This window comes from Xenopus laevis, chromosome 4S (genome assembly GCF_017654675.1).
Source record: "Xenopus laevis strain J_2021 chromosome 4S, Xenopus_laevis_v10.1, whole genome shotgun sequence".
In the NCBI taxonomy this organism is placed as follows: Eukaryota; Metazoa; Chordata; class Amphibia; order Anura; family Pipidae; genus Xenopus; species Xenopus laevis.
The window spans coordinates 115876255-115948343 of NC_054378.1; the positions used below are offsets into that span (position 1 = coordinate 115876255).

The following is a 72089-nucleotide window of genomic DNA, read 5'->3' on the forward strand; positions in this document are numbered from 1 at the left end:
TACAGGCAGTATTTAGTAGGATTGTTCTTAAATTGAATTTGTATGTAAGTTGAAACATATAAATTTCCTTATTAAATGCAACAAGACAGATGTTTGTCTTAACATAGTATATATTTTTACCATTCATTGCATATGTATTTTGCTGCAGTAGGCAACCCCTGCCAGATGGGGATTGGGGCAGGGGTTTTATTACAGCTAAATGCTAATAAAGGCCAAGCAAACCACAGTAAATTACTGTAATAGCCTCTCTTTGTATGTAAGTCGGGTGTATGTAACTCGAGGACTCCCTATATTAATATACTGTATATACATATATCTATATAATGGGACCAGTACCCCGTGTTAGGATTAGACAGCATGGAACATAAAACAGATAATGGAAAGTGCAGAGAGACATCACGCACACGAGGGCTAAAAATATCCCCAATCTCCCAATTTATCAAACCAAAGTACACCACTCAGAGCCAGGATAGGGCTGGAGCAATGCTAACGGGATTTCGATTTCCTATACCCAAGGTTTAACCCATTAACTCCCAGCAACCAAAAATAATTAGTTGCCATTATATTCAAAGGAGTAGACTTAACTGAATCATACCCATCAAAATGAATTACACTCTAGTGCGGTGAGAGCAACCAATGCATGAAAATACCTCTTTATTACAGGTATGGGACCTGTTATCCATAATGCTCAGGACCTGGGGTTTTTCGGATAATGGATCATTCTGTAATTTGGATCTTTTAGAAAATCTACTAGAAAATCACGTAAACATTACAGTAAATAAACCCAATAACCCGGTTTTGCTTCCAACAAGGATCAATAACATCTTAGTTTAGACCAAGTACAAGGTACTGATTTATTATTACAGAGAAAAAGGAAATCATTTAAAAAAAAAATTGGATTATTTGATTATAATGGAGTTTATGGGAGACATCCTTCCCGTAATTCGGAGCTTTCTGGATAATGGGTTTCTGGAAAACGGATCCAAAACCTGTATATGCAGACAATGTAGTAAATAAGTGGGCAAACATTAAGCACACTAGCACCAACTCTGGGGATTTTTCTTCCTTTCCCATGAAGATAAGGATTTAAACCCCAGCACTGGAGGGATTATTATTATTGATTTTCTTGGTTGGGAAAAAAATATCATCAATAATTTCTGTTTCCTGTGGGTGTCGGCAAATGCTAATTAGGGAGTTACCTTCCCCAAGGCTTTTGGACTATGCCAACCAGACTGATTCCTAACATGAACTGATAAACAGAAAGAAAACATACAAGAAGTGACAAAGTATTGCTGTAAATGTGGCCCTAAAAGAGCTAGCACCAGTGCATAGGAGTTACAGAGAGGATGCAATAGGTGCCTATGGAGCAGCCAATCAGTGACAGCACACTGGGAAATTACAGGACTCCCCCTGTGACCCACCAACCACAGTTAAAACTAACCTAAACTGAAGGGGAAACTGTAAATCAAGGATAGGCATTGTGCAGCCCCTGCGAATTAAGAAAGAACTGCAGCATGGCTACCCTAAACATTGTGTAAATCAAATTATTTGCAGAGTAAATCATTTTTTACATATATTATTATTATGGACCGTAAGGTACAGCAATGTTTAGCACTGGAAGGCCAGGGGCCTAGGTTTGATTTCTGACTTGGTACTAGTGATGTGCGGGTCAACATTGTGCTTTGGCCCAAACCCTCCACCCGTGGCCCCCATGGGCTTTGAGCTGGCCTGCACATGTTTTACGTTGAGTAACGCAAATTCTTTGCACTAGCAATGTGACGCAAACATTGTGTGGAAGTCAGCTTCAACCTAATTCCACCTCACCCAACACCATTAGTTGATGACAGAAGGGTGATGGTTACAGACTATCACACTATTCTACCAATGATGAGGCAGCCCATTTTTGCACAGAATATCAATAATTCACAGTATCTGTGGGGGTTTTCTCTTTGTAGTGCAGATTAGGGATGGGCGAATTTGACCCATTTCGTTTTGCCAAAAATTTGCAGCCGGCGAAATGACGCAGACACCCATTCCCACACTCCCGAGAACATAAAGACTGGTTAAGTGGCACCTGATCAAACTGTTTGTGTTTGTAAATGGTATGGGGGACCTTAGATTGTCTGCTCCACAGGGGTAGAGACTGATGTATATCTATAAAATACTGCAGAATGTGTTGGTACTATTTCAGACATAGGAGTACCCTTGCTTAAAGGACAATTCAACCCTTAACTAAAGAAAACCCTACATAGACCCCCTCCCTCCTAGCCTAGCTGCCCCCTGGTGAAATGCCCCTAATTTTTTACTTACCCCTTGGTGCAGATTCAGGGATCACAGTTCACAGCAGCCATCTTCCGGGTCTTCATGTCTTCTTCTGGTGCTTTGGCAATTTCCGTCTATTTCGGCACATGTCTCAGATTACCGAAGACCCGGAAGATGGCTGCCGTGAACTGTGATCCCTGAATCTGCACTGAGGGGTAAGTAAAAAATTAGGGGCATTTCCCCCGGGGACAGCTAGGCTGGGGGGGGGGTGTGTGTGTGTGTTTTTTTTAGTTAAGGGTTGAATTCTCCTTTAAAGGAAAACTATACCCCCAAAATGAATTCTTAAGCAACATACATCATATAACAAAGAATCTTACCAAACTGGAATATATAGTTAGGTAAATATTGCCCTTTTATATCTTTTTCAAATGAGCCCCCATTTTATGATATTCTCTGTGCTGCCTCAGAGATCTCCTGACCAGAAATTCTGCAGCACTAACTGTAACAGTAAAGAAGTGTGGAAGCAAACACAGAACTCTGTCTATTAATTGGCCCATGTGACCCAACATGTATGGTTTGTTTGTGTGCACTGTGAATCCTAGGATCCCTTATTGCACACACTACTAAAAAGGTAAATTATTATGAAAATAGTTTTTTTACATGAAGCAGGGATCTACTTATGAGCCGTTTTAAGCAATATATTTTTAGAGACCTATTTTGTTGGGGGGATATAATTTTCCTTTAACATACTGTAGGTGGAGCAATCCATTAGTATTAAAGGGTACAGCAAGCAATAAAAGTCGCTGGATGTCTCAGTCCCACCATGCACATATTTGTACATGAGGAATCTTGGGTTTATCTTTGTGCTACTACTCGCACGTCAGTGAGCTGTGACGAAAAACACAGACATATGCTGTCGCCGTGAATTTCTTGGCATCTATATTTATCATTCCTGCTTGATAAATGCAGCCAGCATGAATTTGCCTTTTGGAAAGTGCTGCTCAGAGCATTACACACACACAACGTGAACTAAGATTGATAAGCTCACTCAGCAGAGGGTTCTCAGTGTCAGCTGTTCTGTTGTTGCTAAAGGGATTCCCTCAGGTTGACTTCAGAAGCTGAACTTTATGATTTTGAGAAAGCTGGGAAGGTGCCAGATGCAGCACAGTGCAGGAGCAGCGACATATTAACATAATATACATCAGCAGGATAATCAGGTTTCGTCTTCTGCAGTTTTCATTGATGGCAGTGGCACTGATGCTGGTTTCCATAGGTGCCCAGTGTTGCACCGACCTACAAGAGGATAATGAAGTGGTAGCCCCAACCTAAAAGAATTTTCATAAGCCATTAGTGTTAACTAGTATTTTATATTAAACCATATAAAATACCAATTAACACAAATTGCTGTGAGAGTGGGGCCAGGATGTCTTGGTCTCTGCTGGGTCCTACAAAACTAGGGATGCACTTAATCCAGGATTCGGCCAAATCCTTCTGCCCAGCCGAGGGAAATCGTGTAACTTTTTGTCACTAAACAAGGAAGTAAAAAACGCTTTCCCCTTCTCACCACTAATTTGCATATGCAAATTAGGATTCGGTTCGGTATTCGGATGAATATTTAGTGAAGTATTTGTGGATTCGGCCAAATCCGGTGCATCCCTATACAAAACCCACGGCAACATACGAGGTGCCTTCCATAATACCCCAATTCCGACCTTCCATAGGCAACATAATAAGGTCTCCTTAGTTCACGATCATTAGAAGCTTTAGCCTGTACTAAATTTAAAGGACAAGGAAACCTTTTAACAAGCAGGTTGAATAGGAATGTGTAGCTAAAGTAATCAGAATGAAGTTACTCAAGTAGTAGCTCAGCGTTCAAGTTCACCATGAGGGCTGTGATTTTTGATAATAATGCACATTAAAAGAAAACTATACTCCCAAAATGAATACTTAAGCAACAAATATTTTATATCAAATCAAGAGTTAAATTAATATATATTTCAGTTTTGGTAAGATTCTTTAAAGTAAATATTGCCCTTTTACATCTCTTGCCTTGAACCCCCATTTTGTGATGGTCTGTGTGCTGCCTCAGAGATCACCTGACCAGAAATACTGCAGCTCTAACTAACAGGAAGAAGTGTGGAAGCAAAAGACAGAACTCTGTCTGTTAATTGGCTCATGTGACCTAACAAGTATAGTTTGTTTGGGTGCAGCGTGAATCCGACGATCCCAGGGGGCTGCCCTTATTTTTTAAAATGGCAATTTTCTATTTATGATTACCCAATGGCACATACTACTAAAAAGTATATTATGAAAATGGTTTATTTACATGAAGCAGGGTTTTAAATATGAGCTGTTTTATTAAATTTATCTTTATAGAGCCTACATTGTTTGGTTTGGTGTAAGCTTTAGTTCTCCTTTAATACATGGAAACTATACTTTAGTTGGGGAACACGAAGATGATGTAGACAAGGCCATATGAAGACAAGTACAATTTTGTTTGAAATTGAAACCATAGGCGACTGATATATCTCAATGGAAGCAAACCTTAAGACAGTGATCCCCAACAAGTGGCTCACAAGCAACATGTTGCTCCCCAACCCCTTGGATGTTGCTCCCGGTGGCCTCAAAGCAGGTGCTTATTTTTCAATTCCAGACTTGGAGGCAAGTTTTTATTGCATAACCACTAGATGTACTGCCAGTCCACATTGGGGCTACCAAATAGCCAATCACAGCCTTTATTCTGCTCCCCACAAACTTTTTTCATGCTTGTGTAGCTTCCCAACTCTTTTAAATCTGAAAGTGGCTCACGGGTATAAAAGGTAGGGGACCCCTGCCTTAAAGGAGAACTAAACCCTAAAAATGAATATGGCTAAAAATGCCATATTTTATAGACTGAACTTATTGCACCAGCCTAGTTTCAGCTTGTCAATAGCAGCAATGATCCAGGACTTCAAACTTGTCACAGGGGGTCACCATCTTGGAAAGTGTCTGACACTCACATGGGGCTCTGAGCAGCTGTTGAGAAGCTAAGCTTAGGGGTCGTCACTAATTATCCAGCAGAAAATGAGGTTGGTCTGTAATATAAGCTGATGCTACAGGTTTGCTGATTATTAAATTCTGATGCTAATTGCACTGGTTTCTGTGCTGCCATGTAGTTATCTGTATTACTTACTAATCAGCTTTATATTGTGACATTTCTATTCTATGTGTACTGTATAATGTGAGTGGGTCCCTAAGCTCAGTAAGTGACAGCAGCACAGAGCATGTGCAGTGAATCAGCAGAAAAGAAGATGGGGAGCTACTGGGGCATCTTTGCAGACACAGATCTTTACTGCTAAATGGCTGAGGTTGCCTTGGGCTGGTACAGAAGCTCAAAACATAACGTTTAACATTTCTAGCTACTTCTATGGTTAAGCTTTAGTTCTCCTTTAAAGCTACATCATACAATGCCATTCTTAATTATGTGCATCCAACATGGTGGAACAGTTTGGAGAAGGCTCTTTCTTGTTTCTTTTTGTGCCCCCATGCGCAATGCCAGGTCCATACAGAATGGTTTTGCCGACATGAAGGAACTTGACAACCTGACCTTAATCCAACGGAACACTTGTATTCAGTGTTCTCTTATGTATTATTCTCATCAAAAATGGGAAATGATACACAGTTGTCACAACAAATATCAGTGAAGTGATCCTGTTGGCTGCTGCCCTTAGGGAAGTACTGCAGGGCCTCCTACCTACAAGAGACAGCACAAAGCCATTAAATAACACCATTTATACTTCAGCCATCACCGATTATCAAAAAACTTCTCAAAAATAACAAGAACGGAGGGATGTTTTAAAAAGTGAATTTTTTTCTTTTTTTTGTAATTCTATTTTTTTTTCTGTATAATTGTACAACAGTTCAAAATGACAGTTTGCATAATCATCTAAGTCTATTAACAGCCATTCAAAAAATTGAACTACTTCTCCAAAAATTGCCTTCTGGAACAAAAAAAACAAAACAAAAGGGGAGAGGGTAGACCAAAACAAAACAAGAAGTATTAACCCTTCCTCTGCTAAAGGAGCAAAAACAAAAGCATGAGTTACAGGCTCCCGCCAGCAGCAGAGAGGGATACGGATGCTAAACAGAAGAAGGGATAAAAGAGGCGTACACCTGAAATAGGATTCTGTCTTATGGCAGTTAATGTGGCAGAGTGTTAGTGCAAGAACGTGAAATGCTTGGCCTTCCAGGTGATGCAAACAGGAGTCTGCATGGCTGAATGGCTGCTAATTTGATATCCCTGGGTTAGTGGCTGCGAAGGGAGGGGCAGGGGAAAAAGGAAAAGTAAAGGGGGCAGAAACAAAGGGACCACGTTTCGTACGAGCGAGCAGGGTGGTAAGAAAGGTGGATTCTCTTCACATTCCTCTGAGCGTCTGTATCTTGCAGCATTAGTCCTCCTTCACCATCAACATGCTCACGTTACCAAAGGGATGAGGGGAGAAAAAAAAAAAAAAAGAACCTTCCTTTTAGGTGTCGTGGAAATCTTTTAGCAGTGTTCTCCGACGTTGCTCGGCTATATGCATCTGATTCTCCAGGTCCTGAGAAAAAGAGAATTAAAAATGTTGGCTGTTGTCCAGCAGTAAAGGGAAACTAGGCCCAGTTCATTATTGCTCTTTCAGTTTATATTCCTTTAATTAAAAAAGCAAAGGATTAGGGTATAGTTTAATATTTATCCGCTTAACCCTTCAATCTCATAATCCCTGGAGCTCCTGACTGATCAAGGGCCATGGCAGACCAAGAGATTTATTGCTTACAATAACTCAGTGAATGTCCTGGAAACACTTTCCCCTTGACTAACATTCACTCACTTTAATGTATCCTGCTATTACGAATTTGAAAATATATGTTTTTTTTAGGGATACACCAAATACAGGATTCGGTTCGGGATTCCGCAGGATTCAGCCGAAGTCTTCAGCCCGACCGAACCAAACCCAAATTAGGGGCGGAACGGAAATCACATGACTGTCACAAAACAAGTAAAAAATGTTTTCCCCTTCCCACCCTAATTTGCATATGCAAATTAGGATTCGGCTCAGTATTCAGCCGAATCTTTCACAAAGGATTCGGGGGTTCGGCCGAATCCAAAATAGTGGATACGGTGCATCTAGTTTTTTTGGAATTACATGTTTGATGTATTCTGCCACTATGAATGACTAAATTACGAGTACATGCTTTTTATTATATATTAACCATGAATAAACTGTTATGTAGCCATGGGGGCAGCCATTTATAGCTGGGAAAGGAGAAAAGGCACAGGACGCACAGCAGATAACAGATAAGCTCTGTAGCATGCAATGGGATTCTTCAGAATTTATCTGTTATCTACTGTGTATCCTGTGCTTGAATGGCTGCCCCCATGGCTACACAGCAACTTGTTTATATAAACTATAGTAGTACTTATCTGTTATCTACTGTGTATCCTGTTTGCATGGCTGCCCCCATGGCTACACAGCAGCTTGTTTATATAAACTATAGTAGTACTTATATGTTATCTACTGTGTAGCCTGTGCTTGAATGGCTGCCCCCATGGCTACACAACAGCTTGTTTATATAAACTATAGTAGTACTTATATGTTATCTACTGTGTAGCCTGTGCTTGAATGGCTGCCCCCATGGCTACACAACAGCTTGTTTATATAAACTATAGTAGTACTTATCAGTTATCTACTGTGTAGCCTGTGCTTGAATGGCTGCCCCAATGGCTACTCAGCAGATTTTCCAAAGTACGGTTAGTTTAGAAACTAAAGCTCAGCGATTCTGAACACAATATTAAATAGTGAAGTTACCCAGGGTATCCATTATCACTTACCCCTCTATCATAGCTATCAGCTCGTTCCACCTTCCAAGAGAGGTTCTCTATTTCTGCCTCCAGCTGCGCCTGCTGATACTCAAACTGTAAGAGAGACCACACTGCTGAGCAAACAGGGAACTGGGGGAAATAGTTCCAAAAGAACTGAACAATAAAATATCAGACATTTATGAGCCAAGCAAGGTTCCAAATTCTCCGATCACACTGCATTCGCTTAATCTCTAAGCGTCAGCCCATCTGGCCAGGATTAAAGGTATGGTGAAATCACACACAATTCCATTCGTTTATAATCCTGTGTTGTTAATTCCCATTTAATCAACAGTAAACGCAACCACAAGATAAACATTCCTCAGGGTTAGCACATAAAAACAAAGCTAAATCCTTTTGGTTTTAACACTATATGTTATATTCCTGGCATTTATTTATTCTTTGGTCCTAAGAAACCCAAAATTAATTTTACTTTTGTTTACATTTATTATGTTCTGCAACTGTACCTATATAAACCACCCTATTTTTCAGCACAGCTTAATTTTTACACTATTGTTCTCTACATAAGTTATAGTTCATGTAAAACAGCTATTGTATGTATAGAACATAACTGCTCTGCATATAATCCCCAATTGAAAGGAATTGTTCAGTGTAAAAATAAAATCTGGGTAAATAGAGAGGCTGTGCTAAATAAATAATGTTTCTAATATAGTTAGCCAAAAATCTAATGTATAAAGGCTGGAGTGACTGGATGTGTAACATAATAGCCAGAACACTACTTCCTGCTTTGCAGCTCTCTTGATTTCCACGGATTGGTGACAGGAAGTAACCAATCAGAGACTTATGGGGGGGGGGCACATGGGTCATAACTGTTACTTTTGAATCTGAGCTGAATGCTGAGGATCAATTGCAAACTCACCGAACAGTTATGTCCCATGTGGTCACTGACTAACTCAGAGTTAGAGAGCTGAAAAGCAGGAAGTAGTGTTCTGGCTATTATGTTAGACATCCAGTCACTCCAGCCTTTATACATTACATTTTTGGCTAACTAACTATATTAGAATCATTTTTTATTTTGCACAGTGTATCTATTTATCCAGTTTTTATTGAACTGTTCCTTTAAAGTCGTATCCCTAGTGGCTTTATACTCAGTGCACTATCATAGCTATCTATAGAGAATGCCTTGGAGGAGAAAAGAAATTTTGTATAAAAATAAATATTAATACTGTTGCTATATATGGAATATTTTCACATCATCGGGATTGCTCGACATGTCTTGACATGAAGGAGAGAGAGGATATGTACTCACTAGCTTCTTCCGTGGGCCGGATTCCATGTAGTAAGCATAGGGATATGTGTATTGCAGAGTGTACCGACACTGGTTTCACATGAGAGAAAGAAACATACAAAGGATCAGCAGTGCCCTAAGGACTTTTAGCACAATTTTTTTTACCCAGTCTGACCAAGCGGAGGTTTTATATTTGCACAGGTGCATAGACTGCTGAAGGTCTAGAAACCCATAGTAACCAATCGGATGTCTGCTTTCAGCAGATCACATGGGTTACAAGAGTTTTGCACTTGTTGGTACATTGCACTTGATTTGAGGAATAATTCTACATGGAAGGATGGAGGGTTAACCCCCGGACATCATGTCTCTCTACATGCAGGATTTCTGCAAAAGGCAGTTATTTAGTTAGATTTTGTTTGTACTGGAATCAGTTATGAGTGAGCTCTAATACATCTGATAGGAAAGGGAAAGGGTCAGTGAATATATGACAACCAACTGCTGCATGAAGACAGAATGAAGAGAAACAGATGCTGAGAGAGGAATAGTGAACATAAACTTGATTATTTCAGAAATGATGCAAAATATATAACTGATTGTATTTACAAAGTTTCTTATTTCAGTATGATGAAACATAAAATTAAAATTTTTCGATAGTTCCCCTTTAAATTACCTCAGCCTAAGTGCATCAGGTCATGGCTAGGGTAATTTCCTCATCTGCGTTTGCAAAGGACACTTTCCTTTGTCAGTTGTAGCTTAAAGGGGGTGCCACCAAAAAAATCCAAAATATTATTTTTGCACTGCATAATGAAAGAATAAGCAGGAGTGATTGCAAGCACACAGAACCTGCGTTGTGGCCAAAGTCCAAATCCTGTTCTCCCCTACAGTTACTGGAGACCTCTTTTCTAAATGCATTTATTAGGAAAACGATTACAAAACAAAAGTGGCCACATGACAGACCAACAAATAAATAGGTTAGAGTTGAATTACTTGCTGACAAATCCTGGTGTTACGGGTTGTATACATTCAATGTACATGTAGGAACAGTAACCCCAAAAAGTGAAAGTGTATTAACGTAATGAAAATATAATGCAGTGTTGCCCTGCACTGGTAAAACTGATGTGTTTGCTTCAGAAACTCTACTATAGTTCATATAAACAAGCTGCTGTTTAGCAATGGCGGAAATTGAAAAAAAAGACTATATGGCACAGGTTAAATAGTGGATAACAGATAACACCATTATGTTCTACAGAGCTTATCTGCTGTGTAACCTGAGCCTTTTCTACTTTGAATGGCTGCCCCCATTGCTACACAGCAGCTTATTTATATAAACTATAGTAGAGTTTCTGAAGCAAACACAGCAGTTTTACCAGTGCAGGGCAACACTGCATTATATTTTTATTACTTTAAAACACTTTAAATTTTTGATGTTATTGTTCCTTAAAGCCAATGGCGAGAAGATGGACGTACTGACCTTTGCTAGCAGCTTCGCAGCATTCTGGAGATACTGCCAGTCAATCCAGGTACCAAGATTGTTCATGACTCTCTCCTGAATTTTCTCTTGGATCTGCTGGTAAGTCTGTGCCTCTAGCTGCAGGCTTTTATTGTGATTCTCCCACTGGCCAAAGGACAAAGCACAGAACAGAGGTAAAAAGAGAAGACAGCACATACCCAGTACCATAACATGGGAAAAATCTGTGTCCATTGTTCAGAGTAAATGACTGTGCCAGTGCTCCAGGGGTGATAAACTCCTGGCAATTGGATTATGTTATAGAAAAGCATTCAGAACAGTCAGAGTCACAGGTCCTCAGAGCGTGTGTGTGTGTGTGCGTGTATATATCTATATATATATCTATATCTATGTATCTCTATGTATCTCTCTATCTATCTCTCTCTCTATCTATCTATCTCTCTATCTCTCTATCTATCTGCATCTTAGAATGAAAAATTGTATTCTAAGGGTCCACTCACCCTTTCAAAGTAGAACAAGTATTTCTTCAGGGCCTCCCTGGCCTGTGCCTGCTGGCTCTGATTGACAATATCTGGGTTCTCTTTGTACCGACTGCATTCATAATACTCGCTGCCATGGGTTTTCCAGTCCCCCAAACACATCCAGCAGAAGTCTGTGTGGACAAACAAATACAGCTGTGAGAGAAGATCACCGGGGCTGCATGGCTAGCTTTTCTTTCTAATACAAATACAGGTATGGGATCCGTTATCTGGAAACCCATTATCCAGAAAGCGCTGAATTACAGAAAGGCTGTCCCCCATAGACATTTATTCAAATAATCCAAATTTTTTAAAAATAATTGCCTTTTTCTCTGTAATAATAAAACAGTAGCTTGAACTTGATCCCAAATAAGATATAATTAATCCTTATTGGAAGCAAAACCAGCCTATAGGGTTTATTTCATATTTACATTATTTTATAGTGAAATTAAAGGAGAAGGAAAGGATAAAACTAAGTTAGCTTTATCAGAAAGGTCTAAATACATACACCAGTAAACCCTCAAAGTAATGCTGCTCTGAGTCCTCTGTCAAAAGAAACACAGCATTTCTTTCCATCTATTGTGTACTCATGGACTTCTGTATCAGACTTCCTGTTTTTAGCTTAAACCTCCAGGGCTAGGGCTTGAGCATGCTCAGTTTGCTCCTCTCACCCTCCCTCCTGTAATCTGAGCTCAGAGCTGTAAGTAAGCACGGAGAGACTCAGGCAGGAAGTGATGTCACATGAAGTTTATATGGCAGCTTCCTAAACAAACAGACAGTTTCTACAGCTGTTTACTCAGGTATGGTAAAGCGTTCTGCAGAATAAATATAGCAGTCTAGCTTGCACTATTGTGGCTAATCTGTTGCCAATAAACTGTCTTGGAGCTTTCCTTCTCCTTTAAAGGGGACCTGTCACCCTAAGAAACAATTCCAAATTCTTTTCTATCATGTAAGTTGAGCAAAATAAACTTTACTTACACTAACTATATTTATTATTTAAATTTTGTTTGCTTCACTCTTGGAATTACACTATCACACCAAGCAGCCATTTTGTGTACACTTATTTTGATTAATTGTGTGTCACCCCAAAATCTTGTGTAAGTACGAGAATGGGGAACCTAATGCCCAGACACAGTGGCTTACATAATTATAGGGCCTGGGGAGGGAAGGGGCAATGTAAGAAATGCAGTGACATGTAGGAAATGCTGAATGGAAAGTGAAAGTAATTGACTGCCCCGACTCTATGCCTCAGGCATAGAGGCGGGGCAGATAATATTTGATTGACAGCTCAAGATATTTAAACACCTTTATAACAGGAATGGATGTTTTAATGAAAAAAATAATTTGTGTTTCCTGTTTATTTTGTAAAGGACTTTCATTGTGCAGCTTTTTATGTGTAGGTGATAGGTCCACTTTAAGTTGTGAAGATTCAAAGTACGAAAATATCGGTTATCTGGGGATTATTCATTTTAAATCGCTTTAATACACAATGGATTATATATATTAAGTGATCTTACCGTGCTTGCATTTTGAACATTGCTGTAAGAGACAAAAGACTGAATTATTGCTCACAAGTTATTTAGATTTATAAAAGCCGCAAAACACAAATTATTATTGCTCAAGCGAAAATTTCCACTGGGGCTACTAGAATGTATTATAGCTGAACATCTCAGTATGGCGAGTTTATCAGGGAAAAAGGTTCAGGCTAATAAAGTTTCTATAAGTCTGTGTTCAGTATTTCCAGTACTTGGTCCTGGGCACCATCTGTACAGTACTGTACTGACAGCTCACCATAGGGCCAGAATAGAAGACATTTCAAAGGAGAACAAAAGCTTAATAAATAATTAGGCTGCAAATGCTATACTGTATGTTTTGGGGGTCTGTATCAGCCCATGGACACCGTAGACCATTAATAGCTGAGCCTCTAAAGATGTCCCCATCTTCTTTTCTGCTGATTTACAGAACATGCTCAATATATACAGCATATCTGTAATATTAAATTTACAATATAAGCAATTTAGAGTAGGGATGCACCGAATACAGTATTTTGGATCCGGACGAACCCCTGAATCCTTTGCGAAAGATTCGGCTGAATACTGAACCGAATCCTAATTTGCATATGCAAATTAGAGGTGGGAAGGGGAAACATTTTTTTACTTCCTTGTTTTGTGACAAAAAGTTATGCAATTTGCCTCCCCGCCCCTAATTTGCATATGCAAATTAGGATTCAGATTCAGTTCGGCCAGGCAGAGGGATTCGGCCGAATCCTGCTGAACAAGGCCAAATCCCGAACCGAATCCTGGATTTGGTGCATCCCTAATTTAGAGTCACATTAGATGGCAACAGCTCAGCACACACTAAGCGTGTGCAGTGCCAGTGACGCTCAAAATAACACAGAAGTGTATTAGTTTGTCATACCAAATAAATCAATATCAAAAAGCTGGGTGCTCACTGCCTGGGGGCTGCCTGACAGCATATAAGTCAAAAACCAAAAGTGTGAACAGGGCACACCAGTCAAAAGTTAGATAACTTATTACATAATGCTGCAATAAAAGTGAAAAACCCAATGCGTTTCAACCCCACAAAAGGGGTCTTCGTCAGGGGAACATACAAAAAATATAAATGCCACCGAAAAATAAAGCACAAGTTCAGAAGACGGGGAGCTCCGGTGGACAGATTTGATGGCCTGGATTATTACTGTTAAAGGGCTGCTGAATCTCTGGGCTGGTACAGTAAGTTCAATTTATAAAATACCGGATTTAATTTCAAGCAAGATTTTTGCTTTTAATTTAAGTCTCCTTTAAACGTGGAACTTCAACTTTTCTTTGTTTTGTTAACATATCATTTTGCTTGCCTCACGGAAAGTGGAAAACTTTTACTGCAGACCCCCTCCATTTCACAAATTTCTATTTGGGAAATAAATATGATTAAAAGGAGACATTTGGTCTTATGAATGCAGATACTCACCATGTGATTGCATCCTCCGTTCTTTTCAATACAAATATTGCACTTGGGACACTAGGAAGAGTAGAAGAGTTACATTCATTCTGGACACTATATTTTATATATTATCCAGACTATTCACCTGTGCAAGGTGAATTGATTTGAATCAGCTGTTGACATCTTTAGCTGATACCATTTGAACTTCATGGAAAGACGCTACTGGTGGGGGCAAGTCATTCTGATCTTCCACAATTCTCACTGGCGAAACGGGTTACATTGTGGGGTTTACAGTATTAATTTAAAATGTTAGAAAGTTTTATGGCTTGTTTGTCCTTTCTCTAACCGAGCCCTTGTCTCTAGAACAGAGGTCCCCAACGTTTTTTACCCGTGAGCCACATTCAAATGTAAAAGCAGTTGGGGAGCAACACAAGCATTAAAAGGTCCCTTGCGGTGCCAAATAAGTGCTGTGATTGGCTATTTGGTAGCCCCTATGTGGACTGGCAGACTACAGGAGACTCAACTTGGCACTATACTTTGTTTTTATGCAATTAAAACTTGCTTCCAAGCCTGGAATTCAAAATAAGCACCTGCTTTGAGGACACTGAGAGCAACATGTTGCTCACGAGCTACTGGTTGGGGATCACTGCTCTAGACTATCATAGCTAAGTTATAAAAAGATCATTCCAAGTAACAAATGTACTACAGCTATGGCGAGAGCATTGTCACATGCATTCCAGGGGTGGCAAATAGCCCAAATACTGCATTACATTAACTCTTACACTATTTCAGGTGTGCATAAACACTTTTTGACCACTGTATCCCTTTATTAACGCTAAAACTGCTGACTCTTCACTTTGTTATTTCAAACACCTGCCAAATATTTTAGACCTCTTATCTGCCCTTATAATGCACTTTGGAAGGTCCTTACATCTTTAGTGTGAGCACTGATGTAGTTGGCAGTTTCGGAGTCATCTGCACACTTTGTTAGCCACTTCCGGATGGTGGCACAATCTGTGGGAGCATGGTACATCTGACGACATCGGAAGCTGAGAAGAAAACATGGGAAGGGATTAGAAGCCAGACAGCTGGGCAAGGCATAGACATATGACCTGTTCTACATTACTTAAGCCCATTGGGTAGCTTGTGCCTCCCTTTTCTCTTATGTGCCCCATTTGTGTTGGAGACAATGATATTGTTACTGCCTGTTGGTGGGAAAAGAATGATGCAAATTACAAAGAATATAGTATCTAGTAGCATTAAAAGGCAACTGGACATTTAGAGTTTTTCTTGAAAACGTTTCACCACTCATGGCTTCTTCAATTCAACTTAAGTGGTAGGGAAATTACCCCGTCATTTAAACCCTTAAGGGTAGCAAAGTCACAATCACAATGGGCCATTGAACTTCAGTAAGGTATTGGCTGAAACTCACAGATGTGTTAAAGTATGACCGTGATTTTTATTAAGGCAGGTTGAACTGAAGAAGCCACTCGGATGTGAGGTGAAACGTTTTCAAGAAAATCTCTAAAATGTCCAGTTGCATTTGAATTCTACTAGATACTGTATATAATGACCTGGATAAATGAGAATCTTCATAGACAGAGAATACATTTGGTAAATATATATACAGTCATATGAAAAAGTTTGGGAACCCCTCTCAGCCCGCATAATAATTTATTCCACTTTCAACAAAAAATAACAGTGGTATGTCTTTCAATTCCCAGGAACTGGGGTGTTTTCTGAACAAAGATTTTTAGGTGAAGCAGTAGTCAGTTGTATGAAATTAAATCAAATATGAAAAACTGGCTGTGCAAAAATGTGGGTAGCCTTGCGATTGTGCCAATTCATGTAACTGCTCAATACTGATTTCTTGCAACACCAAATTGGTTGGATTAGCTCGTTAAGCCTTGAACTTCATAGGCATGCCCAATCATGAGAAAAGGTATTTAAGGTGACCAATTGCAAGCTGTGCTTCTGTTTGACTCTTCTCTGAAGAGTGACAGCGTGGGATCCTCAAAGCAACTCTCAAAAGATCTGAACAACAAAGGTTGTTCAGTATCATGGGTTAGGGGAGGCTACAAAAAGCTATCTCAGAGGTTAATACTGTCAGTTTCACCTGTAAGGAATGTAATCAGGAAATGGAAGGCCACAGGCACAGTTTCTGTAAAACCCAGGTCTGGCAGGTCAAGAAAGATACAGGAGCGGCATATGCGGAGGATTGTGAGAATGGTTACAGACAACCCAAAGATCACCTCCAAAGACCTACAAGAACATCTTGCTGCAGATGGTGTATCTGTACATCGTTCTACAATCCAGCGCAATTAGAACTCACACCACAGAGTCGATTGTTGTATACAAAAGCTCATTTAGACAAGTCACAGTCATTTTGGAACAAAGTGCTTTGGACTGATGAGACAAAAATTGACTCATTTGGTCATAACAAAAAGCGTTTTGCATGGCGGTAGAAGAACACGGCATTCCAAGAAAAACACCTGCTACCTACTGTCAAAGTTGGTGGAGGTTCCATCATGCTCTGGGGCTGTGTGGCTAGTTCAGGGACTGTCTGGCTAGTTCAGGGACTGGGGCCCTTGTTAAAGTTGAGGGTCGGATGAATTCAACCCAATATCAACAAATTCTTCAGGATAATGTTCAAGCATCAGTCACAAAGCTGAAGTTACGCAGGGGTTGGATATTCCAACAAGACAATGACCCTAAACACACTATGAAATCTACAAAGGCATTTATGCAGAGGGAAAAGTACAATATTCTGGAATGGCCGTCACAGTCCCCCGACTTGAAGATCATCTAAAATCTGTGGGATGATTTGAAGCAGACTGTCCATGCTCGGCAGCCATCAAATTTAACTGAACTGGAGAAATTTTGTATGGACGAATGGTCAAAAATACTCACATCCAGAATCCAGACATTCATCAAAAGCTATAGGATAGACGCCGTTACATATGATAAAGGAGCTCAACTAAGTATTGATGTAATATCTCTGTTGGGGTGCCCACATTTATGCACCTGTCTAATTTTGTTGAAATACTACTGTTTCCATAAGGCATGTTATATATTAAAAGGAAGTTGTTACTTTGAAAGCTCAGCCAATGATAAACAAAACTCCAAAGAAATAGGAGGGGTTCCCAAAATTTTTCATATGGCTGTATAGGGATAGTATAGGGATAGTATCATCTTACTTTCGGCTACTGCCACCAAATGAGTAAAAATTAAAAAGGTAATGGAGGTCGCCTTACAGCCACATATTACGCCACACATTATCCTCACTAGTGAACACTGTAAGCATTGTGATTCTCTTCTGTTGTGGGGGGGGGGGAGGGCACAATACTCCAGTGATTCTCTTCTCTTCAACTCAGGACACAAGATGGGGCAGCCTATCCTGCTGTGCCTAATTGGAACATAAGCTATAAAAAGCCACAACTCTTGAAAAGCTGCTCAAAACTATGTATTCCATCTTCTTACTTTTATAATGGAAATATCAAGAGGTCAGTGCCCCTCCCATGCTCATTACTGGCTCATCCTCTTGCCTAAACTGCAGTTGCTTCATTGCCACAACCTTATCATCCCCACAACCTCACCATCCTCACAACCTCACCATCCCCACAACCTCACCATCCCCACAACCTCACCATCCCCACAACCTCACCATCCCCACAACCTCAACATCCCCACAACCCTATCATCCCCACAACCCTATCATCCCCACAACCCTATCATCCCCACAACCCTATCATCCCCACAACTCTTTTGTATTTTTATAATCCCTTTATGGTGGTGGCAGAAGGGAAGATTAGTCACCAAGTGACAAATCTTCTCTACTGCGGGGGGGGCTAATCTCCCAGAAATGCCTTCCCGCTGGCAAGAATGTGAATTCCAAAGTCGCCCGAAGTTCCCTCGTGAGGCAACATCAGGAGACTTCAGAAAACAGACTCCCTTTCTCCCTCACTTTCGAGAAGATTTGACGCTTGCCGACTAATCTCCCCATGCGCCACCACCCTTACAAAGAAGTACTCTCTAGTAAACAAAGAAGTACATTTATTTGTAGTTGTATATAATGCATGCTCATTGTACGTAAGCCTGTGTGTCCAAAAGTCGGTGTTTAGCTGCCAACTAAAAAAGGTTATTGGCATAAAAGGCAGTTAGTGAGTAAGAGCATGGTATTTAATACATAAGCAGAGTACGAGTTGTGTAGCTGGGTGGGCTGAGAGGTTATTAACAGTCTCTAAACATAAAGTAAGCAAGGTAACATAAAAATGTCTTTATCCCGTTTGGATCGTGAATTGGCAGAGGCAGCAGCTTTAGTCCTTGTCAGCACAGTCCAGCCAAGCGCTTTCCACACAAGCAGCCAAGAAGGGTCATGGCAAATGCCAAGAGTTTAATAGATGCACTGTGGCTCACAGCACAAGCCAAGGCATAAAAATAGAACTTGCAGGTCTCTGCTTTTCATTTAAGATGTTTTCTGCAGCAGAGACAGCTTTACAGCATGATGCATGGAATCCCCAAGCTAACGGCAAATCATCAATATCTCTGGCATTAAATACTTTAAATAATATATTTGTATAAATAATATATTTATACATAAGAAGGTAGACCTACCAGCCCCCCCGGGCAAATGCCCCTAACTTGTTACTCACCCCTCCGCACAGGTCCTTTGTGCAGAGTTCATGGGGACCATCTTCTCCCTGCTTTGACCAGCGCATGAGCAGTACGAGGCATTTACCGTTAAAGATCTTCTGTGCATGCACCAAAAGTCACGAAGTTTCCAAAAAAAAGATCAGTAACTGTGACTTTCGGGTGCATGCGCAGTTGGAGGCATTTGCCGGTACGGAGCTACTGCGCATGTGCCCGAAAGTCACGAAGTTTGCCCAGGGGGGCAGGTAGGCCGGGGAGGGGGGCCTACACAGGGGAGGGTTTTTTCCCCGTACAGGTTGACTTCTCCTTTAACTGCTGCAGATGGTATTTATAATTTGGGCAGTAAAGGATTAGCATGCAACAGACTGGGATATGCTCCATTAAAGGGCTAGTTCACCTTTAAGTTAACTAGCTTTAAAGGGATACTGTCATTGGAAGAAAAAAATTTTTTCAAAATGAACCAGTTAATAGTGCTGCTCCAGCAGAATTCTGCACTGAAATCCATTACGCAAAAGAGCAAACAGATTTTTTTATATTCAATTTTTAAATCTGACATGGGGCTAGACATATTGTCAATTTCCCAGCTGCCCCAAGTCATGTGACTTGTGCTCTGATAAACTTCAATCACTCTTTACTGCTGTACTGCAAGTTGGAGTGATATCGACCCCCTCCCTTTTCCCCCCAGCAGCCAAACAAAAGAACAATGGGAAGGTAACCAGATAGCAGCTCCCTAACACAAGATAACAGCTCCCTGGTAGATCTAAGAACATCACTCAATAGTAAAAACCCATGTCCCACTGGGACACATTCAGTTACATTGAGAAGGAAAAACAGCAGCCTGCCAGAAAGCATTTCTCTCCTGAAGTGCAGGCACAAGTCACATGACCAGGGGCAGCTGGGAAATTGACAATATGTCTAGCCCCATGTCAGATTTCAAAATTGAATATAAAAAAATCTGTTTGCTCTTTTGAGAAATGGATTTCAGTGCAGAATTCTACTGGAGCAGCGCTATTAACTGATTCATTTTGAAAAAAATGTTTTTTCCCATGACAGTATCCCTTTAAGTATGAGCAATTCTTAAAAGCTTTTCAATTCGTCTATTTTTTTTTTAATTATTAAAGTTACATTGTTTTAATTTATATTCAGGCCTCTGCCATTTACATTCCGGTCTCTTATTTAGGTCACTGTATGGTTGCTATGGTAAACCGGATAGCTGCTGAAATCCCAAGCTGCCCCCTAAAAGTGTGTGTAGGGGTTTTGTATTTGACAATGGCAACATAAAATGTGGCAAAAAGAGTGCTAGGCTCAGGCCAACATCTGTAGCACTTTCAATTCTTAAAGGGATCCTGTCATCAGAAAACATGTTTTTTTTCCAAAACGCATCAGTTAATAGTGCTACTCCAGCAGAATTCTGCACTGAAATTCATTTCTTAAAAGATTAAACAGATTTTTTTATAGTCAATTTTGAAATCTGACATGGGGCTAGACATTTTGTCAATTTCCCAGCTGCCCCTGGTCATGTGACGTGTGCCTGCACTTTAGGAGAGAAATGCTTTCTGGCAGGCTGCTGTTTTTCCTTCTCAATGAACCTGAATGTGTCTCAGTGGGACATGGGTTTTTACTATTGAGTGTTGTTCTTAGATCTACCAGGCAGCTGTTATCTTGTGTTAGGGAGCTGCTATCTGGTTACCTCCCCATTGTTCTTTTGTTTGGCTGCTGGGGGGAAAGAGAGGGGGGTGATATCACTCCAACTTGCAGCACAGCAGTAAAGAGTGATTGAAGTTTATCAGAGCACAAGTCACATGACATGGGGCAGCTGGGAAATTGACAATATGTCTAGCCCCATGCCAGATTTCAAAATTGAATATAAAAAAAAAATCTGTTTGCTCTATTGAGAAATGGATTTCAGTGCAGAATTCTGCAGGAGCAGCACTATTAACTGATTCATTTTGAATTTTTTTTTTCCCATGACAGTATCCCTTTAAGGAACCAGCAGGGCAGTAAAAAATGGAGGAAAAAATCAAGAGGGGGGAACTCAGCAGGCTCTTGCAGCTTCTATCTCTAGATTTTACAAAGTGTATTCCAACCTCGTCCCCTGCCTATAAGAAAACGGTAACAGTTCAACTGTGTGACAGGAGTTTGGCAGCCACACGGCAAAACATGTCTGGGAAATGAGCAAAATCTGGGAATGGTACCAATATCATACAGACCTAATCCCCTGCTTTTCTTCTGAGCAGCATTCTGATTAAGTACAGAACACCTACAACCCTCTCTTGTACATATCAGTGATCACTGGAAGAAACATTCCTCATAGGTTCCTGACAAACTTAATAGAGAGAAAACTTTCCGAAGCACTTAACATAAAGCAAATGGTTTTCAGGCAATAACAGCGATACGGTGCTTTCACAAGTAGCGGAGCAGATGACAATTTTCACTGGCTTCGCTTTCCATCATGCTCCTTAAAGCTGCGCCTCTTCAGCTCTCTTAGGAAAAATAACCTCCATTTATTATTATCTTTTACTTATATAGCACCAACAATTTCCACAATGCTGTACAGGGATTATGAGTGATTCACATTAGTCCTTGCCCCAGCAGAGCTTACAATCTGATCAGTAGTGGAGTGTATGCCCTTGTCTAAAGGAACAGTTCAGTGGTAAAATAAAAACTAGGTAAATAGATAGCCCATGCAAAATAAAACATGTTTCTAATATAGTTAGTCAAAAATGTAGTGATTGGATATCTAACATAATAGCCAGAACACTACTTTTCAGCTCTATAACTCTGAGTTAGTCAGCGACTTTAAAGGGGTGGTTCAAGTTAACTTTTAGTATGTTCTAAAATGACCAATTCTAAGCAGCTTTTCAATTTGTCTTATTTTTTAGTTTTTGATTTAATTGCCTTCTTCTACGGACTCTCTCCAGCTTTCAAATGGGAGTCACTGACCCTATTTAAACAACAAATGCTCTGTAAAGGCTACAAATATATTGTTACTGCTACTTTTTATTAATCGCCTCTCCTATTCATATTCCAGTCTCTTATTCAAATCAATGCATGGTTGCTAGGATAATTTGGTCCTTAGCAACCAGATGGCTGAAACTGAAATTGAATAAAAAGCAAAATCTCTCCAAAGCCACAAATGATAAAAATTGAAAACCAATTGTAAATTATCTCGGAATATCACTCTCTACATCATACTAAAAGTTAATTTAAAGGTGAACAACCCCTTTAAGTGGGGAGCCACATAGTACATATCTGTTCAGCATTCAGCTCAGAATCAAAAGCAACAGTTATGACCCATGTGGCTCCCCCTCAAGTCACTGAATGGTTACTGCCTGGTAACCAATCACTGGAAACCAAGAGAGCTGAAAAGCAGGAAGTAGTGTTCTGTTATGTTAGACACCCAGTCATTCCAGCCTTTATACGTTACACCTAACTATATTGAAAAAATATATATATTTTGCGCAGCCTATTTAACCAGTTTTTATTTTTACATTGAACAAATCCTGTCGCAGACGACTTCCCTGGACACTTAGTTTATTTATCAAATTTGAAATGCATGTGAATTTTTCTTTTACTCTAATGAATTTGAACCGATTGGTTACCTGGCAGTAACCAATCAGTAACTTGAGGAGGGTCACATGGGTCATATCTGTTGCTTTTGAATCTGAGTGCTGAGAGTCAATTGCAAATTCACTGAACAGATTTGTCCCATGTGGCCCCCCTTCAAGTTGCTGACTAACTCAGAGTTAGAGAGCTGAAAAGCAGGAAGTTGGGCTCTGTTCTGTTATATTAGACACCCAGTCACTCCAGCCTTTATATATTACATTTTTGCCTAACTATATTAGTAAGATTTCTTATTTTGAACAGGCTATTTACTCCAGTTTTTATTTTCACACTGAACTGTTCCTTTACATTTTAAAATGGGGTGGGGCTTCCCTACTGTGAAAAGAGGAGCTCCTGCATCTCAAGGACAGTGGTAGGAGCTGTAATTCAAAGTGGCAAACACACATCTAATGTAGATCCATTACAAAACACATTTTATATCAGAAAGCTCCTATTCACACCGGTGTTACTACAAGTTTACTTACCAGAAGACCTCGCTGCATCGGTTGCATTGTACTCGCCGAGCCTTTGGCTCCTGAACCTGTATGACCATTGGACAATCTGCCCCTGGACAGAGCTGTAACTGGTAGTGACTCTGGGTAAAGAGTAACATGTCAACAAGTCAATATGTGATATAAGCACCAACAGAAAGCCTCTGCTCATGTAATAAAGGATAGAAAAAATGTGGGACAAACGCGTAGCACCCAGGTCAGGAATATACCATGATGAAAAGCATAATCTCTATAGAAATAGAAGTGCTTGTTTTTTTTGTTTTGAGGATTTGAAGTGTTGGGAGAGGTCACTAGCTAATCCTTTCTTCCCAGAGAAGAAAAGATGCCCTCATATTCTTTGGAATGATATTTATTTTACATGAGTACTGGGCCAACATAGATCACCCATATACTCCCAGCCCAGTGTAGTCCATTAAAGCAATGCTACAAAGAACACAGCCTTAGCGTAACATCCAATGCAGGTTTTTCATTCCCATATTAGGGGTGGTTCACCTTTAAATTAACTTTTAGTATTTAATAGAATGGCTGATTCTAAACAACTTTTCAATTGGTCTTCTTTATTTATAGTTTTTTAGTTACCTGCCTTTTTCTTTGGATTCTTCTCAGCTTTCAAACGGGGGACACTGACCCCATCTAAAAATAAATTGTCTGTAAAGCTATAAATGTATCGTTATTGCTACAATTATTACTCATCTTTCTATTCAGTCCTTCTCCTATTCATATTCCAGTCTTGTATTCAAATCAGTGCATGGTTGCTAGGGTAATTTGGACCCTAGCACCCATATTGCTGAACCTGCAAACTGGAGAGCGGTGGAATAAAAAGCTAAATAACTCAAAAACCACAAATAATAAAAAATTAAAACCAATTACAAATTGTCTCAGAATATCACGCTTTACATCATACTAAAAGTTAATTGCATGGTGAACAACCCCTTTAAATCCCTGTCAGTAAGTATATATACAAAACCGGAGGATGGCACACCACTTCCACAGGTGCAAGGTAATATCATATATTATCCAAGAAGACCAGCAACACCGGGACATTTGTTCAAAAATAGAAATATTGTATTTATGTGAGCATATACACACACGCTCACATAAATACAATATTTATATTTTTGCACAAAAGTCCCGGTGTTGCTGGTCTTCTTGGATAATATATATTTGTGCCTGTCAGTGCGGCCATTGGTGCATATACAGGTCTGCAAATGTTTGTGCTTTACATTAATTATAGTTTTTTAAAGGGGTACTATCGCGAAAATGCAAATATAATATAAGATTTGTCATACTGAAATAAGAAACTTTCTAAATTCAATCAATTAAAAATTCTGTACTGTTTCTAAAAGAATCAAGTTCATCTTCACTATCCCTCTCTCAGTATCTGTTTCTCTTCATTCTCTCTTCATGCAGCAGTTGGGTGTCATATATTCATTGACAGTTAGATCCAATATCTTATAGGGGGGCTCCTTTTGCCTAGAAGATGTATTAGAGTTCACTCTATTAAAGTCATCAGAAATCCTGTCTCTCTACATGCAGAATTTTGTTGGAGTTTGTTTGTACTAGAATCCGTTATTTAAATGAGCTCTAATCCATCTGCTAGGAAAATAAGACCCCCCTATAAGATATATTGTATTTAACCGTCAATGACACCCAACTGCTGCATGAAGAGAGAATGAAGAGAAACAGATACTGAGAGAGGAATAGTGAACATAAACTTGATTATTTCAGAAACGGTACAGAATATTTAATTGAATGTATTTAGAAAGTGTCTTATTTCAGTATGCTGAAGCTTATCTTAAATTTGAATTTTTGAGATAGTCCCCCTTTAAAGTTACTTGCAAAAGTAATTGCAGTTAAAAGTTTGTCTCTGCAATGCTGGTTCTGACTGCAAGTCTGTGAAGAAGCATGCACGGCACTGTAGAGATTGAAGCCTTGGTTAAAGGAGAGCTGTTTCAAATGCAGGGAATAGAAAGAAACACAAATTCTGTTTTCAATAGCCATCACATTTAAAAATAATGAAATTGAATAACTCCTACGGTAGTACACAAAGTCTATATTTTACACACTGTCATTCTGCCGCACAGGATAGCCTTAACAATGATACTGCATTCAAAATCCCTAAACTGACACTTAAATGTGTCTTTAAATTAAAATACATAATATAACTACAGGAACAAAAATCATGATTATGGCACTGAGAAGCCTGAACACCCTAAAGCATTCATAGGATACATACACAGTACTTTACATTGACTGGGGCAGCAGTGACATATGAACATACCTCTACATAGTCCCTGAAGAGATAACGTCTGTATTTGTCCTTTAATTCTTCGTTTGGTAACAACGGAAACACAAAATCCTCTGGTGTTCGGAGCAAGCATTCCTGTGCCATGCAGGAAATCCCTAAACGAGGAAGAGAGGAATAAGTCAATATAAAAAGGAATTGTATTATTGTCGCCACCCCTACTGCTATATAGTATAAGGTCTGAATTAGAGTGCAAGTAGATGGGCCCCGTAACTTCAAGCATGAAACACAAATCATACACATAGGGGCAGATTTACCTAGGGTCGAATATCGAGGGTTAATTAACCCTCAATATTCGACTGTCGACTGTAAATCCTTCGACTTCGAATATCGAAGTATTTACCGCAAATAGTTAGATCGAACGATTAAATCATTCGATTCGAAGGATTTTAATCCATCGATCGAACGAATTTTCTTCGACCAAAACAAGATTGCAAAGCCTATGAGGACCGTCTAACATTGACTTCTGTAGGTTTAAGGTGGCGAACTAGGGGGTCGAAGTTTTTTTTTTTAAAGAGACAGTACTTCGACTATCGAATGGTCGAATAGTCGAACGATTTTTAGTCGAAATAGCCAATTCGATGGTCGAAGTAGCCAAAAAAAAGATTCAAAATTCGAAGTTTTTTTTTATTCTATTCCTTCACTCGAGCTAAGTAAATGGGCCCCTTAAACTGTGTTTCGTACCAAATTGAGACATTTTTCAAAGTCTCCAAATGGGTGAATGAATGAATGAGGTAAAGGAAAAGCAGAACACAAATCTAAACCAACCAACCTCCAGCCCTTGAGTTGTTGCTGAATTACAACTTCAGTCTGTGTCAGTGATGTTTGAACAGGTATGGGGTCTATTATCCAGAAAGCTCTGAATTATGGGAAAGTCATTTCCCATTGACTCCATTTTAATAAAATAATTCATATTTTTAAAAAAGATTTTTCTCTTTTTCTCTGCAATAATAAAACAGCACCTTGTACTTTAACCGAGCTAAGTTGTAATTAACCCTTCTCGAAGGCAAAACAATCCTACTGGGTTTATTTAATGTTTAAATATTTTTAACAGACATAATAATGTATGGTGATCCAAAAAAAAACCCCTTATGTGGAAAACACCAGATCCTGAGCATTCCAAAAAAAAATTCCCATACCGGTATCGGTACAATGTGTAACTATTAGTATAAAAAAAATAAACGTTTGCCAAGTCAGCCGTGATCCAGGGACTCAGGAGAACTTTTTCAAGGGTCAGACTGGAACAGATCACGCTTATTGAATGGCCATCCCCCATAGACTCCATTATAATGAAATAGGGATGCACCGAATCCAGGATTTGGTTCAGGATTCTGCCTTTTTTAGCAGGATTCAGCCGAATCCTTCTGCCCGGCCGAACCAAATCCGAAATTGCATATGCAAATTAGGGGTGGGGAGGGAACATGGGTGACTTTTTGTCACAAAACAAGGAAGTAAAAATGTTTTCCCCTTCCCACCCCTAATTTGCTTGTGCAAATTAGGATTCGGATCGGTATTCGGCCGAATCTTTCGCAAAGGATTCGGCCAAAACCAAAATAGTGGATTTGGTGAATCCCTATAATGAAATAGTCCAAATTTTTAAAAATTATTTCCTTTTTCTCTGTAATAATAACACAGTGGGAAGCAAACCAGCCACATGGGTTTATTTAATGTTTACATGATTTTCTAGTAGACTTAGGGCAGAGACACATGCTCATATTCGGGGGGTCGCCCGGCAATAAATCGCCTCTTTTTCGGGGTAAAATCTCTCCGGACTGCCTCTAGCCGGCTTTTATTTAAAACAATCACTTCATTTCAGAGGCTCAAAAGTAATTGGACAAATTAAAAAACTGAAAATAAAATGTTCATTTCTAAAAAGTTGTCTGTCGAAATATTTATGGACCTAACTGTAAATCGCTGGTGGGATTGCACTCGGCGTGCTTCGTTTTCCGATGTCGCCCTAAGTTTCCTTGTGAGGCAACTTCAGAAAACGAAGCACACTGATTGCCATAACACTGGCGATTTACATTCTAGCCGGAGGGAGGCAGTTCGGGGAGATTAGTCGTCCCGAAGAAGCTGGGTGACTAATTTCCCCAAATCTGAGCGCGTATCTCTGCCCTTAAAATAAGAGAATCCAAGTTATGGAAAGATACCGTATCCGGAAACCCACAGGTCCCAAACATTCTGGATAACAGATCCCATACCTGTACAAATCTTAGACTGATGTGTGTTTCTGCAACATGTAGCTGGACTGACTTGATTGAGGGTGTTCATAATGTGCTGATTACTAATTATCTGCCCAAGTGGAGGTTACAAAGGCTTTGTCAAAGGATTATCATGTAAACAGTCTTACCTACACCAGCCCCATCTTTCACTAGAACTGTGCAGTGCTGCTCCCAACAGCTGCAACAAAACTGGTGCTGACAAGGAAGTGAGAGTAGATTTTCCTTCCGTACAAACTGCATACAGACGGCGCAGTGATGGGAGGAATGTGCCATAACCTACAAAATAACGACACTTTACCAATTAGAGTGCAGTAAATCATGTGCCCAGGAAAAACAAATTCAATACAACAAAGTGGGGAGAGTCCTGTGTTTTAAAGCTACTTTACAGTCATTTTTATACTCCCTTTATCTTATTCTCCAAGTACCCAGAATAAATAAAGAAAGCATGCTAAATGAGATGTCTATCTCACAAGGCTTACCTATTTCTGATGACTAAAGAACGACCAAAAAAAGGCTTTGCAAACACGAAGGGTCAGTGCACTCAGGGAGATTAGTCGCCTGGCAACAAACCTCTTCTTTTTCGGGGCGACTGATCTCCCCGAACTGTCTCCCTGCCGTTGAAAATACAAATCACAGACGGGATGGCACTCAGCGCGATTCGTCTTCCGATGTTGCCTCACTAGGAAACTTCAGATGACTTCGAAAATCGAATCTCGCCGAGTGCCATAATGCCGGCGATTTGCATTTGAGCCAGAGGGAAGGCAGGGGAGGCAGTTCTGGGAGATTAGTGGCCCCAAAGAAGAGGAGATTTGTCACCCCGAAGAAGAGGAGGAGATTTGTCGCCGGGCGAGTAATCTCCCTGAATCTGCCTGTGTGCCCTGACCGTAAGGCAGCTGGCTATCAGAGGTGCAATTCATGGTAAACACTGCCAGCAATAAATGTAACCTGCAGAACAGGGAGAAAAAATTTGGGTTGGGGTACAGCCCTTTTAAAGGAATTGTTCAGTGTAAGAACAAAAACTATGTAAATAGATAGGTTGTGCAAAATAAAAATGTTTCTAATATAGTTAGCCAACAATGTAATGTATAAAGGCTGAAGTGACTGGATGTCTAACATAATAGCCAGAACACTACTTCCTGCTTTTCAGCTCTCTTGGTTTCCACTGATTGGTTACCAGGCAATAACCAATCAGTGACTTGACAGAGGCCACATGGGTCATAACGGTTTGCTTTTGAATCTGAGCTGAATGCTAAGGATCAATTGCAAACTCACTGAACAGTTATGTCATATGTAGTCACTGACTAACTCAGAGTTAGAGAGCTGAAAAGCAGGAAGTAGTATTCTGTTCTAAAAGACATCTGTGCACTCCAGATTACATTTTTGGCTAACTAACTATGTTAGAAACATTTTTTATTTTGTGTATACAATCTACCAGTTTTCATTTTTACACTGAACTGTTCCTTTAGGAAAACGCACTAGGGCTGATTTATAAAGAATGGCCAAATTTGCCCATGGGCAGTAACCCATAGCAACCAATCAGCGACTAGCTTTTTTTCAGCCAGGTGCAGGTGAAACAATGAAAGCAAACATTTGATTGGTTGCTGTGGGTTACTGCCCATGTGCAAATTTGCCCAATCTCTATAAATGCGCCCCAGTATCTTTTAAAAGTTATAAGCTCTTTATAAAGCTATCTGCATTGCAGAATGATGTAAAAGTTCTAGCATGCCCAGATCTGCCCAGCCTCGATATAAATGGGCAATAAAAAAAAAAAAAAAAAAAAGCTTAATTTTTAGCTGACTGTTGCTTAATTTGTACTAGAATGAACACACCCAATACATGTACTGTTTAAATCTGAACTAGCAAAAAAACGCACTTCCTCGACAGCCAGAAAAACCAAGAAATAAACCCAAGACACTTACATGTTTAGATGATAAAGACTGAACTCTTGCTTCTATTAACAACTGCGCAGAATTCAGTTTATGTCTAGGGGGAAAAATATATCAGTTTAATTTTATTATTCATCACAATCATAAAACAGACAGATACCTAGTTCTAATCGGATTGAGTTGCACCCTACTCTCATGTTTACCTAATACAGGTATGGGACCTTTTATCCAGAATGCTCGGGACCTGGGGTATTCCAGATAACGTATATTTCTGTAATTTGGATCTTCATACCTTAAGTCAACTAGAAGATCATGGAAACATTACATAAACCCAATAGGCTGGTTTTGCTTCCAATAAGGATTAATTATATCTTAGTTGGGATCAAGTACAAGCTACTGTTTTATTATTACAGAGAAAAAGAAAATCGTTTTTAAAAAAATGTATTTATTTTTTTATTATGGAGTCTATGGGAGACAGCCATTCCGTAATTTCGGAGCTTTCTGGAAAACAGGTTTCTGGATAATGGATCCCATAGCTGTACATAATCCTGACTCATGACAACTTTATCCCCAACCCACTCCTTGCCATAAAATCTGACATTACATCAAAGGTACCATTACTTATACAAGATCACATTAGGATGTGCATTAAATGGATCATCACAAAAACATTAGAAGGTTTTTACAGTAGTGTATAAGCATCTGTGACTGCACTGTGGGCCCATGGGAACAGAGAATTAGGGATAATTACACAGAGGGCACTTTCTAGTAGCGTTGCACCAAATCCAGGATTCGGTGCAGGATTTGGCCTTTTTCAGCAGGATTCAGCCGAATCCTTCTGTTCGGCAGAACCGAATCCGAATTTGCATATGCAAATTTGGAGTGGAGAAGGAAATCACGTGACTTTTTGTCACAAAACAAGGAAATAAAGGTTTTCCCCTTCCCACCCCTAATTTGCATATGCAAATTAGGATTCGGATTCAGTTCGCTATTCGGCCGAATCCTCCGTGAAGGATTCGGGGGTTCGGTAGAATCCAAAATAGTGGATTCGGTGCATCTCTACTTTCTAGGTATCTAAAAGGTGGATGAGATTTATTAATTAAAGGGCACCTATCACAGCCAAAATAAAACACATATGAACAATCTGACCAGTACAAGCTAAACACGTTTAAGCAAACTACATATATAGTTTTTTGAAAAAAACTTCAGGTTTTAAAAAATCCCTCATTTGGTCAAATTGGTTCTTTCACGGAGTGACTAGAACAGTGACCATAACATGCAAATTTCAGGAGCATGCTCAGATTGTAACACTGCTTTGAGTATTCTACCCAGAATGCCTTGTTTTAGTAAACTCCTCCACTAGAAGTATCATGAGACTTCCCTATCTTGTCCGCGGCTGGTGATGTCATTATGCAAATGAAGGGCACACACTAACTTCCAGCAGGTGGCAGCACTACTGAACAGCAGCTAACACAGAGGTTTGGCTGATTTGAACATAGATTAGAAGGGTTGCTAAGCAACAAGGAATTTCAACTGAGCATGTGCGAGATTTCAGAGCTACAGTTGGCTGGGAAGATATAGGTAGGAGGAGCCAGTGAAATCCAAGATGCCTGCCTCAGCTAGAACTGCAGGGGAGATAGGGGAGATCTTGCAGAAGGAATAGTGAGCTGATCATTTACATTATACAAACAATTCTAACTGTTTTAAAAATGAACTTTCACATAGTGTATTTACTTGATAAATGATTTCAGGTATGATTGGTGACCTTTAAGAAGCAATACATACAATTTGGCACCAAGGTGCATCAGCCTCTAAATACAACTTTTTATAAGGGCAGAGATTCGGGGAGATTAGTGGGATAGCAACTTATCACCTCTTCTTCGGGCAACTAATCTCCATGAACTGCCAGCCAGCGGGATGGCACTCGGATCGCTTTGTTTTCTGAAGTCGCCCAAAGTTTCCTTGTGAGGCAACTTTGGCCGAATCTGAAAATGAAGCAATCCGAGTGCCATCCCGCTGGTGATTCAGATTCTAGCCAGCGGGAAGGCAGTTCGGGAGATTAGTCGCCCTAAGAAGAGGCGATTTGTCACAGGGCGACTAATCTACCCGAATCTCCACGTGTTTCTGCCCTTAATAGCCCTGAAATAGATTTAATTAAGGTGAAGTGCCTTACCTTTCTAAAATCTCTGAGAGTTGCCATTGAAAATGAACTAATATGAGCTTAGCCACAGAATGAGTTACCTAGAACAGGAAGAATGAGACGGTTATTACAAAAGCAATAGGAATGGTATTAGCATATAATAAATCATTGCATTAAAGGGCATGTAAAGGCAAAAAATAAAATCCCATTTTTACCATCTTTAATGAAAAAGAAACCTGTCTCCAATATACTCCCTTTATTTACTGCTGTGGATAGGAATTGTCAGACGGTCCTTAATTGCTGGGCAGGGAAACAATCATACTTATGAACAGCAGGGGGAGCCCCCACCTTACTTCCCAGCCATGCAGAACTCAAGCAGCTTTGTTTGTTTCCCTGTGGAGCAGTCGGCGACTGTGTAGAGATTTGTATTGGATTTTATTTTTGCCTTTCCATCCCCTTTACTGTTTCCAACTCCAGCTGCAGAGACAAAGATCATGGAGCCAGATTTAAACAGATAAACTGGGTTTCTATTTGGAGGATTATTTTGCTGCAGCCACTGGTTGTGCAGAGTTGGAGAAAGTTTATATTAAACAATACAAAAACTATAAAATCCACATTAGATTACATGACAACACAGGGCCCAGTGCAGTCTGTATATTCTGATTATTAATCAGTCTTGCTGTATAGGCTTCTGGCAGATAGTATTTGACTTGTGCGGTTTTTATAATTTAGGACGATCCCTAAGCAGCCCAGACCACACTGAGCATGTGCACAGTCTTGGTCTTGCAAAGATGTTTAACAAAGTTACAAGATGGTGACCCCCTGTGGCCAACTTTGAAAGCATAAATCATTTGTTTGATTAGGCTTGTGGTGCAGTAAGTTCATGTTTATGTTTAGTATACAAAATACAGCATTTCTAGCATTATTCTATTTTAGACTTTAGTTGCCCTTTAACCATCTTTTATGAAAGTTTATTGTTGTAGCCCACCATTACTCTAATCTTTTCCCTCAGACCCAGAGCTTACGATTCTGGCTAGGGGATATTATTCTAGTGAACAACACCCTGCCATCTTTTAACTTAGCCCAGGAATTCCTTTTGGGGGGGAACAGGTACAATTGGAAATTTAACTAAAAAAAACAAAACAGAATTTTTCATTTCTGGTGAACAAAGTGCATCACAAGCTTCCTGATACCCATGTGAATTTCACATGATTTCCTGATGCACTCAAATTTCCTTTGAGGCAGCGCTTAATGTTTTATGGTAGATTTAGGAAATATTTAAGACCACATGAATTGGGACAGAGTTACGGAAATCTCTATGATCCTATGCGCAGGACACAAATCGGAAACAAGGCACAATTGGTTATTATCAATATTCTCCATAGCGAAAGCTTAAAGGGGAACTCCAGTTTCCAAACCAAAATTTAATAAAGAGGCCCATATAACACAAAAAACCCTAATGTACCCATCCCAGTTACTTCAATAAGTATGAATAAATAACATTTCCTGCCTATTTTTTAATTGATGTATATTGCAAAGTTGCTTGGAATTATGTTTACTTTTCAGAAAGCTAAAAATATGTTTTTGTGGAGTTTCCCTTTAAATACTCTAACAAAGATGCTACTATGAAACCAGTTGGGGGCCTACATACAAATTTTGTGTCTGCCATGCAGGAAGCAAGCAACACACCGTCTCCTTATGTGGATGGGCATCTGTGCTTTTATTTTTCCATAAAAGGGTGGTTCACCTTTACGTTAACTTTTAGTATGTTATAGAATGGCCAATTCTAAGCAATTTTTAAATTGATCTTTATTATTTTTTTTTTAGTTTTTGAATTATTAGCCTTCTTCTTCTGACTCTTTCCAGCTTTCAAATGAGGGTCACTGACGCCATCTTAAAAAAAAAAAAAAAAAAAACTCTCTGTAAGGCTACAAATGTATTGTTATTGGTACGTTTTATTACTCATATTTCTATTCAGATCCTCTACTATTCATATTCCAGTCTCTTATTCAAATAAGCGCATGGTTGCTAGGGTAAAGGTGGCCATACACGGAGAGATCCGCTCGTTTGTCGATGTCGAGCGGATCTCTCCCCGATATGCCCACCTTGAGGAAGCCCGTCGGGGGGGGGGCATACAAGGGCCAATAAGCTCCCGAATCGGTCTGTCTGCAGTTTTTATGGCCGTGTATGGCCACCTTAAATTGGACCGCTGAAATTGCTAACGGTAAAGCTGCTGAATTAAAGGAGAAGGAAAGGTTAAAACTAAGTAAGCCTTATCAGAAAGGTCCATCTAAATATACCAGTAAACCCCCAAAGTAGTGCTGCTCTGAGTTTCTTTCCTTCTATTGTGTATACATGGGCTTCTGTATCAGACTTCCTGCCTTCAGCTTAAACCTCATTGCTCTGGGCAAGAGCATGCTCAGTTTGCTCCTCTTCCCCCCCCCCCCTTCTCTGCTGTAATCTGAGCCCAGAGCAGGGAGAGACTCAGACAGGAAGTGATGTCACACCACATTAATACTGCTGCTCCTATCCTAAACAAACAGAGTTTCTAGAGCTTTTTACTCAGTTATGGTAAAACATTCTACAGAATAAATATAGCATTCTAGCTTGCACTATTGCAGCTAATCTATTGGCAATAAAATGCCTCCGTATCTTTCCTTCTCCTTTAAAAGTAATTAATAAAAAAACTAATTGCAAATTGTCTCAGAATATCACTCTCTACATCATACTAAAAGTATATTCAAAGGTGAACTACCCCTTTAACGCGGTGGTTGTCTTTTGAGGTAACTTTTAGTATGTTATATAATGTCCAATTCTTAGCTATTTTGCAATTGGTCTTCATTATTATGTTTTACTTTTGTAATTATTTGCCTTTTTCTTCTGACCCTTTACAGCTTTCAAATGGGGGTCACTGACCCCATCTAAAAAAACAAATGCTCTGTAAGGCTACAAATGTATTTTTATTGCTACTTTTTATTTCTTATTTTCCTATTCAGGCCTCTCCTATTCATATTACAGTCTCTTATTCAAGTTAATGGTTGCTAGGGTAATCTGGATCTTAGTAACCAGATGGCTGAAACTGCAAACTGGAGAGCTGCTGAATAAAAAGTTAAATAACTCAAAAACCACAAATAATAAACAATGAAACCCAATTACAAATTGTTTCAGAATATCATTCTCTACATCATACTAAAAGTTAATTTAAAGGTGAACATCCCATTTAAGTCTTAGTTTTATAATGGGGGTACCTTCCTGCGGTGGAGATATATTTATTGAGATGTTTCTGAGAACTGGTGAGTGGCCCCAAAGTAGCCATTGCTCTAATGGTCCCTGGGCTAGAAGCAAAGTTGCCTGTGTGGCTTTTATTTTAGTTGTGTCACTAAGCTGTTTATTTCCTTCCTCATATAACAGCTGCACGTGTCTCTCACTGAGCCAGTATAGCAGGAATAGTTACATTCAGCACGTAACTACCACTCATTATCCCACAGAAAACTGTGTTTGGCAGTGGTGATATTTAGAGTTAAAGGGGAACTGCGGCTTCCAAACCAAAATTTGATAAAGTGGCCCACATAACACAGAAACCCCTAATATAACCATCACAGTAACCTGTTTCTTCAAAAAGTATGAACAAATGCCATTTCTATGCTGAAATCCAACTTTTTAAAAGTTCTCCTTCTGCATCATTTGAAATCCTGGCAGGGAAGGAGGGACTAAACACTGATGTTACAAATTGTAACAACTACTCCACAGCTTACAGACAGCATGCAGGAACTACATAACCCACAATGCATTGCACTGTGATGTTCAGTTCCTTATTGAAATCACATGTACAGGTAATTGTGGGGTTTGGAGGATGCAGGCTGAGACAGATGGCTGTTGATACAAAGTAACAGTAGTCAGCCAGCTCAGCAAAGTAGTCAGAGAGATCAGCAGGAGAGCAGGGGGCTAGGCCTAGGGAACTGTCAGAAACCATTAAAAATCATGAAAAGTCTGCATATTTTTTAAATGATGTATATTGCAAAGTTGCTTGAAATTATGTTTACTTTTCAAAAAGCTTGAAGAGGACCCGTCACCCAAAAACATTATTCAAAGTCCTATTTTATCACATTAGTCAAGCAAAATGAACTTTAATTACACTAGATAAATTATCTGAATCTTGCTTCCTTCAGTCAAAATTATAGCAAGCAGGCAGCAGCCATTTTGTGCACACCATTATTAAGACAAGCCTTGTATCATCTCAGAATCTTGTTTGTGCACCAGAATGGGGGACCTGATGTCCATCCCCATGCCCTTGCTACACAATTAAATGGTAAAGAGAATGGGGGAATATGTGGAGAGCAGTGACATCTAAGAAGTGCTGAATGGAAAGTGAAAGTAAAAAGTAATTGTCTGCCCTGCCTCTATGCCCAGGGCATAGAGGAGGGGCAGACAATATTTGATTGACAGCTGAGATTTTTAAATGAGCTTACAACAGCTATTAATGCGTTAAAAAACAGAAATTGGATTTCATGTTTAATTTGAAAAGGACTTGTATTATTTTGCGTCTGGGTGACAGGTCCACTTTAAGTTATGTTTTTAGGGTGTTCCCCTTTAAGCAAAGGAATGAGAGTTATGGGTTTATAATAATAAGTAATGGTTGGTGTTTATTTTTCCTATACTGTATCTATACAACCAATGGCAAAAAACAAAGGGGCACAAATATCTCATTAACTGCAACAGTCTCCTCTTTTTGCACCTCCTCACATTAACCGGACACCTTGAGCTGAACTATTTCTTGGGTGTATCAGTATGGAATACCAGCGTTATATACCTTTCTCCCTCAACCCTCCCTCAACCAGGTTGATAGTAGTCATGAGGCAGAGCTAGGGTGGCAGCATCTTCGAACTACTTAAAATTTAAACGTTAGATGTTTTCCCTGGTTATGCATTGCCTTATTGAATTTATGCCACAAAACATTACTGATATTGCACAGTCGGCAGATGTAGGAGGATGTGAGTGGAAATCACTGGCAGTTTCTGCCTTCCCCCATGGCTCAGCCATTCTGATGGTTAAATCTCCTTTAAACATTACCTGCTGCATTGCCTTGGAATTATATAGATATAGATAGATAGATATAGATATATATAGATATATATATATATATATTAGAATGAAAGTTATATACCTGTGCCCATGGGAAATAAGCCATTCCATTGCATGATCACACAAAATAAAGCTTTTGAAAAGATGGATCTACATAAACTAATCCATTTCTATCCATGGCGCAGAGTCCTGCAGTGGGTCGGGTACCCGCGGGTTACCTGCAAAAACCTGCGGTACCCTGCAGGTTGCAGGTAGAAGTTTCAGAAGCAGGTATAGATGCGAGTCGGCAGTTCTCCGGGTTTGCGGGTCTTCTCAATGGCGAGTTTTACTCCTTTTTTTTCTAAACACACATACTTCTAATGATGTCACTTCCGGTTTACAATGACAGCACTACCTGTTTTACTCTTTTTTTCCCTAATCACGCCTACTTCCAATTATGTCACTTCCGGTTTACGACAGCACTTCCTGTTTCTTGATGGTCAGCAGGTTGCGGATAAGGTACTTGCGGGTCGGGTAGCGGGTCCAAGCAGGTAAGTGTGCGGGTTGTGGGTCTGGTACAACAAATCGGTTCCGCGCAGGACCCTACCGTACATACACTGTACACATATCTCACCAGCCCAGAATTGCTTTCAGTTCAATGTTTATTCCCCTTCATACAATGCCAACTGGCAGTTTATACAGAGTAGCTCTAGTACAGTTGTAGGATATGTTATCTAGAAACCCATTATCCAGAAAGCTCAGAATTACAGAAAGGCCATCTGCCACACACTCCATTTTATCCAAATAATGCGATTTCTTTTTAAATTCCTTTTTCTCTGTAATAACAAAACAGAACCTTGTACTTGATCCCAACGAAGATATAATTAATCCTTACTAGGTTCATTTAATGTTTGTGATTTTCTTGTAGACTTTAGGTATGAAGAACCAAATTATGGAAAGATCTGTTATCTGGAAAATCCCTGGTCCCGAGCTTTTCGGATAACAGGTCCCATACCTGTACCTCTGAATATATTTATTTCTATTTTGGATATGCAAATGTATAACATTCTGTATAATGGTCTGCATGAGGAGGGGTACATGTGTCAACCCCCATTTATAGAAATCCTATTCCCTACAGATATCTGTGCTAAATGATTTTGACTCTCAAAATGAAAGACAAGATTGAAAATCAAAAATGCTCTGGTATGTGAGGGCACAACAGAATACAAATACATACTTCATCTCACTGTAGAGGGGTTGAATCTAGCATTTCAGGTTCACAATTCAGACTTGGGGTACACTTATTTTCTCTACTAAACCTGCTTGTTATTGCTGGCAGATCTCTCCATGCTGTGCTGATCTGTATATTATATTATTATAATATTCTGCTGATCTCTGTGCCTGTGATGTTGCAAGGAACATCTGGCGGGGTCACGGCCATGAAAGAAACAGTTCACCACTGGCATCCAAACCTGTCGTTTTATTTTTTTGTCATTTTTGCCCCTGGCGAAGACTCGAATAGTTGAAACACGTTGGAAATCAAGGATGGCAAAAACAATTGGTAAAATGAGACTGTGCTTTGTCGCCAGCTGTGAGTTACCCATATATTGTGTCACATGGTCTATATGTTTATATCTACAGAAGAATGTGAACTTTTATCACCTCGCTCCTTCAGTTGCGGAGTCCAAGGTCTGTTTGCACACCATGAAGGACATACTCGTACAAAACATCAAATTCTTGTTCTCACAAATTGGCTAAAAATGAATACGGCTAAAAATGAATGTGGCTAAAAATGCCATATTTTATATACTGAGCTTATTGCACCAGCCTAATGTTTCAGCTTGTCAATAGCAGCAATGATCCAGGACTTCAAACTTGTCACAGGGGGTCACCATCTTGGAAAGTGTCTGTGACACTCACATGCTCAGTGGGCTCTGATTGGCTGTTGAGAAGCTAAGCTTAGGGCTCGTCACTAATTATCCAGCAGAAAATGAGGTTGGTCTGTAATATAAGCTGATGCTACAGGGCTGATTATTAAATTCTGATGCTAATTGCACTGGTTTCTGTGCATCATTCATATAAAAATATAGAAAATCTGAAAGGGTTCATAAACTTTCAAGCACCACTGTATTTAAATGTTTCATTTGATAAAAACAGAGAGTAGGATTTTAGTGGTGCGGGTTTCATCTATATATTTCTTATCTTATATTGCCTATATTTTACTCCTTTTAAAATTTTACTGAACTTTTTTCTGTCTCTGCCCTCTTTTGATGATGCCACCTCCGGTTTGCAGCAACAACACTTCCTGTTTAATGGTGGTCGGCAGGTTTGCGGATCGAGCTGCACTGAGGCAGTTGCGGACCAGGGTCAGGTAGTGTATCCAAGTATATGCGGGCTGCGGTTCGGGACGTGGGATGCGGGTTCAGGACTCAAACATTGGTTCCGTGGCATATCAAGACCATAACAGGATCAATAATGAAGTACAGGCAGACCCCCAGCAGGGCCGGATTTCGTGACACAGCGCCCCAAGGCCGCGTGGTCCCAGTGCCCGCCACATCTTGCGCGCGCACCCCCTCCTCCCGAGGACTCATGGTCCTAGAGACGTAGTGCACGCAACCTTCCCGCGAGTGCGCTCTCAAGCACAGGAGCACTGAGAAGCTTTGAGTCCCCAGTGCTCCTTAGGGATGCGGCTGGGCGACATGCCACCCTAGACCCAGGCCTTTGTGGCCTCTCCACAAATCCGGGCCTGGCCCCTGGGTTATGTACGAGATAGTGTCTGTAGGTTTCTTCTTAAGTTGAATTTGTGTCTTAAGTTGTAACATGTACATGTATTTGTTAAATGCAACAAGACAGATGTTTGTTTTAACATCGTATTAATTTTTACCTTACTGTGCTCTGCAGTTGACAACACACACCAGGGGATTGGGGCAGGTGGTTTGTTAAAGCTAAATGCTAATAAAAGTCAAGCAAACCAAAGCATGTTACTGTAATAGCCTCTTTTTGTAAGTGTGAGTTGTATGTAACTCGAGGTCTCCCTGTATAAGTATGGAGGCTGAACGCGGTGATGGCCTGGTCCGTGAGTAACTAAACATCAATGTGCTGACTAAAACAGAGTGGAATGATTGATCTTCCCAAAGCTGGTTACCGCAATAGCGGTTACGAGCATAACCTGATGTGAACTACAACTGTCACTTGTTTAGTTTTGACATTCTGAACGAACGGCACGGGTGTGCGGAAGTTTGGGACAAAGGTGGACGCAAATTTCATTGCAAGCAAGGATATATATATATATATATATATATATATATATATACACATACATATATATATACATATACACACACACTGCCGTTTTGCCAGTTAAGAAGTGGAAAAAAAGACAAAACTTTTTTTAGGGACATATTAAATAATATTGGGTGCCAGATATACAGTGTTTTGGGGGTTATTTGTCAAAATCCGAAAATAGTAAAGAGTAATTTCTAAAAACTACGCCAACCAAATCTGCACTGGTTTTTCCCCTTATTTATCAATACATTTTCCAGAAAAATTCCTGCGCGGGGGAAAAAACTCAAGAAAATCGTGAAAACATTCAAATCATTCAAATTTTTTTCCGATTTGACGCCCGAAAACCACAAAATCTTTGGATTATTGCACAAAACCCAGCGCAGATTAGAATATCTTCGGGACTTCTCCCATTGACTTCTACATGAACTCAGAATGTCTTAGTTGGAGTCATTTATTATTTGGACTTTTAACATCCTCTGGGTTTAAAAAAATTCTGAACAATTTGTTGTCTTTTTTCCACCACAAAAAAAAAAAAAAATCGGATTTTATAGTAAAAAACCTCGAATTTTTTGAGTTTTTGCCATTCAGACTTTAATAAGTAACCTCCTTGGTGTACTGTGGGAGCTCCCTCTTTATATCCTGCAAGAATTTGCATGGGGATTTTAAATAAATGCATGGCTGTAATTTTAGTGAAATAAATTATATATAGGAGGTATACAAATGCATTTTATGAATAAATACCTATTTTTAGGATATCCTGGAGAGTGCTGTGAATAAGGCTCTGTTTTAGAAATCTATATTCTAATTCTATATCTACCTAACACAATTACAGACTTTTTGCAGGTACACGGTGTAATAGTGGGATTTAGATATAGATTCAGAATAAATGAAATAAAATGAAAACTGATACAGAAAACATTTGTAAAGAGAACGTACGGTAAGTAAAGGCTCCAGCCAACAGCTACCATCCTCCACACTGTCCCCTACACTAACGCTGAACTTGCACTTTATCACAGATCTCTTTCCAGGCCACAAGCTCGTGGGGCCAGATATAGTTCTAATTACTTGCACAAAGTAGATGGCAAAGAGCAGCATCAACATCCTCATATCTGCACCAGCAGATCAATAAAGACATTATTACGAGACTGGTGCAATGGAAAAAAATGTCTACCAGTTCTTGGAAAAAAGAAAAAGAGAGAGGGACTGATGAGAGAGAACTGGGCTAAGGATCTTACATTTCATTCTCGGGTGGTGTACGATTTAAAGACGGTCTAAGCAACGTCCCGGTATACATTATCATACACATTTTCAGTGGCTTTATATTTTTTTGTAAATAGAATTTCTACTGAAGTCAGTATCTGCCCCTTGATATTATCTACACTGCTGGCTCTGACTGCTGAAACAACTGCAGTTACATAGCAAGCAGTCAGTTCTGGAAATAGAAACGTGGCTGGAGGAGACTCGTGCTACATTATTTCAAGAGTCAGAAACAGCAGGGCAGAAAGGGAGAGACAAATACCACTTTTGCTTTAGTTGAAGTTCATCTTTCTCCAATAGCTCTATATGCTTGGGACTAGGGGTTTTCCAGATAATGGATCTTTCTGTAATTTGGATCTTCATACCTGTAAAAGTATTATGCAAAAAAAAAAAAAAAAATGTAATATAGGCTGACCAAGAGATCAGCCACAGGCTGCATGACACAGCCCTGCTGTAACTTCAGAAAGACTCCTTAAAGGCGTTGTTCACCTTTCAAACACTTCTTTCAGTTCAATTATGTTTTGATTGTTCCCCAGAAATAAAGACTTTTTCCAATTGCTTTCCATCTTTTATGTACCATTTTTCCAAAATAAAGTTGAATGTTCGTGTCTCTGGTGTTTGAGTCTATAAGCTCAGTAATTCAGGTGCAGACTCTAAACTTTCAATTTTGCAACATTTAGTTTTTTACATTTCTCAGCAGCATCTCTGGAGTATTAGTAACTATTGTATAAATTCAAACAGCTGCCTTTAATGAAACCCAGAGATTCTGCTCAGCAGGGACAAAGATAAGAAATGTATCAAATAAATGTATCAATTCAGAACAGTTTACAGCAGGGGTCCCCAACCTTTTTTGGACCGGGGACCAATGGTGGGGTCGGGATGGGATCGGTGGGGTTAGCTGGGTCGAGGGAGGCGGCGCGGGGGTCAGCAGCAAATTTGGACCCGACCCCAAAGCTGCTTTGATTTGAATGTGAAAAATTACACTTTATACTTAAATATTAGAAAAACTGGCACAAACAGAAAAAAGAAAAAGCTATTGGGAAAAGTCTTTGTTTATGGTGAACAATCTGAAACTAACTAAACTGAAAAAAATGTTTGGAAGGTGAACAACTCATTTTAAGTCAAGTCTGGGGTGCTTCTCTGTCAGCTGTAATGCACAGGTGGGAATAAAATGGCTTGTGTATCAGCCTCCCAAACAATGATCATAAATGTACAAGAAGGAATGGCTAAGGGCAAAGGATGTGTTGACTATTACAGACTGAAGAGTCCCAGTTGTGCATATGTTTGGTGACTGTGAGCTTTGCAGACATGCAGCGTAGCTGTGATTGCTGGATGGCTCAATGAATGCTGTGGGGGCAGCTGTTGGTCTCACATTTTGCAAAGTCTAATATATATATATATATATATATATATATATATATATATATATATATATATATATATATATATATATATATATATATATATATATATATATATATATATATGTTGATATATTCTGGCATGTGCTTGTCTTGTGACAATTGTGTCTTTCTTGCTGTGGGATGTTAAAAATCGACAATCACCTTAAAATTAACAACTTGCTGAAAGGCCAGATAATGAAAAAAGGAAGAAAAAAAAAAAAGTGTTTTTTTTTTTAAATTTATCTTTTTTTTGGATTCCATCAAATTTAAACTGTTACATGATTGCTAGGGTTCTACTTATCCTAGCAACAAGGCAATGGATGTCCCTGATCAGCACCACAGTCATCAGAAAATCCACTGTGCCATGTCTTGCCTGCCAGCCCTAAATTCTACAGACCAGGGTGCACTACTCCTTTAATAATCGATTGATTTTACCCAGATGTACTACTGATCGTTATAAGAGATTTTTCTTTACCTGCAGCTATTGCTGTTTTTAATTCTTCTCTTTCAAGCGGGTAATTGTTATTGTTTTAGTTATTTATGATGTGTACTGTATCATAATGGAATTATGTATAATATGTGTGTTTTGTGTGATGGTATGTTAAATAAGTAAACTATGGCATAATAATTTCCTTCGGGATTAATAACATTTTTATCTATCATCTACATAGTCTTTATATGTATACACAAAAGGTCCTTTAAAACAAATACTGGCTGGGTTAAAGGCGAGTGGTTTAAAGTCACAAGGTTCAACAAAATAACATTCCTTCTCATTTAAATGTAAGGAATACAGTTATCCATTTTACCTAGCACTGAAATTTAAACAGGGCAACGCCAGTGAATTTGGGTTTTATTGCCCTTAAAGAGAAAGTATCCCAATTTCTAAGCATAGTTCCCATTTACCTTATTTTCTACAACTGCACAGGGACAAAATTCCCCTATATACCCTATGTATAGGTTTATACCACAGATAGAAGCCATGTGAGCTCCAAATGAATATCATCAAGCATTGACCCCCAACAACAAACTCCAACCAGTGGTCACATTATCAGGAACTGGTAAAATGCATACTTGCTTTAACAACCAACAACGTTTGATCTAAGCTAAGGCATATGAGTAACTTTGCTTTATACACAATATTATGACCAGGCTATGTGGTTGTTTCAGCCTTAAGATGTCCATACACTTAGAGATCCGCTCGTTTGGCGAAGCCTTAAAGGAGAATTCAACCCGTAGTTTAAAGTGGACCCGTCACCGAAAAAAATTATTCAAAATCTTATTTTATCACATTAGTCAAGCAAAATGAACTTTAATTACAATTTATAAATTATTTGAATCTTGTTTCCATCAGTCTGGGAATTCATAATTATAGCAAGCAGGCAGGAGCCATTTTGTGGACACTGTTATTAAGATAAGCCTTGTATCATCTCAGAATCTTGTTTGTGCACCAGAACGGGGGACCCGATGTCCATTCCCATGTCCTGGCTACACAATTAAATGGTGAAGAGAACTGGGGGAATGTGGGGAGAGCAGTGACATGTAGGAAGTGCTGAATGGAAAGTGAAAGTAATTGTCTGCCCCGCCTCTATGCCTAGGCATAGAGGCGGGACAGACAATATTTGATTGACAGCTGAGATTTTTAAATGAGTTTAGCTATGAATGCTTTAATAAAAAATAGAAACTGGATTTCATGTTTAATTTGAAAAGGACTTTTATTATACAGATTTTTGTGTCTGGGTGACGGGTCCACTTTAAGCCCCCCCATCCTGGGTAGACCCCCCTCCATCCGGTCCAATACCTGTAGTTGATTCGATAAGCCAAACACTGGCCTGTGCATGGCCCAGAAATAAAAACCTATAAAAAAAAGCATGCACTGCTTTCTAAACATATAATTAGCCAATAATGTGTCTGTGCTCAGCTCACCTTTAACATGGAGGACAGATTTGCCATTTGTTCATTCAGTGCACTCTCTGATTCTCTGTAGGTGAGACAGGTAAACTGATACTCCTCTGGATCAAACGAGTCCGCCCCCTGTTGCTCGACATCATTTGCAACCCCAACGTAATAATCCTCAATGTCTCCTGGATCATCATCTTCTTCCTCATCCTCGCAGTTAGGGTCATAGTCCTCGTTGCTGTCCGATCCTTGACTGTTCATGTCTACAGACATTTTACCATGGGGGTTTAAAGCAGCCCAAAGAGAGGAGGGATGAAAAGCAGCCAAATATGTGTGTTCACCTTTACTGCAGGACACGTAACTTTTGTCTTGTAGCCATCTGTGGCTTCAGCATTCTGGTAGAAAATTGAAAGGAAAAACAAATGGAATTATAACTTCTATTGAAGAATATTTTATAGGTTTTCTGAAAAAAATAAGAGCAATATACCCATGTTCACCACAATAACTTAAAGGGATACGGTCATGGAATTTTTTTTTTTTCAAAACGAATCAGTTAATAGTGCAGTTCCAGCAGAATTCTGCACTGAAATCCGTTTCTCAAAAGAGCACCGTTGTTAATGGTACTTGGAGTAAGGTTCTTAGTGGGGTCCCTCAGGGCTCGGTATTGGGTCTACCTTTATTTAACTTGTTCATTAATGACTTAGGGGAGGGTATTGTAAGTAATGTATCAGTGTTTGCAGATGACACAATATCCAGCCCAATTAATTCCATCCAGGATGCAACATCCTTGCAACACGATCTTGACAAATTGGCAAATGAGATTCAATGTTGATAAATGTAAAGTCATGCACCTGGGATGTAAAAAAAAAGCTGTATTAAAAGGGGCATAGAGTCACGGGAGGAGGGGGTCATTCTTCCACTGTATAGAGCACTTGTAAGGCCCCATCTAGAATATGCCGTACAGTTTTGGTCTCCATCACTCAAACAGGACATTATTGTATTAGAGAGGGTACAGAGAAGGGCAAATAAGCTGGTAAAAGGTATGGAAAATCTTAGCTATGAGGAAAGACTGGCCAAATTGGGGATGTTCACGCTGGAGAAGAGGTGCTTAAGGGGTGATATGATAACTATGTATAAATATATAAGGGGATCATATAATAATCTCTCTAATGCTTTATTTACCAGTAGATCTTTCTAGCGGAAACAAGGTCACCCATTCCGATTAGAAGAAAGGAGGTTCCACCTAAATATTTTGAAGGGGTTTGTTACAGTGAGAGCTGTGAAGATGTGGAATTGTCTCCCTAAATCAGTGGTACAGGCTGATACATTAGATAGATTTAAGAAGGGGTTGGATGGTGTTTAGCAAGTGAGGGAATACAGGGTTATGGGAGATAGCTCATAGTACAAGTTGATCCAGGGACTGGTCCCATTGCCATTTTGGAGTCAGGAAGGAATTTTTCCCCCTCTGAGGCAAATTGGAGAGGCTTCAGATGGGTTTTTTTGCCTTCCTCTGGATCAACTGGCAGTTAGAAAGATTAAAAAACTAAAAGAATGAACTTGATGGACGTGTGTCTTTTTTCAACCTTACTTACTATGTATGTATGTATGTATGTATGTATGTATGTATGTATGTATGTATGTATGTATGTATGTATGTATGACCATCTCTGCTGCAATGCAACCCTGGTCCAGCCCCTCCAACATTACTCCAATTGGTATGAACAGAATTATTAGTCTTACTATTCTACTTTCAACTTGCAACTGATGTTGTCATGTTGTCAGGGCCACTAACTAAAAAAAAAAGTCAGTCTGTAAGACTTTAGTTGTTGAGGCTTTATTTTTAGTGGTTTTAGAGGTTTTTGAAACCGCAACTAAACTCACAACTCACGCAAGAACGTCATTGAATTTATTAAAAGGTACGAATATAAAAATTACGAACAGAAAAAAGCACTGAATGATGCACTAAAAATATGAATACCTCTAGAAATTCCTAGAGAAAAAGAAATCTGTAATCCAATAAAAGTCTGAATTGAGTAAAAGTGGTCAAATAAGATCAGCGCTTCTCCTGTTGTCTTCTATAGGACTTCAACAACTTTTACCTGGCGATTTTTGTATTAGAGGTGTTTACACTAAATAAATCTCACATTTTTAGAGCTTTTAAGAAGAACCTTGAATTTCATGAATTCATGGGGCAAAAAAACCCGAAATATGATTGTTAGTAAACAGGCCCCAAAGGGTTATTTTATTTTTTTCTTGCTTATTCATCTTGCACTCTGCTATTCTAATGGTCAATAGGGATATAAAGGCCTATAAACAAGACAGCAGTTTTTATTTCAAGCCCAGGAGCTGAAAAATAAATTAGGGCACAATTCAAAACAATTTTCCCCATTTACCCTACAAGCTAATACTTCCATGTTTCCTAAATCACAAAGTCTCCTATTTACTTAGGATATATGCTTCTCTATAGGTCCCACAATCCCATACCATTTGTAGCCTTGCACACTGCACCCACAATAATTCACTAAACCTGTTGCAGCCACGTCTCAAGCACATGATCCCTCCTTAGTGGCACCTCAGTTGCCACTGTTGGAATCCATAGCAATGCCCTTCCTTAGGTGCCCCTGGAGCACATTTTGTCCTCAGATACTCCATTATTATAGCCAACCAGTCTCTCCTAACCAAGAACAGTGAAGAGTGTTGTTGCCAAAGGCAAATCTTCTTTAAGTACCATGATTTTAAAGGTGAAGGAAAATCTTTGGGCACTTGGGGGTGCCAAATGTTAGGCACTCCCAAGTGATTGTATTGACTTACCCGAGACCCCAGGCCGGTGCTCCTATGAGCAGAAAACTGCACTGGCCCAGTTATACCAGCGAGCACCACGGAGTGATCTTCTGGCTTCTTCTTTCTTTGTGCGGCTGCGCATGCGCAGTAGAGTGAAAAGCCGAACTTTAACTTAAAAGTCGGTTATTTCGTTCTACTGCCCCCGGAAATTTGAAGAAAGAAGAAGCCGTTAGAGGATCCTCCCATGGTGCTAGCTGGTATAATCCCGGGCCGGTGCAGTTTTCTGCTGATAGGAGCACCGGCCCGGGGTTTCAAGTAAGTCAATACAATCACTTGGAGATGCCTAACAACCCCAAGTGCAAAAATACAATGCAAGTTTTCCCGCATTTTACACTTTTTAATTGTGGTTCCACCAATTTATACTGCATTTCAATGGGTGTATTTCCCTGATTTTAAGAAATGTTTTCCAGGATTTTACATCAAAATTTTGTCCTGATGTTCCCAAAAACTGCTTTTTCCCCCCCCCCCTCTATGAATGTTATTATTTGTGAAATAAAGAGGTTTAAAATACTAACCAGATGTATATCTTGCCATGGTTCTGTCTGTAAATGGTCAATTCCAATTAATGTCCCCATACACGGGCAGATAAAAGCTGGCGACAGGCCGAGTCGGTAGCTTATTGGCCCGTGTGTGGGGCCATCGGACGGGCTTTCCTGATCGATAACATCTCGATCCTGCAGGTTAAAAAATCCTATCGCATCTGTGCGTGTATGCAGTCCCGCGATCCGACCGCCCGTATCGGATGCATTATGATCAGATTGTTGGGCCCTAGGGCCTGATATCGCCCACCTCAATGTGGGATATCGGGGCGGAGCTCTACGTCTATGGCCACCTTTAGTCTGCCCCTTATACAGTCCTGCACCAATCACTTATTGCTTTAGGTTGTGTATGTGACTGACAGAGAGTCTTGCACATGTCACCCATAGTGTAACATTAACGGTGCAATGTTTAACCCTTTTTATCAACACAGTTAATGTATCTCAAAGTAAAACCGACTCCTGTACTCTTCAGTACTAGAAGAAAAAGTTCCTTGTACTGTATGCTTAGCACTTAGTCTGCTCTGCCAACCCAATAGCAAGTAGATCCCTGTCCTGCGCAATCCTGGCAGTATGGGGCATTAGGGTTGCCACCTGTTTGGTTTTGACACAAACAGTTCGGTTTTTGTAAGGCCTGTTCGGGTGTCAAATTTGTTCGGTTTTCAGCCTTGTGAAACCCAAACAATAATCTGGCCAATACATGAAAACCAATTAAATACAAAGATACTCACCTTGACATGGCTTAGTTATTATCAGGTGCAGCTCATTTCTTGTTATTACCGAAACAGAAATAAGCAAATCAATCAAAAAGCCGAAATCGTTTTTCTCATTGAGCATTGCAGTATTTCACAGCTTTCTGTATAATTGATTTCTGATAACGGTAACCGATTTCTGTATAACAGATCCCATAGCTGTAGTTAAAGGATTGGTCTTATTTATCGGGCAGAATGGGTAGAGGTAGGGTTCCCAGCCATGTGGGTTTCAACTGGACATCTCAGTTTGTCCAAACCTTTCTGTTCTATTAAAAGCACTGCGAAAAACTGGACAGAAATCCAGCCAATGGCATATAAGTGATGTAAAAACCCTGACATCATAACTCCATGACATTATCTCTGATGTCATCACTGCTCCACCCCAAAACTATCTGCCCTGCCCCCTTTGTTCAGGTTTACCCACAGGCAAAGGTGGCAACCCTATGGGGCAGACAACCCCCCCCCCCTTCAAACTAACAGCCCTTTGCTATGCAATTCCATGTCATTGGTCTCCTGTGAGTAACACAACATTGGTGCCCTGTCACACACATGTATATACAGCCTGCTGCCCCCCAATTAGCACATAATTTAGGCTGATCTGCAACCCTTGCAGCAATACTCAGCCATTCCATTCCGGGCACGGGGGGGCAACTGTGCTGCCCTTACTTGGATTATATCGGGCCCTTGCTGTCAGTGAGCGGCAGAGTTCAGATGCTAGGGCGCCTGCGTGTTCTTTACCCTACACAGCTTCCATACGGTTTTTCTGAAAAGTCCCAATTTCCTTTACACAGCCCACACTCCCGCATCGCTACTTACGCCTCTCGCACAACTGTTAACTGCAGGCTCCAATCCTCTTGTCTCACAGAGAAAATCCTAACGCCACAAGTCTCATCACGCGAGAGTGGCGTCACGACTACACGTAAGCGCAATGACGCATCACGTAGCCGCCTTGTGGGAGTGACGAGTAGGCGTAATACCGCGAAACGTTGTATTGTCAACTCTGAGAGTTCTGACTTTGTGTCAGGCAACTAAAAAAAACCATTTTCATGGTTGCGAACAGTAACTGATCAAAGCCCCTTCTACCAGTTTGACTAAAAAGGCCATTTTTCTGCAAACTTGGGCCAATTGGAATGTGAAGTGTTAGCTTTATATTTATTTTTTATTTAACACTATGCGTGTTTACTAACATTGTACTTACATACCTGGAGAGATTTCTGGGGATATCATGGCAACCAATTAGCAGATAGATTTAAAGGGAAAACTATACCCCCAAAATGAATACTTAAAGGAGAAGTCAGCCTGTACAGGGAAAAAACCCTCCCCTATGTAGGCCCCCTCCCTCCTCCCTAGGGTTGCCACTAGGGATGTAGCGAACTGCCGATTTGGAGTTCGCGAACACCGGCAAAAAATGCGAACGTTCGCGGACAGTTCGCGAACTTCGAACACCCGCTAAAATCGTTCGATTCGAACGATCGAAGGATTTTAATCATTCTATCGAAGGATTTTCATTCGAATCGAACGATCGAAGCCATTCGATCGAATGCTTTCCATTCGATCGAATGCTTACAATCGTGCGAACGAATGGAAATCGTTCGATTTTTAGCGGTCGAAGGAATTCGAATGGTCGAACGACTTGTATTCGAATCGAACGCGAACTCAAAATGCGAACGTTCCCAAACGTTCGCGAACATTCGGCGGACGCGAACGGTCGAAGTTCGCGCGAACTAGTTCGCAGCAGAACAGTTCGCTACATCCCTAGTTGCCAGTATTTTACTGTCCTAGTGGGTAAAACACCTCCCGGGGCCGGTATTACAAATTTACCGGCAATATAGCTGCTGGTAATTTGCAATACCGTTAAGAAAAGGCCTTGCCCAAGGGTGGAAACTTACCTTTCCTTCCTCATCTTGCCGTTGCGCAATCTGACTCCGCCCCTTTTGTGGCACGACCCACTGCCCGCCCCTTTAGGGTGGCAACCCTACTCCTCCCCCCAGCCTACCTGCTCCCTATGCAAATGCCCCTAACTTGTTACCCCTCGGCACAGGTCCTCTGCTGCCGAGTTCACGGGGGCTCATCTTCCTGCTTTGACTGGCGTCTGATCTTCTGCGCATTCACCTGAAAGTCACAAAGTTTCCGAAAAAAAGATCAAAAACTTGCGCAGTAGCTCCGAACCGGCAAATGCCCCCAACTGCGCATGCGCCCGAAAGTCACGAAGTTTCAGACTTTAAGGTTATTTTCTGAACCTTTGTGACTTTCGGTGCATGCACAGAAGATCCTTACGGGTAAATGCCTCGTACTGCGCATGCACATGCGCCTGGTCAAAGCAGGAAGAAGAGCACTCGGGAGAAGATGGCGCCCATGAACTCCGCAGCAGAGGACCTGCGCCGAAGGGTGAGTAACAAGTTAGGGGCAGTTAGGCCGGGGGGAGAAGGACCTACACAGGGGAGGGTTTTTTCCCCGTACAGGTTGACTTCTCCTTTAAGCAACAGATAGTTTACATCATGTAAAGTGGCATATTAAAGAATCTTACCAAACTGGTAAATATATTTAAGTAAATCTTGAAAAAAATCTAATTTTGAGTTATTTTTGTGTACCTCGACTAGGGAATAGTCCAAATTCGATTCAAATTTGCAAACAATGCAAAAATTCTAATTTTGAAATTTATTGTGTACTGTCTCTTTAAAAATTTGAATTCCACCATTTGCCATCTAAAACCTGCCGAATTAAAAAAACTATTCAAATGAATTTCTTTTATTTTATAGTGTTACTAGTCACACAATGAGCTATGAACTCATATTTGACAGTTTACTTAGAGGAAAGTACAGTAGATAAAATGCAGTGATACAGTAGAATAGTTTATCTTTCTAAAGGTGGCCATACACGGGCCGATAAAAGCTGCCGACAGACCAAGTCGGCAGCTTATTGGCCCGTGTATGGGGGCCCCCGACGGGCTTCCCCGATCGAGATCTGGCCGAAAGTCGGCCAGATCTCGATCGGATGGGGTTAAAAATCCCGTCGGATCGCGGCCGCATCTGTTCGTTGATGCGGTCCCGCGATCCGACCGCCCGTTTGGCGAACGCTAGGATCCGATCGTTGGGCCCTAGGGCCCACGATCGGATCAGCCCGATATTGCCCACCTCAAGGTGGGCATATCGGAGGGAGATCCGCTCGTTTGGCGACATCGCCAAACGAGCGGATCTATCCGTGTATGGCCACCTTAAGTAGAGTAAATCTGTCTCCCTGTCTATGTCTATGGGGTCATTATAAATCCCTATAGCCTTATTATAAAGTACTTCTGTTTAAATCGATGCACTTTCCTTTTGATCTCCCCACCTCTCATTTTGACTTGCTAAAATCTCATTCACCCAATGACCGATATGTTTTTCTCATTTGAACCAAATACCCACCTTTAATGAGTTTTTACTGGCCTTCATCTATGATCCTCTTTTGCAGTCTTCAGTTGTTTTCCAAATGCTTTGGCTTAGGATAAATTTCAAAAAATTTGGAAAGACGCATTGTTATTTGGTGATTTATAGTTTTTATTATGAATTCTAAATTGTAACACAATTTTATAAAAAAAAGAAATCAGGAGCAGAGGGTCCCACAGTCCACTTTACCATTATTCTCCTTCATATTACTCCAGAACTCCATATATCGTGGAGTTACTGGATGATTCATTTTGGATCCCTCTATTTTGATTAAGGAACTATAAGAAAAATGCGCTAAAAATCTGGAATCGTAAAAATTTACTTTTTCTGCCCTTTAGTGTACAAACAATCGCAATAGATATCTTCAAACACAGCATCTAAATCCCACAATTTTTAGCCGGTTACAAAAGATTTCCATTCTGTTGGTTTCCCAATACATGTTCTCTGTTGTTTTTAACAAATGTATGTTCCAAGAAAGCAAAGTCAGATGACTGAGGCTCCATATTGAGATGATTTGGGGATGCATCTATTTTCTCACCTAAATAAGATCAGATATGCAGAGAAACATTCAATAGGGCACACCACTATAATATTTTCAGTGAACTCAATGATCAGTGAAAACATATGGGAAAAGCATGAGAGACAGTACTCAAGTTTCCTCACACATGTAATGTAATAAATATAAACAACATTTTGGAGGGGCCGAAAATATTTTTGTAAATATTTTATTCTAAAATATTATTTCTTCTTTTCAGGTTTTTTTGTTTCTGTGTTTACCAACCTATTTGGAACACCCATTATATAACTGTTTGGCTATTAGGGGCCTATTTATCAAGCCTCACATTTTTCTGATCAGGTTTTAAAAGGGAAAATAATCTGAATGTTTAGAGGTGAAAAAACATTTTTTGAGATTTATAATGCTCCAAAGCTGCTAAAAATCAAAAAAAAATCCAGCTGAAACCTGTCAAAATCATGGACAAGTTTAGTGTTTACTTTGTGAGTTTAGGGTTTCAATAATATTTTTATATCTTTATTGTTTCCAAAATGATCATGTTGCAGAAATAATATGAAGATCTGAATATAATAGTCTAGATTAGGAAAAAAAGGTCTATATAATGTAATTCAAGCATTTCTAGCTGGTAAAATATTGTTCCTGCATTCTTTGTGTTATGCATGTCTTACGATAATAAAGCCCTGTCTAATTTTTTACATGTAATACACCATGATTTGAGGCTCAAAAATATTTTTTTTGCAAATTTATGTTCTGTTAGATTATTTAGCAATATGAAATGGAAAGATTCTCAAGCTTTCAAATCAAATACGACAAACATCATTTCTATTCCCAGGAAGGAGAAATAACAAATGTTTGAAGATAGTTCCTGTAAATAAATGATAACACTCCCTGTTATCCAGCGTGTGATGTGCAAAATACAAAACATTCCTGTGGCCCTAGAGAAGAACATCTTTAATGTGCTTGCATTTTAAAACTATTTTCACAAATGTGTTTAGGGCTATGCATCTGTGTCTGCAACAGTCAAATATCCAACATTCTGAATGTTGATGTTCTTTTTCAACATGGAATAATTTCTGTTTCATTTGTCATTAAATGCAAATCAATCATGTATATTTTTGGAATTTTGTTATGGGGAAGAAATCTCCCACTAAACTCACTAGATTGCAGTCTGCCATTTTGTGACCGTTTTGCTCTACTGAAACTTCAGTTCAGCTGTGTGGATTAAATTTCTACCAAAACTTTCTAAAACCTTCATTTTCCTATCATTTCACAACTGAACCACCAATGCATGTTTTTTGTTACATCACAAGTAAAAGCAAAAATAGGACTGTAGTTCTTATTGTGCTTAATAGACATTGTTGTACAATTTTAAATCAATTCCGAAATAAAATTGAATTAGATATAAATTAAGGATTTATCTAGTGCTACCAATCCCAATTTTTGTAGGAGAAATGGAAGAAGAACAAAAAGAGTGCCTTTTTCAGAGACTCTTGTCTCTGTGCCTATACATTAGGTAGCTGTCCGATTCTACAACCCCCATTGTTATAGTGTGGGGTTTCTAACTAGTGATGAGCACATTTTTTCACCAGCCATGGATTCCTCATTTTGCCATCTGTGAATATTTGTACAAAACTGAGGCAAAAATTTGCTGCGACAAAATTTTGCATTTGGCACCCCCAAGTGCTAAAAGACTTTCCTTCTCATTTCAAGTTCAATAATTGCTTATGTTTCTGGAAAAGCTTTAGTTTTATTTAAAGTTTTTTTTTCTGTAGATACTGCTGCCACAGTTGCTGCTGTTGCTGTAAGTGGCCAGGATGAACGCCAAGGGCTGGAAGCGTCATCTGTGGAGGGACCACCTTGGACTGGATGGGCCTCCGCGAGCTTCCTTGACACACTCCAGCCTACAATTGCACAGCAACACAGCCAATATCTTCAGCAAAGGCGCTGGATGGCCCGCATTGATGGCCATCTAGTTGACCTGAGGCGGGAATTGGCTGCATTGAGGAAAGACCTCATTGGTGAGCTGCGCGAGAGTAGGCTGGAGAGAGAGCGCCAACATCGCGAACATTAGGCAAGTGAGGACCGGTGGACAAATGCTCTTCTGGCAGTCCTGGGACACGCACTGCATGTGCCTGCCTCTGCCGGATCTGATGAGGGGTCACTACCCGGGCCCTCTTCTGCACCTCTACCACCACCCCCATGTGCTGCTAGGTAAGGGGGCGTGGAAGGGGGTGTGACCCTGTCTGTGGGCCCACTAAAAAGTAGGTATCCTATCTGGGTCCCTACTGTCACTTTCCAACCTCAAGTGGACTATACCCGTCCGAACATATGGTAATGCTTTAATATATTCTGAATTTATCACTAACGTTAGAAAAACCCGAATTTTTCTCAATATACCTTAGTAAAAAAAAATCTTAGGTTATGGAAAAAATATAGAAATATAGTTTTACCCGTCCTGTTCCGTTTTGTCCGCAATGTAATGAGACTAATGTTTCTCTTTTCCACAATTTGTGGTCTTGCCCTAAAATTAATTTATTTTGGAGGGAGATCACTCATTTTTTGAACAATCGATTGAAAATCAAGATACAATTATCACCCTGTTTTGCTCTATTAAATCTAGAGAGCGATCAGTTTTCTTTACCTTCCAAGCTAAAACTTATATCCCATGAAAAAAAGACACTGACAATATTTTATTTTTGACTTCTGCCAAGAAAGCTTTATTTAATTTTTGGTGTCGCCCTCATTTTCAGATGATACAATTTCCTATATGAACTAACTTAGTTGGCAGGAAGCTTTCTTCAAATCTAAATTGGATGGTAACTGTTCAATCCGATTTCCTTCCTTCCTTCCTTCCTTCCTATTTGTCTTTTCATCCACTGGTTTAGTTACATTTTTATTTTTCTGTATTTATCTATTAATGTTATTTATGTTTGAAAATGTTTGTATTTATTGCAGCACATTCTCTAAGTCTGCTTGATATATGCTGTCATACTGATTTTTCTTGTTTATGTGAAAATCAAATGGGAGAAGCTCTAAAGAATCCTTTAAACTTATATAGTCTCCTTATTTTGAGTCTTGTGTTTCTAATACCAAAGATCAAGTTTCTAGGTTTCTTCAAATCTAAATTGGATGGTAACTGTTCAATCCAATTTTCCTTCCTTCCTTCCTTCCTTCCTTCCTTCCTTCCCTTTCCTCCTTTCCTTTCCTTCCTTCCTTCCTTCCTTCCTTCCTTCCCTTCCTTCCTATTTGTCTTTTCATCCACTGGTTTAGTTACATTTTTATTTTTCTGTATTTGTCTATTAATGTTATTAATGTTTGAAAATGTTTGTATTTATTGCAGCACATTCTCTTAAGTCTGCTTGATATATGCTGTCATACTGATTTTTCTTGTTTATGTGAAAACCAAATGGGAGAAGCTCTAAAGAATCCTTTAAACTTATATGGTCTCCTTATTTTGAGTCTTGTGTTTCTCATACCAAAGATGAAGTTTCTAGGTTTCTTCAAATCTAAATTGGATGGTAACTGTTCAATCCAATTTTCTTTCCTTCCTTCCTTCCTTCCTTCCTTCCTTCCTTCCTTCCTTCCTTTCTTTTTCTTCCTTCCTTCCTTTCCTTCCTTCCTTCCCTTCCTTCCTTCCCTTCCTTCCTTCCTTCCTTCCTATTTGTCTTTTCATCCACTGGTTTAGTTACATTTTTATTTTTCTGTATTTATCTATTAATGTTTGAAAATGTTTGTATTTATTGCAGCACATTCTCTAAGTCTGCTTGATATATGCTGTCATACTGATTTTTCTTGTTTATGTGAAAATCAAATGGGAGAAGCTCTAAAGAATCCTTTAAACTTATATGGTCTCCTTATTTTGAGTCTTGTGTTTCTCATACCAAAGATGAAGTTTCTAGGTTTCTTCAAATCTAAATTGGATGGTAACTGTTCAATCCAATTTTCTTTCCTTCCTTCCTTCCTTCCTTCCTTCCTTCCTTCCTTCCTTCCTTCCTTCCTTCCTTCCTTCCTTCCTTCCTTCCTTCCTTCCTTCCTTTTTCTTCCTTCCTTCCTTTCCTTCCTCCCTTCCTTCCCTTCCTTCCCTTCCTTCCCTTCCTTCCTTCCTTCCTTCCCTTCCTTCCTTCCTATTTGTCTTTTCATCCACTGGTTTAGTTACATTTTTATTTTTCTGTATTTATCCATTAATGTTTGAAAATGTTTGAAAATGTTTGTATTTATTGCAGCACATTCTCTAAGTCTGCTTGATATATGCTGTCATACTGATTTTTCTTGTTTATGTGAAAATCAAATGGGAGAAGCTCTAAAGAATCCTTTAAACTTATATGGTCTCCTTATTTTGAGTCTTGTGTTTCTAATACCAAAGATCAAATTTCTAGGTTTCTTCAAATCTAAATTGGATGGTAACTGTTCAATCCGATTTATTTCCTTCCTTCCTTCCTAGTTGTCTTTTCATCCACTGGTTTAGTTACATTTTTATTTTTCTGTATTTATCTATTAATGTTATTAATGTTTGAAAATGTTTGTATTTATTGCAGCACATTCTCTAAGTCTGCTTGATATATGCTGTCATACTGATTTTTCTTGTTTATGTGAAAATCAAATAAATATTTTAAATAAAAAAACTAAAAAACAAAAGTAGTGGATAGATGGTAGTCTCATGGAAATCACAAAGGGAAATAATTAGTATAGGGCCTGAATAGAAAAGATTTTTAAGATGTTCCTGGAAAATAATCAAAATCTTTAAAGTACTTCTGGATGCGATCATCCACTGGATATTGACTAGGTTTTAATCCAGGTTTTCTTTTAAATTTCTTATCTTTCATCTTTTTGATGATTGGTATGTATGGTGGTTCTAATCTTTTCTCAGAGAGTGCAGTCCAGTCCATATTCTATAAAATAGATGACAATTATTATAGTAGTGTTAGCTCACTATTCAGCATATAAAACCAAGCAGAACAAACATCTAAACATCTATCAAGTATGGAAATAGTGTTCCAAGTATAAAGTCTTTTTGTGAAAGACAAGAAAAAAAACTTGTGTTTTATCTACATCCTATTTTAAACATGATAATAAAGATGTCTAAAATATAAACATACCTTAAAAAATGCACTCCTCTTTACATCCTCAGCACCTGTTAAAGTTGATCCTAGGCGTTTTGAAGGGTCTTTATTCAGTAACTATAGAGCAAACATAATTAAAGGTCAGTTAGCAAATCTAGATAATTATGAAATTAATTGAAACATTATGGTTTTAAAATAAAAAGTGAAAGTGCCTATGCATGTTATATAAAGTCTACAAGGCTAAATGTCAATATTGTACATCTAACACAACTGATCATTGTGATATAATAGGGTGCCAGGTACATAGGTGCATGCAAATATTAAAGCATTATATGCACGGTCATAGAAATAAATGTGTGTGGCCAAGCCACCATGTTACGTCCTTCTTTGCCCCATGTGTAGTATAATGTTGTTTCATTTGGTCGCTCAGATGGGATCAATTGATAAAAGCTAAAGTGGCAGAACACTTACATTTACTGTTATGTCGCGGGCAGTAGGAGATAAGTTCTTTGGATATTTCGGTTCATTATTGAGGATGCTTCGAGATATTCCCTTTGCGGAAAGTCCATCAAATGGAAACTGTAACAGCAGAGAAATATTAGTTGAAAAAAATGCCTAGGATAAATACAATGATGCCAAAATAAAGATGGCAGTTAACACTAAGGGGCAAATTTACTTATGGTCGACTATCGACCGTCAATTAACCCTCGATATTTGACTGTCGAAGTTAAATCCTTTCTACTTCGAAGTCGAAGGATTTAGCGCTATTAAATCCTTCGAATCGAACCAAAAAAAATTTGCTAAGCCTATGGGGACCTTCCCCATAGGCTAACATTGACTTCGGTAGCTTTTAGGTGGCGAACTAGGGGGTCGAAGTTTTTCTTAAAGAGACAGTACTTAGACGATCGAATAGTCGAGCGATTTTTAGTTCGAATCGTTCGATTCCAAGTCGTAGTCGATGGTCGAAGTAGCCAAAAAAAAACATTTGAAATTCGAAGTTTTTCTTTTATTCCTTCACTCAAACTAAGTAAATGGGCCCCTTGGATATTGGCATATTTTATACTCTTGTAAAAAAAAGTCTACTTTTTTGTATTTAATGATAATAAAACGATTATGTCTCATTGGTTTGTAGGCTTCACTACCTCTTTATAAAAACCTTTGTCAAATGCAAGAAGACTTTTGGAATGCTTTGTCACCCTGGTCCTTTTTTAGTTTAAGACAAAACGCTCCAAATCGCCCATTATTATCTTCCGTTTGAAACTGCCAGGTGCAGTTCTGTGCATCGGTAAATAAACATAGAAAAGGTCTATTGTTATTTTAGATACTTTGTGTTTACCTCACGAAGAAGCATACGGTAGATAATGACGCCTATAGCCCACCAATCCACTGCTCTTGTATAGCGCTCTTTCCTGACAATTTCTGGGGCCATGTAGTATGCTGTTCCACAATGCGTATGGACCTCTTCTCCATATCCTACTCCTTAAAAACAAAAACATTGAAAAGTTAAAGTCATGAAGTAGCTTATTTGTCATCAACACATTAAAGAAATCACAGCTAAAAAGTAAAGACCAACATCCTAACATATTCTAATATAACTATTTTACAAATGAAAATTCCTTTCCGATATATACATCCATTTCAATTACCGTATACACTCGAGTATAAGCCGTCCCGAGTATAAGCCGAGGTACCTAATTTTACCTCCAAAAACTGGGAAAGCCTATTGACTCGAGTATAGGCCTAGGGTGAGAAATGCAGCAGCTTCTGGTAAGTTTAAATAAAAAAATTGAGGGTTTCTGCTCCCATTGGAGGTGCGGGCGTCTCATTTTTGGATGCTGGCGACCATTCTTGGACGCTGGTGAATATTCTTGGAGATTATTCTTGGACGCCGGTGAATATTCTTGGTGACTATTCTTGGACGCATGCGACTATTCTTAGGCGCCGGCGACTATTCTTAGACGCCGGCGACCATTTTTGTGCTTGACCCGAGTATAAGCCGAGGTAGAGTTTTTCAGCATATTTTGGGGGCTGAAAAACACGGCTTATACTCGAGTATATACAGTATTCTTATAAACTTTCAGAAGCAAGCACAAAAAAAGTCAGAAGTAAATATTCTAATTTAAAACTGCCAGCAATCTAGGCTAGGAATTCAGGAAAAGTTGAATTAAGCAACATGTTGGACACAAATGTGCATGCTTGGCTAGATTTATAAATGTAATGGCCTTTTTTTTCTGTCCATTTATCATTAGAGGCTTATTACAGGCAAGTAAAACATTATGATACCATCTTACGTCTAATGGGAGATGATGGCAGATTTACTGAAATTCTAGCAGTTATTTATACTTCCTGACTGGCAGGAAAATTTTAATTATAGCAGTTTGTTAGAATTGTATTGACTGGTTATAACGTTGACCAATTCAGTAAATTCCGAAATATAATAAGCATTAAATTAATTTTAATACTCTCCTCTGGAAAACTTGTCGACCTGTACAAATCTTTTTTTACATTGTTAAAAATTGGTGGTAAGTTACCACCAAATTGTTGGTAAATTACCACCAATTTTTAGCAATGTAGAAAAAGATTTGTACAGGTCAGCAACACAGAAACCTCAATTTGGAAACCAGAAGTACTTGCTATGCTACTTCTACTATCCTACTACAGATATACTTACTATTTATATAGAAATCTTACCTTGTTTGCTAAAACTAAAATCTGCTATTTTTACATAGCCGCTTTCATCCATCAAGATGTTCTCTAATTTTAAATCCCTGCATTAAAAAAAACAAAAATGTGTTAAATTATGAGAAAATAGTGGTGGTCTAAAGTTGAGTTGTGGTGTTATTGTTAAAAACAAATGTTTTAGTGGTAAAAAGGAGTCACCTATGTAATTTTATAATCTGCAATTATTTGTTTTGCTTTCCTTGGTCTTGAATTCCATTAACTATATGTGTGTGTTTGTCATCTTAAAAAGTTAAAATGTTGTAACTTGTACGGGTGCGGGTGATAAAGTGGCCCATCTGTTAATGCCCTTTTAGAAGCATACATGATTTAAAGCAGCGTAAGTCTTACCTATGAATGATGTTGTTATCATGCAAAAACTGTAATCCAGAAACTATGCAGGCTGAATAAAATCTGTAAAGGTAGAAATAAAATAAAATCAGTTTTTTTTATAACTAACCTAAAACTCTTAGGGGGTTATTTATTAAGCTCCGAATATAATAAATATAATATATAATATAATAAAAAAAAGCTCTCGGGGTCCCGTATTAGTCAATGGGGAAGGTCCCAGTGTCTGCGCTGGGAATTCGGAGTTGCGCGGATTTTTATCTTAGAAATACTGAGATAAATTCCGAACTTGATAAATAACCCCCGTAAAATCAAGAGGATAAAAACAAAAGATACCAAACTTTGAACCAAATGCCACAAATCATGTCCATTTGAAATAACAGGACCAGTTCATCTTGTTGCTTTTTAAAAGCAACGCTAATTTCCATTTATTTATTTTTTTACTCTTAAAGGGATCCTGTCATCAGAAACCGTGTTTTTTTCAAAACGCATCAGTTAGTAGTGCTACTCCAGCAGAATTCTGCACTGAAATCAGTTCTCAAAAGAACAAACAGATTTTTTTATATTTAATTTTGAAATCTGACATGGGGCTAGACATTTTGTCAATTTCCCAGCTGCCCCTGGTCATGTGACTTGTGCCTGCACTTTAGGATGGAACTGCTTTCTGGCAGGCTATTTATTCTACTTAATGTAACTGAATCAGTCTCAGTGTGACATGGGTTTTTACTATTGAGTGTTGTTCTTAGATCTACCAGGCAGCTGTTATCTTGTGTTAGGGAGCTGCTTTCTGGGTACCTTCCCATTGTTCTTTAGTTTGGCTGCTATGGAGGAAAAGGGAGGGGGTGATATCACTCCAACTTGCAGTACAGCAGTAAAGAGTGATTGAAGTTTATCAGAGCACAAGTCACATGACTTGGGGCAGCTGGGGAATTGACAATATGTCTAGCCCCATGTCAGATTTCAAAATTGAATATAAAAAAATCTGTTTGCTCTTTTGAGAAATGGATTTCAGTGCAGAATTCAGCTGGAGCAGCACTATTAACTGATTCATTTTGAAAAAAATGTTTTTCCCATGACAGTATCCCTTAAATTAGATCATTTTAACATTTTGACAGATATGAGAAAGAAAAAAAAACAATTTCCAGTATCTCAAAATAAAACCTAAATTGGTTTGGTAAACTGAAATATATGTTATAAACATTTGCTGTATGGTGATCATATTGCTATAAATCTAGTTTTGTAGAGCTTCTATTGCACTTACACAACTGCTGGTTCGTCAAATCTTCTTTTCTTCAGCTGTTTCTTCAAATCACCAGCAGCTGCCAAATCCATCGCTAGGCAGGCGTGGCTTTGTGTTTGGAATGAGGCAACGATGTTCATCACGAATGGTTGATGTGCCTGTTTTGCCAACCTTAAGATGTTCCTTTCTGGTATTAGACTGAAAAAATGAAAGCAGTATAAATACTCTACGTATTATTTACTGTATACATTTTTATTAGAGGTTTGTTAGGTATCTCATGCAAGGATATGAATGCCAAATACTATATGAATGCATTACAATATGGCACAGTTATCAAAACTGCCCATTTATATTTTATGGCAAAATCTGCAAGAGATTCCCAACTTTTACAGTTAATTGCAGTGAAACTTACCAATCGAGATCCCCAAAAATATTTCTCTTTTTAAACGTTTTGACAGCTACCACTTGGTCCGTTCTCTCAAATTTTGCCAGATAAACCTGGAACAAAACACACCATTTACAATTACATTCGTTTTTCTTAAATTGTAATGAAAACCTTAATAAAAGTCAAGATTTTAATTGCGGACACAGTCATTTAATACCTTTGCAAATCCTCCTTTCCCCAGCAAAGGACCAAAGCGGAAGTCTGCTTCAGTAACATTTGCGATGTTAGGTGGTATAATAGAATCTTCAATTCCCTCTCGAGGTGCTTCACCGATACTTGGGATTTTAGGATCTTCAGCAAGTAAACCCTAGGAAAGGAATAAAGATACAAAATGATATGGTTACTTTATGGCAAATGCTGAATTACACTGTGAATTCAACTGAGCATGAACAGTTAAGTAGATCATTTAGTTACTGTGTGTAATACATAATATGACAGCTAAGATGTTGCAACAATAAGGGGGTTATTTATCAAAGTCTGAATTTATCTAATTTTTTTCTGAAAATAACTCTGCCCAAATCTGCACAGGTTTTTTTCATCTTATTTATTAATGTACTCTCCTGAAAAAAATTATACGGGAAAAAAAATCAATAAAATAGTGAAAAATTTATTTTTTACGAATTTTTCAGAATTTCCGCCGGAAAACTCAGAAAACTTCAGATTATTGCATGCAGGGCAGATCAAAAAATCTTTTTTCATGTCTCCCGTTGACTGATATGCAACCTTGGTAGGTCTGAGATGGCGGAGTTTCAGATTCAGACTTTTACCATCCTCAGGGTATAATAAATTCCAAAAAATGTGTGATTTTGTTTTCACTAAAAATTCAGATTTTATAAAAAAAAATAAGATTTTTTAGGGTTTCTGCCTTTCTGTGTTTAGTAAATAACCCCCTAAAATTAGATCTCATTATTTTGCAGTTATGGCACCCTCGGTATATTATAAGGAATCTGTATCTAACTTTTATTGTCTTATAATAAAAACAGCAATCTTGTTTGTGAGACATTTCATTGTTTGTGGGACAGTTCATAAAGGAAACTTTAGAATTTTACAAATATTTCCTTTTTAGGAAACCATGGTTTTTTTTAACTTACATTGATAGGGTCTTCAGAGATGATCTCAGGAATGTTTAATTCTTGCTGCTGTTGTTCTTCGTCTTCAGTTTTCTTTATGCTTTCTAAAAACAAATCACAAAAAATATCATGAATATTTGACATGAGCAGGTATGTAGCAGTTAAATTGTACACTTGCACCTGTTTCCTGAAGTAGCTATTGTTAGTTGTTCTCTAATGATTCAATTTCTTTTATAATGGCAGTACACCAAAAAGTAAAAGTTTTGAATGTCTGTGTACTGTGTTATATATATACATATACATAGGGGGTTATTTACTATACTCCGAAAGCAAAAATCATGAAAAACTTGTAATTTTTTAGGTTTTTTTTATAAAATTGGACTTTTAAAAAAATCACAAATTTTTTGGAATTTATTAAACCCTGAGGATGGAAAAGTCTGAATCATAAATTCAAGCATCTCAGACCTGTCAAGGTTGCATATAAGTCAATGGGAGAAGTCCCAATTATATGCGCTGGGTTTTGTGCAATACCCCGAAGTCTAAATATGATAACTTTTTTCACATATGAGTGATAAGTGTTATCCCTGCAGTGAGCACCAACGATTTGTTTTTTTGGTGTTACCACAATTAATGTGGATATGGTCTTGTGGTAACAAAGGTGTGGTTTAAAGTGGGTTTGGTTTAAAAACAGGAAGTGGTCAACACTGGCTTCCATTATCGACCCTCTACCATGTAGGCCAGAATAATTTCAGCCCTCAATAACACAGAAGTTGGACAGCACTGCCTTAGAAGATAAAAGAATATCTGCTATTTTGCATCTCATTTATGGCCCTGTAGGCGCCAATAGCATAAAAAAACCTTTTTTTTAAAGTAAGACTGTAGCTGTCTGGAAATTATTTTCAGGTCAAAATAAGTGAAATATAACTTTGAACCTTACTAAAATGTTTTAACTGTATGGTGTTAGTGAATTTTTAAGATCTTTGAGGGGGATTATTTATCAAAGGTAGAACTTTAGAGTAATGATTTTTTTTAAACTGTAATAAATTTGATTTGATTCACAATTCAAAAGGTATATTATTTATGAAGAATTTAGAACGTCTAAAATTCTATAGAATTGTCCTAACCCAAAAAATCAAATCAAGTTTTCCTCCAAAAAAAATCTAGACTTTTAAACGTCAAATTTAAATTGAAGTGCAACATATTTTTTCTCCCATTGGAGTCTATGGGGAGTTATTTGGCAAAAATTTGTAACATCTTCAAATAGTTCAAGGGACCTCTGCCATTGACTTCTACATGAGCTTGGCAGCTTTTAGGTGGAGACTAGTAATCTTTTCACGGTTGAGGTGTGATAAATGTCACATTCAAATTCGAGTTGGTGGTCTTAAATTTGAATTTGAGTATTGAGATAAACAATGAAAATTGATTTCAAAGTTATCAATTGAACCTTAGTAAATCTGCCCCAAGAATACATTTTACTGATTCACAGTATGTAAAAAAGGGAAAAAAAAGTTTTCTGTGGTTCCTCAAATACTTCACCTGAAGGTTTTTCAGCTGGTGTCACAAAGCTGATTTCTTCCTGTTGTGTCTCAGTACTTCCAGGTTGCGTTTCCTTAAACACTTCAAGTTCTAAAGACTCTTCAGTCTGTGCAGGTTTCTAAAGGTAAAATGATAAATTAGCATTAAACATTTAGGGGGGAAATTTTGATTCAGATTATTGCATGCAGGGCAGATCAAAAAATCTTTTTTCATGTCTCCCGTTGACTTATATGCAACCTTGGTAGGTCTGAGATGGCGGAGTTTCAGATTCAGACTTTTACCATCCTCAGGGTATAATAAATTCTGAAAAATTTGTGATTTTTTTTCACTAAAAATTCAGATTTTATAAAAAAAACAAACACGATTTTTTAGGGTTTCTGCCATTCTGTGTTTAGTAAATAACCCCCTAAAATTAGATCTCATTATTTTGCAGTTATGGCGCCCATCTCATTATTTTGCAGTTATGGCGCCCTCTGTATATTATTAGGAATGACTGTCTTAGTTTATCTCCAGAGGTGCCTATATCAATTACATTTTTAAGATAAATATTGGGGAGAGGTTCTGCTTCCTCTTTTAAGACTTATTTATTGTAATGCTCCCTGTATAAATAAGAATATCTATACATAAAATATCAGACACCCCACAAACAAAGGGAATTTTTTTGGCATTGATACAATCAGAGGTCTATTTACATTGTAAACAACATTGACTAGAAGACCATAAATACAGTATGAAATATCAATCTGATTATTGCCCATAGTCTATAATATCTAATTGGCCTGCTCTTCGCTTCCTCATCTGGCAATGCAAAATTGTCCACAAAGGTTACTGTATCTAACTTTTATTGTCTTATAATAAAAACAGCAATCTTGTTTGTGAGACAGTTCATTGTTTGTGGGACAGTTCATAAAGGAAACTTTAGAATTTTACAAATATTTCTTTTTTAGGAAACCATGTTTTTTTTTAACTTACATTGAAAGGGTCTTCAGAGATGATCTCAGGAATGTTTAATTCTTGCTGCTGTTGTTCTTCATCTTCAGTTTTCTTTATGCTTTCTAAAAACAAATCACAAAAAAATCATGAATATTTGACACGAGCAGGTATGTAGCAGTTAAATTGTACACTTGCACGTGTTTCCTGAAGTAGCTATTGTTAGTTTTTGTCTAATGATTCAATTTCTTTTTTAATGGCAGTACACCAAAAAGTAAAAGTTTTGAATGTCTGTGTATTGTGTAATATATACATATACATAGGGGGTTATTTACTATACTCCGAAAGCAAAAATCATGAAAAACTTGTGATTTTTTTTTTTTTATTTATAAAATTGGACTTTTAAAAAAATCACAAATTTTTGGAAATTTATTAAACCCTGAGGATGGAAAAGTCTGAATCATAAAATCAAGCATCTCAGACCTGTCGAGGTTGCATATAAGTCAATTGGAGAAGTCCCAATTATGTGCGCTGGGTTTTGTGCAATACCCCGAAGTTTTAAGGCAAAAATTAGAGTATTCATGTGGAAACTGCGATAAAATCGTGAAAATCACATGAAAAATCCAGAAAAACTCATGAAAATCAGATTTTTTTGTCACAAAGCAAATTTTTTACAACTTTTTTCACATATGAGTGATAAGTAATATCCCTGCAGTGAGCACCAATCATTTGGTTTTTGGTGTTACCACAATTAATGTGGATATGGTCTTGTGGTAACAAAGGTGTGGTTTAAAGTGGGTTTGGTTTAAAAACAGGAAGTGGTCAACACTGGCTTCCATTATCGACCCTCTACCATGTAGGCCAGAATAATTTCAGCCCTCGATAACACAGAAGTTGGACAGCACTGCCTTAGAAGATAAAAGAATATCTGCTATTTTGCATCTCATTTATGGCCCTATAGGCACCAATAGCATAAAAACCTTTTTTTTAAAGTAAGACTGTAGCTGTTTAGAAATTATTTTCAGGTGAAAATAAGTGAAATATAACTTTGAACCTGACTAAAATGTTTTAACTGTATGGTGTTAGTGAATTTTTAAGATCTTTGAGGGGGATTATTTATCAAAGGTAGAACTTTAGAGTAATGATTTTTTTTAAACTCTAATAAATTTGATTTGATTCACAATTCAAATGGTATATTATTTATGAAAAAATTAGAACGTCTAAAATTTTATAGCGTTGTCCAAACCCAAAAACTCAAATCAAATCTGAATCAGGTTTTCCTCCAAAAAAAATCTCGACTTTTGAACGTCAATTTTTTTTTTGAAGTGCAACATATTTTTTCTCCCATTGGAGTCTATGGGGCGTTATTTTCTAAGCGAAATTTGGCAAAAATTTGTAACATCTTCAAATAGTTCAAGGGACCTCTGCCATTGACTTCTACATGAGCTCGGCAGGTTTTAGGTGGAGACTGGTCATCCTTTCACGGTTGAGATGTGATAAATGTCACATTCAAATTCGAGTTGGTGGTCTTAAATTTGAATTTGAGTTTTGAGATAAACAATGAAAATTGATTTCAAATTTATCAATTGAACCTTAGTAAATCTGCCCCAAGAATACATTTTACTGATTCACAGTATGTAAAAAAGGGAAAAAAAAGTTTTCTGTGGTTCCTCAAATACTTCACCTGAAGGTTTTTCAGCTGGTGTCACAAAGCTGATTTCTTCCTGTTGTGTCTCAGTTCTTCCAGGTTGTGTTTCCTTAAACACTTCAAGTTCTAAAGACTCTTCAGTCTGTTCAGGTTTCTAAAGGAAAAATGATAAAATAGCATTAAACATTTGGGGGGAAATTTTGATTCAGATTATTGCATGCAGGGAAGATCAAAATTTTTTTTTTCATGTCTCCCGTTGACTTATATGCAACCTTGGTAGGTCTGAGATGGCGGAGTTTCAGATTCAGACTTTTACCATCCTCAGGGTATAATAAATTCTGAAAAATTTGTGATTTTTTTTCACTAAAAATTCAGATTTTATATAAAAAAAAAACACGATTTTTTAGGGTTTCTGCCATTCTGTGTTTAGTAAATAACCCCCTAAAATTAGATCTCATTATTTTGCAGTTATGGCACCCTCGATATATTATTAGGAATGACTGTCTTAGTTTATCTCCAGAGGTGCCTATATCAATTACATTTTTAAGATAAATATTGGGGAGAGGTTCTGCTTCCTCTTTTAAGACTTATTTATTGTAATGCTCCCTGTATAAATAAGAATATCTATACATAAAATATCAGACACCCCACAAACAAAGGGAATTTTTTTGGCATTGATACAATCAGAGGTCTATTTACATTGTAAACAACATTGACTAGAAGACCATAAATACAGTATGAAATATCAATCTGATTATTGCCCATAGTCTATAATATCTAATTGGCCTGCTTTTCGCTTGCTCATCTGGCAATGCAAAATTGTCCACAAAGGTTACTGTATCTAACTTTTATTGTCTTATAATAAAAACAGCAATCTTGTTTGTGAGACAGTTCATTGTTTGTGGGACAGTTCATAAAGGAAACTTTAGAATTTTACAAATATTTCCTTTTTAGGAAACCATGTTTTTTTTTAACTTACATTGATAGGGTCTTCAGAGATGATCTCAGGAATGTTTAATTCTTGCTGCTGTTGTTCTTCGTCTTCAGTTTTCTTTATGCTTTCTAAAAACAAATCACAAAAAAATCATGAATATTTGACATGAGCAGGTATGTAGCAGTTAAATTGTACACTTGCACCTGTTTCCTGAAGTAGCTATTGTTAGTTGTTGTCTAATGATTCAATTTATTTTTTAATGGCAGTACACCAAAAAGTTAAAGTTTTGAATGTCTGTGTACTGTGTAATATATATACATAGGGGGTTATTTACTATACTCCGAAAGCAAAAATCATGAAAAACTTGTGATTTTTTAGTTTTTTTTTATAAAATTGGACTTTTAAAAAAATCACAAATTTTTTGGAATTTATTAAACCCTGAGGATGGAAAAGTCTGAATCATAAAATCAAGCATCTCAGACCTGTCGAGGTTGCATATAAGTCAATGGGAGAAGTCCCAATTATGTGCGCTGGGTTTTGTGCAATACCCCGAAGTCTTAATATGATAACTTTTTTCACATATGAGTGATAAGTGTTATCCCTGCAGTGAGCACCAACGATTTGTTTTTTTGGTGTTACCACAATTAATGTGGATATGGTCTTGTGGTAACAAAGGTGTGGTTTAAAGTGGGTTTGGTTTAAAAACAGGAAGTGGTCAACACTGGCTTCCATTATCGACCCTCTACCATGTAGGCCAGAATAATTTCAGCCCTCAATAACACAGAAGTTGGACAGCACTGCCTTAGAAGATAAAAGAATATCTGCTATTTTGCATCTCATTTATGGCCCTATAGGCGCCAATAGCATAAAAAAAACTTTTTTTTAAAGTAAGACTGTAGCTGTCTGGAAATTATTTTCAGGTCAAAATAAGTGAAATATAACTTTGAACCTGACTAAAATGTTTTAACTGTATGGTGTTAGTGAATTTTTAAGATCTTTGAGGGGGATTATTTATTAAAGGTAGAACTTTAGAGTAATGATTTTTTTTAAACTGTAATAAATTTGATTTGATTCACAATTCAAAAGGTATATTATTTATGAAGAATTTAGAACATCTAAAATTCTATAGAATTGTCCTAACCCAAAAAATCAAATCAAGTTTTCCTCCAAAAAAAATCTAGACTTTTAAACGTCAAATTTAAATTGAAGTGCAACATATTTTTTCTCCCATTGGAGTCTATGGGGTATTGTTTGGCAAAAATTTGTAACATCTTCAAATAGTTCAAGGGACCTCTGCCATTGACTTGTACATGAGCTCGGCAGGTTTTAGGTGGAGACTGGTCAAATTACAACTCTTTTCACGGTTGAGGTGTGATAAATGTCACATTCAAATTCGAGTTGGTGGTCTTAAATTTGAATTTGAGTTTTGAGATAAACAATGAAAATTGATTTCAAATTTATCAATTGAACCTTAGTAAATCTGCCCCAAGAATACATTTTACTGATTCACAGTATGGAAAAAAGGGAAAAAAGTTTTCTGTGGTTCCTCATATACTTCACCTGAAGGTTTTTCAGCTGGTGTCACAAAGCTGGTTTCTTCCTGTTGTGTCTCAGTACTTCCAGGTTGTGTTTCCTTAAACACTTCAAGTTCTAAAGAGTCTTCAGTCTGTGCAGGTTTCTAAAGGAAAAATGATAAAATAGCATTAAACATTTGGGGGGAAATTTTGATTCAGATTATTGCATGCAGGGCAGATCAAAAAATCTTTTTTCATGTCTCCCGTTGACTTATATGCAACCTTGTTTCAGTTTCAGATTCAGACTTTTACCATCCTCAGGGTATAATAAATTCTGAAAAATTTGTGATTTTTTTCACTAAAAATTCAGATTTTATAAAAAAAAAAACACGATTTTTTAGGGTTTCTGCCATTCTGTGTTTAGTAAATAACCCCCTAAAATTAGATCTCATTATTTTGCAGTTATGGCGCCCTCTGTATATTATTAGGAATGACTGTCTTAGTTTATCTCCAGAGGTGCCTATATCAATTACATTTTTAAGATAAATATTGGGGAGAGGTTCTGCTTCCTCTTTTAAGACTTATTTATTGTAATGCTCCCTGTATAAATAAGAATATCTATACATAAAATATCAGATACCCCACAAACAAAGGGAATTTTTTTGGCATTGATACAATCAGAGGTCTATTTACATTGTAAACAACATTGACTAGAAGACCATAAATACAGTATGAAATATCAATCTGATTATTGCCCATAGTCTATAATATCTAATTGGCCTGCTCTTCGCTTCCTCATCTGGCAATGCAAAATTGTCCACAAAGGTTACTGTATCTAACTTTTATTGTCTTATAATAAAAACAGCAATCTTGTTTGTGAGACAGTTCATTGTTTGTGGGACAGTTCATAAAGGAAACTTTAGAATTTTACAAATATTTCCTTTTTAGGAAACCATGGTTTTTTTAACTTACATTGATAGGGTCTTCAGAGATGATCTCAGGAATGTTTAATTCTTGCTGCTGTTGTTCTTCGTCTTCAGTTTTCTTTATGCTTTCTAAAAACAAATCACAAAAAAAATCATGAATATTTGACACGAGCAGGTATGTAGCAGTTAAATTGTACACTTGCACGTGTTTCCTGAAGTAGCTATTGTTAGTTGTTGTCTAATGATTCAATTTCTTTTTTAATGGCAGTACACCAAAAAGTATAAGTTTTGAATGTCTGTGTACTGTGTAATATATATACATATACATAGGGGGTTATTTACTAAACTCTGATTGCAAAAATCACGAAAAATTTGTGATTTTTTTTTTATAGAATTGGACTTTTAAAAAATCACGAATATTTTGGAATTTATTAAACCCAGAAAAGTCTGAATCATAAAATCCAGCATTTCAGACCTGTCGATGTTGCATATAAGTCAATGCGAGAAGTGCCGTTAATGTGCGCTGGGTTTTGTGCAATACCTGGAAGTTTTCATGTGAAAAACTACGATAAAATTGTGAAAATCACATGAAAAACCCAGGAAAACTCATGAAAATCTGATTTTTTTCTCAATATCAAATTTTTCGGGAAAATGTAATAAACAAGCGGAAAAAAACGGAGTGGATTTGATCATAGCATAAAATATGGAGATAAATTCAGACTTTGCTAAATTACTTAGGGGCAGATTTATTGAAGTTCGAAGTTTTCGAATTAAAAAACTTTGAATTTCTAAGTCATTTTTGGGTACTTCGACCATCAAATAGGCCAAATTCGACTTTTATTTCGAATTGAAAATACTTGAATATTCGACCATTTGAAAATGGTCTCTTTAAAAAACGTCGACTTCGACACTTCGCCACCTTAAACCTGACGAATTGCTATGCTAGCCTATGGGGACCTCCTAGAACCAAATCTGCCCCTTAGTGTTTGATTGGGCTAAGGCTAAATGGGCTGTCAATAAGGATCTAGTATAGCTGTAGGGCCAACATTTCCTTAGAACAGTGCTGTCCAATTGGCGGGCCGCAACCCCCACTTGTGTTGGCCCCCACCTACCTGCTGTG

General features: G+C 38.4%; 2 protein-coding genes across 2 annotated transcripts in view; both read right to left on the bottom strand.

The window, feature by feature from the left end:
• Positions 1-6116: 6116 nt before the first annotated feature.
• Positions 6117-49544, bottom strand: arih2.S (ariadne RBR E3 ubiquitin protein ligase 2 S homeolog). The gene is given in 13 exon segments (NM_001090157.1): positions 6117-6839; positions 8111-8194; positions 9408-9476; positions 10858-11506; positions 12890-12911; positions 14340-14390; positions 15244-15361; positions 25359-25480; positions 27733-27880; positions 29524-29587; positions 31664-31731; positions 44560-44927; positions 49478-49544. Coding segments are annotated over 6 exon segments (726 nt in total). The 5' UTR covers positions 44806-44927; positions 49478-49544; the 3' UTR covers positions 6117-6839; positions 8111-8194; positions 9408-9476; positions 10858-11506; positions 12890-12911; positions 14340-14390; positions 15244-15283.
• Positions 49545-57309: 7765 nt separating this feature from the next.
• The window catches only part of LOC108715043 (serine/threonine-protein kinase N-like), a 26525-nt gene continuing 11745 nt past the window's right edge, over positions 57310-72089 (bottom strand). Inside the window, exons 6-21 of the mRNA XM_041591506.1 lie at positions 71016-71098; positions 70090-70207; positions 68575-68657; positions 67632-67749; positions 65990-66072; positions 65018-65135; positions 63503-63585; positions 62569-62718; positions 62379-62464; positions 61988-62164; positions 60730-60792; positions 60352-60428; positions 58997-59139; positions 58132-58239; positions 57697-57777; positions 57310-57489 (exon numbers count right to left, since the gene is read on the bottom strand). Of these exons, the coding sequence (XP_041447440.1) occupies positions 57310-57489; positions 57697-57777; positions 58132-58239; positions 58997-59139; positions 60352-60428; positions 60730-60792; positions 61988-62164; positions 62379-62464; positions 62569-62718; positions 63503-63585; positions 65018-65135; positions 65990-66072; positions 67632-67749; positions 68575-68657; positions 70090-70207; positions 71016-71098 (1751 nt within the window). The remainder of the gene's footprint in view (positions 57490-57696; positions 57778-58131; positions 58240-58996; positions 59140-60351; positions 60429-60729; positions 60793-61987; positions 62165-62378; positions 62465-62568; positions 62719-63502; positions 63586-65017; positions 65136-65989; positions 66073-67631; positions 67750-68574; positions 68658-70089; positions 70208-71015; positions 71099-72089) is intronic.